The sequence below is a fragment of the Ascaphus truei genome, chromosome 8 (assembly GCF_040206685.1).
Source record: "Ascaphus truei isolate aAscTru1 chromosome 8, aAscTru1.hap1, whole genome shotgun sequence".
In the NCBI taxonomy this organism is placed as follows: Eukaryota; Metazoa; Chordata; class Amphibia; order Anura; family Ascaphidae; genus Ascaphus; species Ascaphus truei.
The window spans coordinates 37842117-37913527 of NC_134490.1; the positions used below are offsets into that span (position 1 = coordinate 37842117).

General features: G+C 45.6%; 5 protein-coding genes across 10 annotated transcripts in view; 1 reads left to right on the forward strand and 4 right to left on the reverse strand.

The window, feature by feature from the left end:
• Positions 1-18414: 18414 nt before the first annotated feature.
• On the reverse strand, positions 18415-26732 carry CDC34 (cell division cycle 34, ubiquitin conjugating enzyme). Its single transcript, XM_075611512.1, has 5 exons — positions 26251-26732; positions 22606-22692; positions 20375-20472; positions 19183-19317; positions 18415-18691 (listed from the first exon to the last, which is right to left on the reverse strand). The coding sequence occupies exons 1-5, from the start codon at positions 26428-26430 to the stop codon at positions 18481-18483; spliced, it is 711 nt and encodes a 236-aa protein (XP_075467627.1). The 5' UTR covers positions 26431-26732; the 3' UTR covers positions 18415-18480.
• Positions 26733-28187: 1455 nt separating this feature from the next.
• TPGS1 (tubulin polyglutamylase complex subunit 1) lies at positions 28188-33027 on the reverse strand. 2 transcript variants are annotated; one of them, XM_075611511.1, is made up of 2 exons: positions 32366-33027; positions 28188-29765 (listed from the first exon to the last, which is right to left on the reverse strand). In XM_075611511.1, exons 1-2 carry the CDS (start codon positions 32638-32640, stop codon positions 29240-29242), a joined length of 801 nt encoding a protein of 266 aa, XP_075467626.1. In that variant the 5' UTR covers positions 32641-33027; the 3' UTR covers positions 28188-29239. The 2 variants fall into 2 exon arrangements, with proteins under 2 accessions (XP_075467626.1, XP_075467625.1); XM_075611510.1 differs by having other exon boundaries at positions 32345-33026.
• On the forward strand, positions 32432-46233 carry LOC142501519 (uncharacterized). Of its 4 annotated transcripts, none has more exons than XM_075611508.1 (3): positions 32432-33302; positions 40538-41290; positions 42469-46233. In XM_075611508.1, exons 2-3 carry the CDS (start codon positions 40565-40567, stop codon positions 42952-42954), a joined length of 1212 nt encoding a protein of 403 aa, XP_075467623.1. In that variant the 5' UTR covers positions 32432-33302; positions 40538-40564; the 3' UTR covers positions 42955-46233. The 4 variants fall into 4 exon arrangements, with proteins under 4 accessions (XP_075467623.1, XP_075467624.1, XP_075467621.1 ...); XM_075611509.1 differs by having other exon boundaries at positions 40543-41290; XM_075611506.1 differs by lacking the exon at positions 32432-33302 and adding an exon at positions 33339-33535.
• Positions 45489-57906, reverse strand: MADCAM1 (mucosal vascular addressin cell adhesion molecule 1). Of its 2 annotated transcripts, none has more exons than XM_075611503.1 (5): positions 57715-57906; positions 56343-56609; positions 55452-55763; positions 53927-54667; positions 45489-47035 (listed from the first exon to the last, which is right to left on the reverse strand). In XM_075611503.1, exons 1-5 carry the CDS (start codon positions 57770-57772, stop codon positions 46902-46904), a joined length of 1512 nt encoding a protein of 503 aa, XP_075467618.1. In that variant the 5' UTR covers positions 57773-57906; the 3' UTR covers positions 45489-46901. The 2 variants fall into 2 exon arrangements, with proteins under 2 accessions (XP_075467618.1, XP_075467617.1); XM_075611502.1 differs by having other exon boundaries at positions 53927-54748; positions 57715-57902.
• An 11356-nt stretch (positions 57907-69262) lies between these two features.
• The window catches only part of SLC71A1 (solute carrier family 71 member 1), a 13167-nt gene continuing 11018 nt past the window's right edge, over positions 69263-71411 (reverse strand). Inside the window, exons 11-12 of the mRNA XM_075611504.1 lie at positions 71133-71299; positions 69263-70668 (exon numbers count right to left, since the gene is read on the reverse strand). Of these exons, the coding sequence (XP_075467619.1) occupies positions 70456-70668; positions 71133-71299 (380 nt within the window). The 3' untranslated portion in view covers positions 69263-70455. The remainder of the gene's footprint in view (positions 70669-71132; positions 71300-71411) is intronic.

The window sequence follows — 71411 nt, forward strand, 5'->3', positions numbered from 1 at the left end:
AAAACATCCCTAAACTTTTTAGACCTCACCATTTATATAGAGGAAGGCCTCTTAAAAACAAAATCGTTCTTCAAAACTGTAGACAGCAACAATTACATTCTCCGTTCAAGCTGCCACCATCACCGATGGATGGACAATGTTCCATACAACCAATATAGGAGAATGCGCAGGAATTGCACAGATGAAATTATTTTTGAGGAGCAATGTAAAGTTTTGGAATCACGTTTCATTGAGAAAAAGTATAATGGAGCAATGTTGGATACTGCCCTTATCAAAGCAAAAAGTCTTGATAGAAAGGAGCTGATTAGGCCTAAAAATAAATCTGTAATTGAAAACAATAACTTTGATACTGCTTTTCTAACTACCTTTAACAGAGAATCAAAAAACATTTGTAAAATAATACGCAAGCACTGGCATATTCTGCGAAACGACGAAATCCTAAAGGACAGCATCCCAGAGCACCCAAAAATAATCTTTAAGAAAGCACAAAACCTAAAAAATATTATTGCACCCAGTGCCATAAAGAGATCTGATGGCGATAAAAAAGGATGGCTTCAAAAACTTGAGGTTTTTTTTGGGTGCTCAATATGCAAAGCATGCGAATACAAACAGACAGACAAAAAGAACTTTAAGGGTAACAACAGGAAGGAAATCTTTGGTATTAAACAATATATGAATTGCCACACAGAGTATGTGATTTATTTATTAGAATGTCCCTGTGGGCTACAGTACGTGGGAAAAACTAAAAGAGCAATAAAAACACGTATTTTAGAACACCTGAGTAATATTCGTAGAGGGGTTTTAACCCATAGTGTTACTAAACATTTTGCATTGTTTCATAACTCTAGTACCAAGGGTCTAAAATTCACGGGCATAGAAAACGTGTTACAACATTGGAGAGGTCACAGCAGAGATATTGACCTAAGCAAACGTGAAATGTTTTGGATTTACAAATTAAACACCTTAATACCATATGGTCTGAATGCAGACTTTGAAATAACACCATTTCTAACATAGTTATATTAATTCCAACTCCTGTCATATCACCACTGCTGTGCCCTCTCTAGTGCTCTGTCCCCTTCTCTCAATCATCACTCCCCCCCTTCCCTTGCCCTCTCCCCCCCCTCCCACCCTTTGACATCTCATCATGATGTTTGATGCTAATAATTGTTATGTTACTGATTGATCTTTATTTCTCTCTCCCTTCTCTCCCCGTCCTCATTATGAGCTACACAGTGTTCTACTGTATATTTTATCTATTATATGTTTTTAGGACCTAAGGGTATCTTTTTATTAAGTTTTTTAACATTAAAGTTCAGTCTAGGTGGGGTTTTTTTGGACACAGAGTCATGTACCTTTAATAGGAGGACCTGTGTGTAATTAAGTTTTTAATTGAATGATTGTCTTCATTATTTAAACCATACACCCACTGGGGGTATTAACTTGCTCCTGAGGAAGCTGTGGTCTAACACAGCGAAACGCGTTGAGCTGACTCCTGCAGCGTGCACAGCTGCCTAGAAGGTGAAGGTGCCGAGCCTGCGGTTCCTTTGCTGTTTGCCAGCCCCTGTGTGTCCCGGATCGGAAGCCGTCACCCTTGCGCCGGAAGTGACGTCAGACGCCATTCACCGCGATCCGACGAGGATCACCAGGAGCTACAACAGCCAGAGGCTCTTCAACAGACGCTCGTTATACCTCTAAAGTAAACGCTACGTGTACATTTTACATGTACTTATTGTAAGTACATTTCTTACTCCGTTTTTACCATAAACTGTTTTGTTCGATCTGCACCATGGTCTTTCCCTGTTTTTCCTGTGGCATCCGTACCTGAGTGAGATCTACTTCACCTCAAGTCTTTTGGGATCCTGTCATTGCGGCCTGCTTTATACCATCTGGTCTTGTCATACGCTGTTTTTATACCTACTTGTTGTAAGTAGGCAATCTATAGAGCCAAGATACTTCATTGTCCATATTATCACAATATACTGCACAATCATCTTTTTTGTATTTTATTTTTTGGGGTGTTCCTGCAACCATTGCTCCCTTCCAACCACCTGCATCCATTCTATTTGAGGGGAATCTGTACATATTCCCCATAGGAAGGTTGAGAAATCGTTTTAGTTACACTTCTTTTTTATGTGAATTTATCACCTTATCACTGCACTTTTTTCTAGCGCCGGTCTAAATCATTTGGTTTCATCAGCCAGGAGCAGTAGCCAGGGCTAGGGGGGTACAGAGGGTTCTGTCCCCAGGGCAGCCAAGGTTAGCTATAGAGGGTAAGGGCAGCATAGTGGAGGGGGGAGGAGTGATGCTGGCCCTAGCAGCAGTGGTGGTAGCCGGTGCTTGTTTCCTGGCCTTCAGTTTTGAGAGGGCAGGGGCAAAGCACCTGGGTACCAGGGACCCCAGTACAGGATACTGGGAGATTGCCTTGTCCCAGGGGACACAGGAGAGGGTAGGAGTCAGCACCCCAGGTGGTTTCTGGATTCCAGAAGTGATGCCACTCGGGGTGGGAACTGCCCTAGAGCCAGGGAGGAGAGACAAGGGTATAGCAGAGCAGCTACAGGTGGGCACAGGGCCAGGGCAGGTAGGGTCCCTACAGGATAGTGACATAGCTCTTTCCCAGACTTGGTTGACAGGAAAGCGACGGCCTGTGCTTGATAGCTGGTCTCTCGCTGGTGCAGAGACATGCCAGCCTCTGGGCAGTATGCAGCCTGGTCTGCAGAGGTGCCCCTTCACCATGGACTTGGTTGACCAGGCACTGGGTGGGGGGCAGAGGGAGGCAAAGGAAAATGCCCGGCGGCCACGGTGGAGCCCTGCTCAGCAGGATCTGGACTTCACTGTCCACTGTGGCCAGGACAATGTACTGGACAATGCCGGAGGACAAGTTTGCCAGGCCAATCCCTCAGGACTTATTGAGTGCTTCAATGATGAAAGTGGTGTCCCAGTGCTAGGGGAGGCAGCTGGGGCACAAGGCACCCATTGAGCAGGGGAGGTGTCATGAGAGAGAGGATTTGGCCCGGGATAAAAGGGGTTACACCCCATTTGGCCACCCTCTACTCTCACCTGGGAAGCAAGGGGTTAACTGGACTGGGGTCCAGTAATGTGTTTTTGCCTTGCTTCAGCCATCCAACTGTTTATTCCCCTGTATAAATGTATTGTTTCTGTGCCAGTGTCTGCAGCACACACACACTGGGGCTTAAGGGGTTAATGAGCTACAGTTTAGGAAAATACAAATATGTGTGGTGTCTTTTCAGAAATATCTGGGCTTCAAAAGGCTTGATAGAAGTTGGGTGTGAAAAGTACAGAGGGGGTTTAGTGTACAGTATGTTAATACCTAATTGGCAGACCAAGGGTATATTGCTGGTAGAGACAGCTAGGCCCATGTCTGGTTCATTGGGTGTGAAATCTAGCACCTGTGACAAATGTTCTCTACACACGAGTCCCTGCTTCAAAGGATTTATTGACCAGGGGTTATGGGGGCCAGGGGTGCGGTTACCCAAGGAGATATCAGAATGAGTGACCTTATTAAATATAAGAATATTATGAGGTGTCCTCGGCTGAACGTGCTAAAAGCTACATGTGTGTATTCGTGGGACTGATTCGCACATAAGGATTATAGACGCATGATGTCTAGCAGGTACTAAGAGACAGATATTAATAGCTCTCTTAATTTTAATATTACACGTTAATATTTAGTCTTTTTGGGAGCGTCATGCGTGCCGGAATGTATTAATATGTCTCGCGTGCCAGTAAGTATCACTGAACTGTAGTTATGAAGTTATTTAGATAGGAAAAGCAGTTTTTAAACGTCCTTGGGTGGGGGGAGTTTTACTCTGGGGAAAACTGTCAACCTCACCACTGATTTATGAGAGGGGCTGGGTTTAGGTTGTGTTCAATGGAAAATAATTGTATAAGAACCAGGCTCAGCCTATGGCTATTGTCTTTCATGTCTTTGTGTCATTCTGAGATTGCTGTATGAACTGCTAGTCAAGATTCGTGATTATTTCATAATTCCAATTTTAAGTAAGTGCATATTTTGTCTGTTATTTGTATATCTCGTGTGTTCACCTTTTTCAAGGAATAAATTATATTTTATCATATCTCAGCCGTGTTCAGTTCAACCCAGGTATATTTTTGGTGTATTATTATAGCCTGTCACAAAGTTACCGTCATAACTGGGTTACATGATATAGAGATGTATTTGAGGCAAAGCAGGGGACCGTGATTTCAAATAAAACACTGCCTGGATGACTTTAACAGGAGTTTCTTTTTGCTAATATACTGGCCTGGGCAAACATTTGGTAGCTTTAGGTATTTCTGAAGCTTGCTGTCTTTTGCGAAGAGCTTACAATCTAAGTTCTCTAGCACAGCACAGGCACTGATGGTTACTTGTGCAGCACTAAAGTGTTTTATTCTTTGTTTTTTTGTCTAGCTACAAATAAAAATATCACTTCTGAGCACATTCTCATGTCTCAGACAGGTCTGCAACCCCGCCTTTCCCCATTGCAGTGCTTTCACTGCAGCCAGGGATTCTGGGTAATGACATGCAAATGGGCACGCACAGTGTGTCACTCGGATCAATGTGTCAATATGGATCCCTATAAGCTTACGCCTGCCGCATTTCACAGCTTTTCAGCACAGCTTGGGTTAAAGAAGTGCATAGCCAGCAACCCCACTCACAGACAGCTGTTTCAATCTTTTGGGTCTCATCAGTGTGAGGCTGGTAGTGGCTACAACTACAAAATAAGTTATGGCGAGTCAAAAAAGTGACAAGTCATTCCATGCTGGCATGCAGGGTCACCGACATGGGGCGAGAGCTAGGACAAGTGTCCCAGGCCCAGTGGCTGTAGGGGGCCTAGCCAGCAGAAGGCCTCTGGTTGCCACCTCTAAGGTTGCCAGGTGGCTTCTCCAGAAATACTGGTGTAGCCCTGGTACGTTTTGGGCTATTATTCTGTCCTCCTCCTGGCAGTAATCCCTAGTAAGGGTAGGTTGCCAGGAGTAATCATGGGTTTTCCCCACGCAGTGCAGTGAGTCAGAGAAGGTAGTATCATCAGGCCTTGTGTCCAATCAGAGGCACAGGGGTGGTGCCTACTGGATCTGTACTTTATGCATTGTACTTCCTGATTTAGTCAATCTGCCTCTACAGTGATAGAGGCTGGTTTACCCCAACCAAACTGTCAGGGCTCAGGCAATTTGAGGCCCTCCCTTAGGGGTGCGGAGGGAAACCGTTTCCTCATATCCCAGAAGGGGATACGGGAAGAGCAAGGACTGCTCCTGGTGCCCTTTGGCTGGGAGTGGATCCAGTGACATCCTGAGGGTGGACACCCTACAAGCTACTAATCAACTTGGCTGCTGAGTACAGAAAGACAATAAAGAATCCTGTGTTTTATTATACCTCCTGCCTGAGAGTGAATCAGGATGAAGGAAGCTGCCCTGCCTCCTATAAGCCCTCCCACCCAAGATAGTCAAGTCACTACTCTATGTCCAGAGAGGTAATACCGGGCCCATATATATCCCGTATTACCTCTAATTTTTTACTGGACAGAGTGTTCAAATACAGGACAGTCCGGTACAATACTGGACACCTGGCAACCCTAGGCCCACCACCAGGCCCCCGGCTCTCCCCAGTTGCTGCCTCCTCTTCCCACGCTGGGCCTGCCTCTTCCACCAGTTCGGGCCAGAAGCTGGGCCTCACTTCCAGGTGCGCCCAGCTTCCAGCACGGGAGAGAGACCCGACGTGGGAAGAGGAGGCAGCAGCTGGGGAGAGCAGGGAAGCAGGGCCCAGCGGCAGGGTTGCCACCACTCCGAGTTTCACCCGGAGACTACGGGTTTTGGCTTCATATCTCCGGACTTCGGGTTTACCTGGTAAACCTCCGGGTGGCGGAAACCCTGGGCAGGCAGGCGGCGCAGACAAGGCATGCTCCGGTATCTTCCCCCTGAAACTGTACTCAATATGGTCGCATGGCGTCTAATTGTACCGCGTTGCCATGTCAACGGAAACGCAATGTGACGTAACCGCGTCATATGACGGCCGATGACATGACAATGCAAACGCCACATGACGTCACAACGTCACGCAGTGCCGTCAGGTGACGCCTAGGCGCCCCATTGCTATGGCAACTTGACGCCGTATGACGTCACGTTGTGTTCCATTGGCATAGCAACACGGCGCCATGTGACACCACGTGGCCATATTGAGAAAAGTTGCAGAGGGAAGATGACACTGATAGGTAAGACCAGTCGGGGAAAAAAATTCTCCGGGTTAGCCTTCAGTAGAAAGTGGCAACCCTGCCCATCGGCAACCAGAGGCCGGGCCTCTGGTTGCCACAGCTCTCAGCTGCTCCCTGCTGCTCCCGCCAGAAGCTCGATGCACCCTGAAATCCAGCCCAGCTTCCAGCATGCACCAGTGGGAGAGGCAAGCCCTGCGTGGGAAGAGGCGGCAGCAGCTGTGGAGAGCCAGGGCGCGGCAGTAACCAGAGGTAAGCGGGAATTATATTTGTGGGGTGGGGGGGGCTCGGAATTATATTTGTGGGGGGAGTGGTGTTTGTATCTGGGGGGTTGTTTGCATCAAGGGCAGTGTCTGTATTTGGGTGGCTAGTTTTGAATTGGGAGGGGGTATTGTGTGTGTATTAGAGGGGGGTTGTATGGGCTTTGTATGTCTGGCCAGGGGAGAATTGAGTGATGGCAGAGGGGGGAGAGTGAGTGACAGAGGGGGGAGAGAAATACAGGTTAAAGGGGAGGGCTCGCAAAGTCGCCAACATGGGAGGGGGTGGGGGCGCAACACCAACACAGGGAGGTGCGCGCCACGCCAACATGCGGGGGGGGGGGGGCGGCAGGGCGAAGCTCTAGTCATGGACCCCGGGAAATCTGTCGGCGGCCATGTTGGTATCAGTGTATTGAACCGGAGACCCCTGCACGTAAAACACTGGACGTGACCCCTCACCAGCACCTAACACTGAGCTTTCCTTCTGCTAAATCTTCGTCAACAACATTGGAGCACCAGGTAAATCAGCTGCGGAGTTACTTATTTACGCAGCAAATACCTGTGTGTGTGCATTTTACAACCGCTCTGGGTATTTCATTAATTCCCTAACAGCCGGTAGGTAACCTCACTTTGCCCACGTCAGTGAGATCTGCTGAGTCTTGGCATACAGCAGTCTGTGTGTGGGAATAAGAGCACAGACACACAGAGCGTATAATATACCAAAGTCAGCTCTCAGGTTACCTATTACTGGAGATGAGCCCTTCACCCCAGTGTTCAGCTTCTAACATTGTTTTGAGTTCTGATTTTGCCTAAAGTTCCTTGGTTTTAGATTATAGGGAAAATGTACATTTTATGAACAAATACATAACACCATGTAATTTGGAGCTGTTTAAATATTTGTTAGGAAATTCATCAAGCGCCGATTCAAGTTAGCGCACCCAATACAGTATTACCTCCCATGCAGGTCAATGGGAGTCAACGTCGGACTGCGTGCGCTACACGTGCTGGCGCTATATGACCCCCCCCCCCAGATGTCATTTGCAAACTAGCTAGCAAAAATAATCATATTAAAGCAGCAGTCCAAGCTGCCATTTCCCCCCTCCCACCCCTTTAATATGTGCATCAATACAATCCACACAATGATAAGTAATAAGCTAAATTGCCGATCGATCCGTTCTCCTGTGATCGGCGAAGATTTGGCTCGGGGGTTCACTAAATGACGGCAGAGGCGTATTCTGCAGTCAGTGGGATGCATATTAAAGCTGCAGAGCAAGCAATTCCCAACATGTGTTTTTTTTTTCATAAATCAGTTCTGGTACTATGAGAAAATACTTGTAGCATTATAATGCAACAAGCATTTTTTGTTTCTATAGCAACCATTTACAAAGTCACATCCCCTTCCTCTTCTGAAACAGGCTCTGGCACACCCCTTTTTGAGGCTTGCCCTCTCCCTAGCATTGCACCAATTGTATCTAGTGACTGACTGGTCACATGATTTTCCCCACAGAACTTTGCATCTTTGGTCCTCTTCTGCTGCACAGCCAGCCATGTAGTGAGCTCCCGAGCCAAATCTTCGCCGATTGATCACAGGATAACGGTTCGATCGGCAACTTAGATAATAACTTATCATTGTGTGGATTGTATTGATGCACATGTTAAAGGGATTTTTTTTTTAATATGACAAAGTTCAGTGGGGAAGATCATGTGACCAGACAGTCACTAGATACAATTGGTGCACTGCTAGAGAGAGGGCAGGGCTCAAAAAGGGGTGTGCCAGAGCCTGTTTCAGAAGAGGAAGGGGATGCGACTTTGTAAATGGTTGCTATAGAAACAAAAAAAGGCTTGTAACATTATAATACATAAAAAAATGTAATTCAGAGTTGTTTAAAAAAATGCTACAAGTATTTTCTCATAGTATGGAACTGATTTATTTAAAAAAACACACACACGTAGGATATTGCTTGGTCTGCAGCTTTAAATGATAATATGCTCTATGTCCAAGTTGGTTTCCAAGTCCGTTAATGAAGAGGATAAGGTAAAACACAGACAACACAAGACTGGTTACAAGGAGAAGAACATTTAGAAAGATTATTCAAATAATCATGGATGTTATGTTGGAGATGGAGTTTGGGTGACCAGATGTCCCGGTTTAGCCAGGACAGTCCCGGTTTTTAGGCCTTTGTCCAGACTTTTCTGGCCACTGTCTCGTTTTTTTATCAGCGCCAGCTGTTCATGCGCGGCTGGCTTGCTCTGGAAGTTGTGTCCAGCTGCTAGGCCTCCTCCTCCCCCTGCAGGTGCACACCTCCTCCTCCTGCAGGTGCATGCCTCCTCCCCCTGCAGGTGCACGCCTCCTCCTGCAGGTGCACGCCTCCTCCCCCTGCAGGTTCGCGCCCACTCCCCTGCTGATGCGCGCCTCCTCCTCCCGCTGATGCGCGCCTCCTCCCCCCGCTGATGCGCGTCAGAAGAAGGCCCAGGAGGGCACGCAGCAGTGAAGGCTCCACCAAGGTAAGGAGTGGGTCTATTGTGACGGAGGGGGGTTATTGTGGGGGTGGGGAGCTAGTGTGGGTCTATTGTGGGGAAGGAGGGCTGGTGTAGGGCTATTGTGGGGACGGGGGGCTAATGTGGGGTAAGGGGGGCTGGTGTTGGTATATTGTGGGGGCGGGGGCGGGGGCTTATATTGGGCAGGAGGGTATTGTGGGGGTGTGGGGAAGGGAGGCTTATGTGAGATAGGGAAGTATTGTGGGGGAGAGGGGTATTATGGGGGTGTTGTGGAGGTATTTTGTATGTGTGTATTGTGGGGGAGGGGAGGGGCAAGCCAAGAAATGCATAACCAATAACCCTACTCATCAGTGTGAGATTAGTTAATAGCTTTTCAATGTGAATCTGGTAGTGGCTACAATTAGACACAAAATAAGTTTTTGTGGGTAGGGGATGTATTGTGTGTGTGTATATAGTGGGGGAGAGAGAGCAAGAGGTGGGGGACGGAGGAAGAGTGAGGGGGGAGAGAGAGACCGAGAGGGGGGGCAGTCTATTCCGCCCCCCCCCCCCATCCCTCCCTCTCTCTCTCAGGGCCACTTACCGGATTCTGTTTCCTCTTCTCTAGAGACTTCTCTGGATGGGGAGAGGGGGAGAAAGAGAGAGAGAGAGAAAGAGAGGGGATGGTGAGAAAGAGAGAGAATGGATGGAGGGGAGAGAGAGGTAATGGGTAATGGGTGGAGAGAGAGGGGGTGGAGGGGAAAGAGAGTGGATTGGGGGGAAGAAAGGGGATGGGGTAGAAACAGTGTTCTGGCCCAGGCTCACTGTAGCTAATGAGTAGGATCAGGCAGTTAAACTCGTTCCCTTTAAATACACACAGAGTTCTATTTTCTGTAACTTTATTGGAGGGGGTATACAGAAAGCATATAATAACTTGGAGGTAGAACTTGTGAGAGGAAGGTGAAAAAGCAATGCTTTGTTCTTGGGAAACAGTGAGAGGGGTAGCTACTCACAAGGCTGCTGGCTAGAAAAGGAAGTGTGCTTGCCTGTGCAAGCAGGAACAAGGCAGGGGCTGCACCAAATAGCAGGGGGAGGAGGGAAAGCCCAAGTCACAGAGGAGTAAAGGGGAGTAGCCAAGGCAACAGACTCAGAAACCAGGGAAGGGAGTTACATAAAAGGAAATATTGAGGAGTAACAGCAGTCACATAACAGGGAGAATAAAACAGGGGCCAGAACAGAAAGAGAGGGGATGGGGCAGAGAGGGGAGGAATGGAGAGAGAGAAAGTGTATGCGTAGGTTATAGAGACGGTTTCTAAAAAAAAAAACCCTGGTGCGGCCCGAGTCTTGCAGTCGGACTTAAGAATTGCCCCCCAAGCTATTCTGAGTTTGACGGGCCTATTCTACATACTTTAATGCCGTAATAAAGGTATTCGACTTATCAGTTCTTACGAAATTGGCTAGTAATCTTCCAGCTTTACCACCTTGCTCTTTTTATATTGCTTTTTGTAAAGGTCTGAGTGTGCAGGAAACTGCTTCAACTCCCTTTTCTGTTTGCAGATTGAACCCTACTCTCATCTGGGGGTTTGCTTTTGTGCTTGGCGTAAGCTTCACAAAGTGCTGTATTCATCTTTACAAAGTGTGCTTTAGAGGATTTTATTTTGTAAGCCACTGTAGAAATAATGAATCTTCTGGGATTTGTGTTAGCCGCATCCCAAAATAAAAATGGGTCGGATTTGTGTAAGCTCGTTATCCGTTTCAAAATGAATCCATGTTGTCTCCAACTGTGCTTTAAATTCGCTATCATAACCATAATGTTTGGGTATTTCCAGTGTTTAGTTCTGCGTGGATTAGGATTAAGAGTGGGTTGCCAGGTGTCCGGTATTGAACTGGACTGTCCTGTATTTGGACACTGTCCAGTAAAAAATAAGAGGTAATACTGGACATGTATTTGTCCGGTTTTACCTCCCTGGACATAGTAATCTGACCGGCCCGGGGGGAGGGGGGGCGTGGGTTTTCCCCGGGCAGGGAGAGAGCAGGGCTGTTTCTAGGTGGCTGGGCAGCCTCCTCCATCCTGATTGGCTGCTCTGGGTAATGCAGCCCATCAGGAGAAGCTGTCAGGAGGCTGGGGCCAAGGAGAGGAGGAAACAGCATGGAGTGGTGAGAGGTGTGTGTTTGTCTCTCGAGCGCGTCGCACCTTTCACTATTGTGTCCTGCATTTTTGGAGAAGCCATCTGGCAACCCTAATTGAGACTGATATCTGCCCATACCGGAGCGTGGCCACAAGGCATTATATTTTATTATATTTTTATATTTTCTATTTCGATCTGGACAGTTTACTCAATCAGTGCATTGGAGAATAAAAATAAATCTATTCTAGACATCGAGCAGTGGGACTTGGAACTGCATGTAAAGTCATGTATATCAGGAAGTGTGAATTTTCATGGCTCTGTTAAAATTAGTTGTATTTTGATTCAGCCAATAATGTTAGGAATTGTATTTTTTTGAGGAGCCTCTTTTCACCCCTTCAGACCCCGACCTTCTACCAAGCAGACAATTCTCTACAACAAGCGTGCTCAAGCACCCACCCCCCAACTGGTCAGGTTTTCAGGATATCCCTGCAAAGGTGGCTCAATCAGTTACAGCTTCAGCACAGGTGGCTCAACAATTAGTCACTGCTTCAGCACAGGTGACTCAATCAGCCCTGCTTCCGCACAGGTGGCTCAATCAGTCCCTGATTCAGCAGAAGTGGCTCAATCGGTCCCCACTTCAGCACAGGTGGCTCAATCAGTCCCTGCTTCAGAACAATTCGTTTATAATCACTACTTTAAAGGTTGTTCTGGCCGGGTTAAAGCACAGAAATTAATTTATGTCTCTTGGTTGCCCTCTGCTGGTTGAACGGCTTCACCACAGCTTGCACTCAAGTTTTGCAACTTTTTGCAAAATAACATCCGAATTCCTGGCACTACAATACTAACCTAGGACACTTATATTTTTAAAATCTTAAATCTTCTAGAAAAAAAAAAGGATTCTCACACAAACACACTCACTCAGTTAAGCTCATGTAAATATATACGTTATAAGTGTTATAAATGCTTGCAAAATGTGAAATACAGGTGGTCCTCCGTTTTCCATCGAACGGCTTATCCGGTGCCGCATAGTGCAGTCCGCTGGATGCATTATCTGATGTCGGAACCACTTACCCGACGCTCACTGCAGCAGATTAACATGGACTCGCAATCCGATGGTCCGTTATCCAACGGCGGTTTGCGGGACGCATTCCGGCAGATAAGCGAGGACCGGCTGTGTGGTCATTTTTAAGTATTTAAACGTATGTAAAATAACATTGCAACAAGTTTCTGGCTCTTCCACTCCTAAATGTTTTCTGATGTGGCCCCTTTAGAGAACTAGTTGAGAAGACTTGCAACTGGTCTCCGGAGCTGAACTGCCTTAAATTCAGCTCGAGGGACCCACTAGTTCTCAGCGGGGTGATGATGATGTGACTGCCCTCACTTATGAGGGAATAGCCAATAATCAGGGAGGACATGGCAAGCAGAGGATTCTGGGAGAGGAAATAGCAGCTAGTGTCACTGATACAGCGTCAATCCTTAAACTTACAATTGTTTATGTCTGTAGAGTGTGAGATTTAATCACATTTGGGCCTTCCAAGCCCAGCTGTGAGGAGTACCCCACAAAATATGGGATACACAGTATCTTCTCCTTTCATTATACATTAGTTTGCACTTCCAAGGAGTGAAATAGCTGTGAGCCACCTGCCAATCGCAGGCCAATTTTAGTCATTCGCAGCCCAAAGGAATGGCTCAGTGATTAAAGGCACTGACTGATAACAACGACACCGAGCTTGAATCAGGGTGTCAGCCCCTTGTGATTTGGGGCAAATCAGTTTATCTCCCTGTGCCTCAGGCACCAAAAACATAGTTTGTAAGCTCATCACGTGTGGGAAAGTGTCTGTAAAACACCTATGTGCGGTGCACTATACTGTAATTGTGAAGTGCTTTGTGTCCCATTGGGAGAATAGGAACCAACAGGAACTCCTCCCACCGGAGGAAGATACGATGCACCGCCGTAGTGAAGAATCAGATGAAGGCTGGTATGGTGACTAAAAAAACTTTATTGCAGAGAAGTGTGGTACTGACGGATCCTCTGACGCGTTTCAGCCCAGCAGGCCTTTGTCAAAGGCAAACACACACTTTATAGTACTACAATGTAGGGCTCCTACAAAAACTCTCACAGATAGGGCTGCCGACTGGGGGGGCACAGCTGGGACTCCTGTCCCGGGTCCGGACACCTTGCAGGCAAACCCTGCAAAGTCGGCCTCCTCGAAGGTGTTGCAAGAGGGGGCCTGCTGGAAGCTGTCCTCGGAGGCAGCGGCGCCCCTAGGCACTTAGCGGTGGCGGCCGCCTCCTTCTCCTTCTGAATCGCAGCATCAAATGACGCTGTGGACGTCACCATCGTGACGGTGTCACGTTTCCATGGTATCGCGACGTCATGACATAATTTGACGCTGCGAAAGGAGGGCGGCAGCAAGGAGGTGGCCACCACAGCTAAGTGCCTTTCCGTTAAACCCGGTTGACACGAGAGCACACCAAATATACATGGGGGCGGACATTTTTGCCGCCCTAGAACCAGGCCTAACGGGAAATCCGCCACTGCTTGGAGGTGCCTGTCAAGACAGCATGCTGTAAGCCGGTAAGAGGACGGTTCTCCTTACAGGCATCTCCAGCAGGCAGCTCTGCAGGCCTCTAACAGGCCCCCTCAATCCTCCAGAACAGTGGGTACGCTCGGCGCTTCTCTTCCTATCTCCCCCTTTCCTCCCTCTCTTGCTATCTCCCCCTTTCCTCCCTCTCTTGCTATCTCCCCCTTTCCTCCCTCTCTTCTTCGCCCCTCTCTCCTACCCCATCTATCTCTCTCCATCCCCCCTCTTTCTCCTTCCCCTCCTCTCTCCTTCCCCCTCTCTCTGTTTCATCCCGCACCCTCTCCTCTCCCCCCCCTCCAGCAGCTGGTGTCTCTCCTGTGTGCTTGTGTTTGACACACCTGGCTGCAGAGGCGTATTGGGCCGTTTGGACACAGTGCAAATGCCCGGTGGGTCCACGGGCCGGTGCTGCCTTCCCTATTAAACGTTTCCATGGGCACTTGCCCCGGTGAGCCAGTGGTGAACTTTGCACCGCGGTTACAGAGACCCTGCGCTCTTCCCCACAACAATGTACCGGATTGCCGAGGTAGAAATCAGGGCTTCTGTAAGACTTACCGGAGCAGCTCTCCTCCATCGATGTCGTCACATCATTTGACGCTGCATCATCATGGCGACGCGTTGCCATGACAATGCGCCGTCACGTGACGCAGCGATGTCATGGGAGGAGTAAGTGAAATGCCCGGTCAACATTTTCATCCTCATTTTCACCTCCAACCCACCCCTGCCTGGCTGTGAGAATGCAGGTAGGGGAGAGGGTAGCATTAATAATTACAATTCTATGTATTCATTTTATTTTGTGATGTACACCTTTTCTATGTTTTTATCTTGTTGTATTTGAAGTGTTATATTTGTATTTATGTTTAAACATATTTGATTTACCGGTATATGTAAATAATAAGACTCCGTGATTTCCCACAATAGTGAGTGTGGGGGTGGTGCTTACTGAAAGGTATAACAAGCGACCACAGTCCTCACTGCTCAGTGACGTTCTGGGCCTTGTTGAGTTCAGACCTATCTGTGGGACTCGGCTCTGCTGCCTGTAATTGGAAGATTTTGTTTTTCTCCTGTATCCTTTGTTTTGAGTGGAATTCATTACCCGTGGAGACTGATGGCAGATACAATAAATATCTTCAAAATAAAGTTGGACATCTTTTTAGAAAAGAAAGGTACACAGGGATATACCAAATAAGTAAACATGGGAAGGATGTTCATCCAGGGAGTAATCTGATTGCCAATTATTGGAGTCAGGAAGGAATTTATCCCCCCCCCCCCCCTCCTTATGAGATATTAGATATTTCACTGAGACTCTTTGTTTGCCTTCCTCTGGATCAATATACTGTTAGATTAGTTATCCTATATCCCTACTATCATCTAAATTTAGCACAGGTTGAACTTGATGGACATGTGTCTTTTTAACCTCATCTACTATGTAACTGAGTGAAGAATACATTCTTTATTTCATTTAATTATAAAGAAGAAAAAATCGAAACCTTTCTATTGAACCCTCTTGTAGTTCCTGTTCACGCAAAGCTGTTTTGGGATGGTCTGTGCCCTGCACCTCTCTGGGCTCCCCCTCACTCCCTCTTTGCACACCTTTTGTGTAGCCCTGTGTGGGTATGGTTTTATTCTAAAGGGAATTTCGGAGGAGTTGGCAACAATGCAGAATACAAGATCACACGTCCAAACTGGAGCAGGTGACATGGTGATCAGATAGCAGTTTGAAAGGTCTGTGTGGGTCAGTGACACCCAGCGACACATCTACAAATCAACAGCTGTCCTGCTCCCATAGCCAGAGATGCCTTGTTAGCCAATAAGATCTGACAGCTGCTGAGCCCGCGACACACTGGGACATCTCGCCGCCGCAATTCAGCCGCCAAGTACAGTAAGGGGGGGAAAGGGGTTAACTTGGGGGCTCATTGGGATAAGGGGTTAAGCTCATAGTGGGTTTTAGGGGTAAGGTTAGGGGGTTACGGTATACATTACCTTGGGGCAAGAACAGACGGCAGTAAAATATAGCGGCGCCAAAATGTCTGAGATACCCAACACATTACACTGACCCCAAGCAGCGGAAAATATAGGAATATCAAAGGACCACATGGCTTATAAAGAACATCAAAAATAGACACATTCCATGTGGGGGAAAGCTCTGCACCCAAAGCTACAAACCAAAATCATTCTAAAATGGGAATTGTAAAAAATAAATAAAAAAAAGGGAGTTATTGCCATTAATAAAATGAACAAGCGCTTCCTTCTACCTTCCGTGATCATGTATTGTAGGTTGATTTTAAATTAAAAAAAGGTTTTATAAAAGGGGTAGGGGCCTCGAGCAGTTCTCATGGGGCAAACAGAACCCAGGAAAGCGGCCAACACCCGAATGCAACCACAGGGGAAACCGCTCAGGTCTCTTTCTGCAAAGTGCAGATAGACTCAAAAAGTAAAAAAATATCCCAGAACGCTTTCATCGGGTCGTGGAAGGTCCAGGGACGGACCCGAAACGTGTATACTCTCCGCTTGTTCACAAACAGAACACAGGATTCGGGAGTAACGCGTCATGGAATATTAATGTCTTCTATGTAAACTCTTTATATTTATAAGGGACCTGAACATTTTTTCCCCCACAATATATTTTACTAGACCAATTGGCGTTTCATACATGTGAGGTCTGTACGCCGTAGGCTGCGATAGTAGTGAGTGCGACGGCGCGTGCAATTTCACGCGCTGCGCGAACAGAGTGCGGCAGCGGATCCGGGCCGACCATAGTGCGCGTGCGATGTAGAGCGGCAGATTTAGAATACAAAATGTTGTCTTTTGAGTGACGGCTGCGTCGTCACGCGAGCGGTTCAGCCTCCATCTAAATGTGTGACAGGCGCGCGCAACGCCATGCGCTCCATCGCATGCGCCTAATATAAACGCAGCCTTACAGGTCTCCTGCTGTGCGCACGCGACGTCTAGGAGTTTCCTTGTTAGCGCATTAAAGATATCGCAGCCGCGAGCACTTGTGCAATTCTCCGAGACCACGACATTTCTTGAGCTGCTCACTGCACTCCCTTTGTAAACTGTGTGCTACAAGAGCTGCTGTGTTTTAATATTGCACTGCTGAAACCAGGACTGCGCTTCTCACATCACCACCAGGAGGTGCCCAAGAGTAGGAGAGAGGGCACAAGCAGAGTTGTTCCCCTGCCAAGGCTGTGATGTGTAACCCCCCCTTTAGGGTCACCATATGGCACCAACATGCTATTATTATTATCATATTATTATTATTGGTTTCCAGAGAAGGGAAGTGTCAATTAAAGTCCGGTCTCTAGTAAAAGGAAGCTGGAGAAATACAGGCTTCAACAGGGGAGATCAGTGTCCTTGATGGGGTGCTTTATCTGTGGCTAATCTGAAGTCAGGATAATCAGAAGCATATGACACCGGACCTTTGAGGAGGGTCTTGAGAGAATAAAGTGCAGGGATTGAAAATCTCATCATTAGTATGTGTAACTATGAACCAAATTAAATAAACCAATCTCATGTTTAAGTAATGTGCACTCAGGAATGCAGTGATGCATCTAAGGAAGAGTTGTGTATACACACACACACACACATAACCCGCATTACCATACACAATGGGACCGGAGCATGTTTGTAAAGCGAAAATGTACTTAAAGTGAAGCACTGCCTTTTCCCCACTTATCGATGCATGTACTGTACTGCAATCATCATATACGTGCAGAACTGATGTAAATAACACATGTGTAACAGGCTCTATAGTCTCCCCGCTTGTGCACAGCTTCGGTACAGGTAGGGAGCCGGTATTGCTGTTCAGGACGTGCTGACAGGCGCATGCGCGAGCTGCCGTTTGCCTATTGGGCGATATGTCCTTATTCGCGAGTGTACTTAAAGTGAGTGTCCTTAAACCGGGGTATGCCTGTAGTCTATGAATAAAGGCTGTTTTGTTTAATAACTACAAAGTTCCTGGCGCCCATCATTACCATCGGGATAGAGATATATATATCTATATACCCAGCCTGCGTGGGTCAGCACCCCTGACAGAGGTAATGCCCTCCGAGTAGTCAGCAACAGACATCTATGTAAACTCCCGTAGAGCCGAGCAGCGAGGGTTACTGATGCACCAGTGCCCAATATCAGAACTGTAATCCATGCACATCTAAGAAATAAATCCAATGGTTACTTTTCAGGGTGTTTATTATTAAATACTTTCAAAATAAAAAACAGAACCTGAACACCCCCCCACCCCCCCAAAACCTAACATGATATTGCCCCTTTCACACCCCCACAAAAAAAAACCCTAGAGAAAATAAAAACCCAGAGAACAAACACAGGCAGTGTGAGCAACGAGCCCAAAACAGCATAAATCCCTCACCACGCAAAGCAACCTCTCCACCCACCGAAAAACAGAGCACCCCCCAACTTTTCCTGCAGACCTGAGCCACAATGTCAGAGGGGGAGGGGTGGCGGGAGGGCAGGGGACAGTCCAGTGCCATGACTTGCAAACCAGTTTGGTGCCACACTGTGGCAGAGAATTGAACTGCAAGGTAAGAGGCAAACCTCCCTGCACAATCTCATGGAAGGTCCTGGGTGCCTTATTGAAGGGTGTGGCAAAGCCTCAACGATCCTCTCTCCGGCACCCGCCCACATCACCTGCACAGATCACGCAGGCTGTATCACGTCACCGGGTTCATTACAGCAAATCTGTCATTTTCAGTTTCTTGTAATTGGACCCAGAGAAATAAAAAGTAAAAAATAAACGGTGCCGGTTTTATTGATGGGGATGAGGGGGGAGAAAGGGGAGGAGGCAGGGCGGGCGGCGTCAGGATTCCTCGTTGCCAGAGTCATCCTGGTCCTCATAGCAGCTGTCCCCCTCCTCCTCCATGTCATCGTCCTCGTAGTAGTCATCGTAGAACAGGTCAGAGCCCTCATCTGGCGGCGGAGCCTTGGTCTTCACGCAATATTCTGCCAGCGTCATGGGCACCTTCACTCCGTCCCGCTCCGATTCCGCCTTGGTGGAGTGAACCTGCTTCCTGAAATCAGAGAGATGGGAATGAGAGCTTCATGTTCCCCCCACTGCTGGGTGACATCAGGCATGTCCCTCCAACCAAAGAGTGACCGTGGCATATGGAACCTAGAGTGCATGCGTCAGGTGATATGGCATCAAGTCTATACCTCCCATCGCAATGTGACACGGGTTCTGTGAGCCATTATCTCATTGCATGGTGGGGACAGAAGGGGCCACTCTCCACCAAAGTGAGAGTGACACAGGGGGTCCAACAGCTCATATAGTCAGTGGGCCAGACAGAAGGGCACGCATGTAGACTGTACCTCCCACCCCAGTGTGACACAGAGGAATCTGTGACTCATGGTGTTTGTTTCTCCAACTACAGGGTGACAAAGTGGCATTGGGAAAGGACCAGTGTGTCCCTCCCCCTACTAGGTGACAAAGAAGGAGCCTATGACTCATCCAATCTATCCCTCCCACTGCAGGGTGACACAGTAAGGCAGATTGTCCCCTCACCGGATAATGTCCGTGTACTCCCGGTCGCGCCCCTTGCTGTCCTTCCACTTGCGGTACATGACAGAAGCGTCCACGTTTGCCGGAGAGAAGGTGTTGGGCTCATTGAGCAGAGAAATGACGCTGAGGAGGATTGTGCTGCATTAGGAGGAAAGAGGCAGTGAGAGGCAAGTCATTCGCAACATTGCTACAAATGCTCCCCCTCTTCCCCTAAACAGCCAGAGCCATCACTACACAGGGCAACAAAAGGCAAAACATTGCAGGCCACTCCTGCAGTACAAGATTTAAAGACAGGATGCACCCTAATAAATGGAAGTTCTCTTCAATAATGATAAAGAATGCTGAAGTTATAAACGTTTAAAAAAATAATAAAACCAGGAAGTCTCCATGTTCGCACTATGATAATGTCACCGATGGTGCACGAAGCTCCAGGGGTCTGATACCAACGTCATTTCACAGAAATGTCCACTTTCCCCAGATAGCAGGAAAATACAAGTAACTAAATCATTTAGCAGCAGAGATTCTTCTAACACTGAATACATCAGCACTAAAGAACCGCAGTCAGACACCGAACAGTGATTTTAACAAAGTTTCCAACTGTCACCATATGATCACCAATGGGGAGAAGGGAAGCCGGCACACTGTCTTATGCATTCAAATTTATTGTGCCAAAAGATCCAACGTTTCGGCAGCATTCAAGAAAAAAAGGCAGCCGTATGCTGCCGAAACGTTGGATCTTTTGGCACAATAAAATGTGAATGCATAAGACCGTGTGCCTGCTTCCTTTCTCTCCATTGGTATACCTTGGGATGTCTGGACCTCCCTGGACCCATCGCACCGGCAGATAAGTACCCCCCCTCCAGCACCATATTTCTAAGTGCGTGTACTTCCCTCCATTACCATATGATCACCGTCACACGCATCGCCATAAACGACATCACCCAAATAGTGATTTGTAGAATGTGTCAGTCATTAGACATTTCTATTTTCTTCCACTATATTCACGTTTTAATGTGCGCTGATCAGCGGTAATCCGACTATTCCCACTACACACTCACCTCTAGGATGTTTCTTTCCCAAAATATAGGTAACCCTCACATCTTTTTTTTTTATAGGGTCAGAATATTTGAAGGAGCAATTTGGGATCTGGCCTATGACGGGGTTAATGCAGCTTTCAAACACGCCGCAGCCTTACCGCACGTTCTGTGTGGGGTTCCACCTCTCCGAGGGCAGCTCCCCGCTCTGGGGGTCATCCACTGGGGGGTGCAGGATGGAGATACACACATCCCCGTTCTGGGAAGATAATAACCTGTTCAGCGACAGGGGAGCTGACCTGGTAAACACATTGCCTGCCTCCCGGCCCCCCCCCTATAATAAGCTGGGGCCATGGCGCCGCAGACCGCGCGGAGGCGTCCGCACGCTGAGCGATCAGTTTGCCTTAAGGCAGTGTTCGCGTCCATGTGGCGGGAGAGCGTGTGTGGAAGCGGGAGGGCGCGCGTTGCGCAAGAAATCAGTTGAAACTGATTTCTTGGCGCGACAGGCCGGTCACATGAGGGCGAACCAGCTCCGTCACGCCCCCCACTGGCAACAAAAAGCATCCGCTTCACGCTGGGTGACATCACGGCCGCGCACGCCTCCGCACGGTCGAAGGCAGCATGGCCTAGTGCTTCATCACCTTGAAAAAAAACGAAACATCTGCATGGCCACACAAAAAACCCAGAACACCACGACCCCCATTTACATAATTTAAATGTCGTCCCAAAAATGATATTCCCCAATGTTTCTGTAAACTGAAAAGATCCACTACTGAATGTAACATTTAAAGTATCTTTTCCCCCCACTTTTTCTATTGATCACAAACATTTTAGGGGAGGAGGCACAGAAAGGAAAACAAGAGTGACAAGGATTAGGGGTTAAAGTATTAATTACAGACATACCCCGCATTAACGTACACAATGGGACCGGAGCATGTATGTAAAGAGAAAATGTACTTAAAGTGAAGCACTACCTTTTCCCACTTATCGATGCATGTACTGTACTGCAATCGTCATATACGTGCATAACTGATGTAAATAACGCATGTGTAACAGGCTCTATAGTCTCCCCGCTTGCGCACAGCTTTGGTGCACGTAGGGAGCCGGTATTGCTGTTCAGGACGTGCTGACAGGCGCATGCGCGAGCTACCGTTTGCTTATTGGGCGAGGGGAATCAGCGTGTCACTACTACGGCGGTCTGTAGGGCAGAATAAGTGTGCGTACTCGCAAAGCGATCGTACAGACACAGGGGTTTGGGGCTATTGTAAATATGTCTTTACTCGCGAGGGTACTTAAAGTGAGTGTCCTTAAACCGGGGTATGCCTGTATTGTTTTAAGTACAAATTTTCTCAAACAAGTAGGTAACTTCAAACTTATAGTAGCCATACTGGTCCTGAAGAAGATAGGTTGTGAGAGAGCCTTTAAACACTTGTAAAGTGATCAGGACACGTGGTATGTGAATATGTGTTTGTAAATGTAATTCTACGTGGCTACTTGGGAGGTTGCGATATGCATTAGTGGACCAAGATTGCACGGTCATCTGAATAACGCCTACGTCAGTCCACTAAAACCATCACAGCAAATCTGCATTTCTCCAGAACCAATAACAGCTACCAGAATTTAAGATAAGAATGTTTTAATAAATGCGTTTATTTATAATGCAAACCAACAAGAGCTTCCAATCTACAAGGGGAGAGATGAAACAAGGTACAGCGCAGGTTAGAGGGCGGTGTGTTAATAATAGGTTTTTCAGGAACGAATCCCTGCCCCGTGGAGCATACAATCCATTTTGTTGTGCCCGAGCCACAGGCAGATAAAGCGACTTGCCTAAGGTCACAAGGAGCAGACACCGGGTTTTGAACTAGGCTCCCCTGCCTCAACCTGAAGTGTTGTTGTTATGAGTCAGCGCCTGTACTCACCGACCCGCTCCTTCAGTGTGTTGCTGGGATGTTGGGACACTCCTGTCTAGGTAAACGTAATGCTAAAGTGTTTCATAAACAAGGCCCTGTGTGTTCCAGGAAGAGGCGAGCGCAGGAGAAAAGCCGCCCTGCTTGTTTATGGCAAACACCCCTGTGCTCTAGCAATAGGGAACAGCACCCTACTGACAAAGTCATAACCAAACTACACAACTAGATTATTTTTTGCCGACAGACAGGAATATATACCACAGTGGGCCGTCTCTGGCAGCTAAAGCGTTAAATACACAAAACTAAAGCAGTAACACCGTTTGCAAGGGATCAGCTGTTTCCTCTATCAGAAACATTGAGTTTTTCCTGTCTTTTCAAGGTTTTTTTGAAATTTTTTATTGGCATTAGGGATTTTCCTGGGGGCAGAAGGGGTACACACTATATCCGCCCCCTTCTGCACGCAGCCCCGTCATCGGGGTACTCACCTCGTAGATGTTAGGGTGCCACATTTTCGTCAGAAACCGGAACGCAGGAGGCGAATACGGGTAATCGATTGGGAATTTAAGGCGAGCCTGTGACAGAGGGGAGAGACGCACTGCGACTTAACACAAGACACTTTTCATTACGGTTTTTCGATTGTAAGCTCTTTGGCCCACCCCCTCCATTGTGTCTAATGGCCTTAAAGTAATATATATTAGCAAATTGATTTTAATTGTGAAAGGGTTAAAACCACTGTCTGAATCTATGCAAAGCCGAAGGCTGCAGAGACAAAGGGGGTGGGGGGTGATGGCGGGGAGCGGGCGGCCCTGTCCTCAGATACTCTTTTACAGGGGAGAGCAGCTTCCAGCTCCCACCACAGAGAGAGCAGCCTTTGTTAGCAGAACACTCCCTGATAAAGCCGTGGGCACACAGAGCAGGGCTCACCCGCATAGCGCTCCTGTAACCAGATGAACTGCCCTGTAAATGCCCCGGGTAATTTGATGCAAGCCAATTAACCCTGTCACTGCTGGCGCATGTTTTCTGACTGGGTGGGAAAGAAAACTGAAATAAATAAATATATATATATATATATATATATATTTTTTTTTTTTAACACATTACCCCCCAAAAAATAAAGACATTAAACAAAAAAAGTATTAACCGTGTTGAATTCCACGTTATCTCAGCAAGATCCTCAGGTAATGAAGGGGTTAAATAAGTGCCGTAGACGTTAACCCACCAGTAGGACCGGAACTTCATGCCATCAATGAGTGGCAGTAATCACTCCACTGCTGGGTAAAGCTGCCCTGCCCCGTACAGACCCTACGGCTGCGTTCCAGTGGCAGAGACGGTCAGTTGCCATGTTACTGGCCATGCATCGCTGAGCCTGCATAGAGACACCGCGGTGATACCCCATAACCGCGTGCCAGAGAACACTTACAGCTGTGTTAAAAACACCTTACAACCCAAATGGGCCAGTATTTATACACTGATATATGCCCCTTCCCAACAGGCTCTGATGATATTCCCATACATTTTACTTGCAGGTGTTGGACACGTTTTCCTTAAAAGCTCAATCCTATTAATCCACACGTGGCAGAATAAGGGTCAATACTGCCGATATACGTTGCCACCACAGTGCGCCGTGCTTGAGCAACGTTTTTGGCTGTATGAGGCCTACTTTATATAAATATATTTGCAAACATTCATACAACCAGGGCCCTTGCCACCCAATTCACAAACTATATTACCCCCTCTGCCCATAATGCCCCATAACACCCCCTCACGTCTCCCTCCCCATAACCACAGCTTGTCCCCCCATCCAACACCTCACTTGCCCGTGGACTCCAATTACTGCCCTATATCCTGCCCTTCCATACCCCCTCCCCCATATCTTCCTGTCCCACCATGACCCCTCCTCAGTATCCTCCTTTCCAATACCCCACCCCCATATCCTCCATGTCCCTCCTCCCCCATATCCTACCATCCATCTAAATCCTCCTACCCCCCATATTCTCCCAGCCCCTCAATACCTCCCCAAATCCCCCTCCCCATATTCTCCTACCAACCCCCTCACCTCTATATACTCCTGCCCCTCCTCCCCCATGCCCCCCATATTCATGCCCTCCTACCAACCCCCTAACCTCTACATCCTCCTGTCCCTCCTCCCCATATCCATTCTCCCCCATATTCTTCTGCCCCCCCATTACCATGACCTACCAACCCCTCCCAATATCCTCCTGCCCCTCGATACCCCTCCCCCAATATCCTCCTGCCCCTCGATACCCCTCCCCCAATATCCTCCTGCCCCTCGATACCCCTCCCCCAATATCCTCCTGCCCCTCGATACCCCTCCCCCAATATCCTCCTGCCCCTCGATACCCCTCCCCCAATATCCTCCTGCCCCTCGATACCCCTCCCCCAATATCCTCCTGCCCCTCGATACCCCTCCCCCAATATCCTCCTGCCCCTCGATACCCCTCCCCCAATATCCTCCTGCCCCTCGATACCCCTCCCCCAATATCCTCCTGCCCCTCGATACCCCTCCCCAATATCCTCCTGCCCCTCGATACCCCTCCCCCAATATTCTCCTGCCCCTCGATACCCCTCCCCAATATCCTCCTGCCCCTCGATACCCCTCCCCCAATATCCTCCTGCCCCTCGATACCCCTCCCCCAATATCCTCCTGCCCCTCGATACCCCTCCCCCAATATCCTCCTGTCCCTCGATACCCCTCCCCCAATATCCTCCTGCCCCTCGATACCCCTCCCCCAATATCCTCCTGCCCCTCGATACCCCTCCCCCAATATCCTCCTGCCCCTCGATACCCTTCCCCCAATATCCTCCTGCCCCTCGATACCCCTCCCCCAATATCCTCCTGCCCCTCGATACCCCTCCCCCAATATCCTCCTGCCCCTCGATACCCCTCCCCCAATATCCTCCTGCCCCTCGATACCCCTCCCCCAATATCCTCCTGCCCCTCGATACCCCTCCCCCAATATCCTCCTGCCCCTCGATACCCCTCCCCCAATATCCTCCTGCCCCTCGATACCCCTCCCCCAATATCCTCCTGCCCCTCGATACCCCTCCCCCAATATCCTCCTGCCCCTCGATACCCCTCCCCCAATATCCTCCTGCCCCTCGATACCCCTCCCCCAATATCCTCCTGCCCCTCGATACCCCTCCCCAAAATCCTCCTGCCCCTCGATACCTCTCCCCCAATATCCTCCTGCCCCTCGATACCCCTCCCCCAAAATCCTCCTGCCCCTCGATACCCCTCCCCCAATATCCTCCTGCCCCTCGATACCCCTCCCCCAATATCCTCCTGCCCCTCGATACCCCTCCCCCAATATCCTCCTGCCCCTCGATACCCCTCCCCCAATATCCTCCTGCCCCTCGATACCCCTCCCCCAATATCCTCCTGCCCCTCGATACCCCTCCCCCAATATCCTCCTGCCCCTCGATACCCCTCCCCCAATATCCTCCTGCCCCTCGATACCCCTCCCCCAATATCCTCCTGCCCCTCGATACCCCTCCCCCAATATCCTCCTGCCCCTCGATACCCCTCCCCCAATATCCTCCTGCCCCTCGATACCCCTCCCCCAATATCCTCCTGCCCCTCGATACCCCTCCCCCAATATCCTCCTGCCCCTCGATACCCCTCCCCCAATATCCTCCTGCCCCTCGATACCCCTCCCCCAAAATCCTCCTGCCCCTCGATACCCCTCCCCCAATATCCTCCTGCCCCTCGATACCCCTCCCCCAATATCCTCCTGCCCCTCGATACCCCTCCCCCAATATCCTCCTGCCCCTCGATACCCCTCCCCCAATATCCTCCTGCCCCTCGATACCCCTCCCCCAATATCCTCCTGCCCCTCGATACCCCTCCCCCAAAATCCTCCTGCCCCTCGATACCACTCCCCCAAAATCCTCCTGCCCCTCGATACCTCTCCCCCAATATCCTCCTGCCCCTCGATACCCCTCCCCCAAAATCCTCCTGCCCCTCGATACCCCTCCCCCAATATCCTCCTGCCCCTCGATACCCCTCCCCCAATATCCTCCTGCCCCTCGATACCCCCCCCCCCCCCATCTCATAGCCTCCTGGCCATCATAAACCTCGAATTAGTCCATGATATGCCCCCCATCCTCACCTTGAAGTAGCCTCCCTCATAGAAGGTGTTGGGGGGGCCAAAGATGGCCACTTCCCAATTGTAGAGATCCCCATCATTAACGAGGGTGACCCGGAACCCCTCCACCGGCTCCTCCTGCAGACCTTTCAGCTCTAACATTAGCGCCTTCTGTGAACTGGGAACCAGCGGCTGCCGGGCCATGATGGCTCCGGTGCTGGCTTCAGATCTATCCGCTTCTAGCTACCGCTGAGAATCAACAGCGAGCTGCACTGACTAAACCCTGCCCGGCTGTGCAGGACTTCCGGCTTCCTCCTCCACCCGCGCGGGGCACACTGGGACTTGCAGTCTCCTCTCCTGCTTGTGTAATGTACGACGTTAACGGGGGTTAGAAACCCGCCCGGTGCGGGACATGGTCCGGGGACGGAGGGGGACTGGGCTACTCATAAGTAACGGGGAAAAACGGCGACTGGGGTGATCCCCTCTCCCCCTCAATGGTGGAGGGGGCGGACTACAACTCCCAGAAGCCCCCGCGGAAATAGCTCTTGTGACGTCAGTGCAGGAGATGCGACTGTAAACTGAGCTGACAAAAGAGGGACAGGCAAGGGAGGAGAGCAGGAACAATGGGGGGCTGGGACGGAGAGTGAGGGGGTTGACAACTGTTGTAAAGTGGATGAAGGATCCAGGAGTAGGGTGCAGCTGTTATAAAAGGGGGCAGGGACTGAGCGTGAGGGCAGTTGTTTTATAGGGTGTTCAGGATCCAGTTGTCGGTAGCAGATGGTATAAAGTGGTGCAGGAGTTATAAAGAAGTACAGGATCCAGGAGTTGGGGGCAGGTGTTTTAAAAGGGTTCAAGATCGAGAAGTGGGGGCAGTTGTTAGAAAGGTGTTCATGATCCAGGAGTGGGAAAGAGTTGTTAAAAAAGGGATTTCGTGATCTAGGAGTAGAATTGGGAACCACTGGACTACATGATCCATTCGTCCAGCAGTTTAATGGGGGTGGCTTACAGCAGCCTAATCCTTTCACTGTCAAAATCTTTGCAATGCTTTGGCAGCGGGAGGGTTAACATTTGGTGCCAAGCCTATTGAGGGAATAGCAGCAATAAAGGTCTAGTAGAGCATTTCACTGTAGACTGCTTTGGGATAACTGCCACTATTATAGAACCTTGTAATTAAAAATAATAGACAGCACTCACGGACATTCTCTGGAGTGAGGAGCAGGCACAAATTGCTAAGGACTGTCTGGTTTGATTTGCTTGTTGCATATACCTTGTCCTGCATCCTCTTTATTCTGTTTTTGACTTGCTAAGTGCTTGGTTGCTTTATCACAAATTAGTACTCCCATACTATCTCTATACAAAGGCTGTACTGTGGATTTGTTTTGCTATTTAGCATTGGGATATTGTATGTTGATTTGTTATCAGAGTATTCAGAATTTGTGGAGGGGTTTTCTACTACTGTTTTTATTTGGGGCTTGTATCTGTTTCCTGTGGGTTGTGGGGCTAGGGAAGTACCCTCTGGTCCCTTTGGGACTGAGGGGAACGGTCCTGACGAAGGGTTAATTCCTGAAACGTTGCCCCCCTATACTCCCCCTTCTTGACCCACTTATATGTTGTTTTGCCCCTTTCTCCTCCTTCCCTTTATCCTATTATCCTCCTATACATCCCATATTTGTTCCTACCTATGTGTATTTTGTGTTCTTGGTGTGGAGCTGTTAGTTTGTTGTTTCATTTGTGCACTGATTAAATTTTCTTATTTTGGTTAATTGCCAGTGATTTTGATTCTATTATTAGGGTGTGCTGGATTTTTTCATTATTATACTATTATAGAACCCCTGCACTGTTTCCCTCATATTGTTGTCACTACTTCTCTGTCATGCTTTGCTTGGCTCCTGGGAGGTTATGGGGCCCTGGTTGGGGGATGGGACACATTCCCTGGATAACCAGAATGTTGCATATCTGTGTTTTAATTCCTTCTCACTGAACTGCTACAAACTACCAAGCATTGTGTTAAAGAAATAGAGTCCTATCTCCTGCTTCGGTCTGAAACGCCTTTGCTGTCACAGGCCTGCAACACACTGCTCTGGCATGGAAAAGGTTAATCTGTCACTATCATAGGGTGCTCACCTCCTAGAGAAAAAAAAACGCCCATGAAATTAAGTTTACACATAATACGCAGACACTTATACAAACATGAGCAGTTTTAACATTGTAGGACAAAGCAACTTTAATTTCATTGTAATCAGGAAGTTGATGGTGGGGGGCGTTTCACCAAATAGAATATTAAAACACACAATTTGAGCCATGCACGCTACATGCTCACTTTGAATATCTGCTTCTGGGTACAATCGGAGCGGAATTGCAAGATGTTCTTGTAGGTTACGAATCGCGATACATTTCATGGGAACAGCATGAGCTTTCCAAACCAAAAATAGTGCCTGAAGAAGAGACTTGTAAAGCATGGCAATGGCCTTCATGTTCAACTCAATGATATTCAGACAAATCAGGAAACAGATTCACACACTGCTTATTGTCCACGTTTGATAAATATTGTGTGAGTGATGCTGGCCCACGCATGAATTCCTCTGTGTTATATCTTTATAGGTTCTGCCTATTTATGTCTGGTTTAGACCCTGCTTTCTACGACACAGCCAAATCAGTCCGAGTTTTGACGGACAAATCACTTAAAGGGTTATTGGCTGCGTACTTCTCTAAGCCAGACGCTCAGTACTTTGGCCAATGCTTTTGGGAAGTCCCTGTTAAGGGAGGAGGCTACAATCTCAGTCCAATATTGCTAAACATAAGTTCCCCTTAATGGAATGAGCATGAACCGCTTTGGTTGCAAGAGGGTCCTCCAACAAATACATGAATGGACCCCTAAAAACTACACAAGTAAAATAATTGTTGCTGCTTATGTACAGTACACATACATTCCCTGCTATTAATCGTAGCAATGAAAGATACTAAAAAGGTAAACGTTCCGGCAGGAGGTCACAGGCTCTACAAATAAGGAAATTCAGTGAACGGGCTTTACTTTATCGAGGAACAGGGCAGCCGCTTCCTTTAGAAATTCCCTGCGGCTCATGCGGGCTCCAGGTTTCCTGTCCAGCCAAGCTCTGTCCATGGCTACAGCCAAACAGTCCGGTCCCAGCTTTATACCGGCCTCCAGGTAGCTGGCTGGGATACAAAGGTCACTGGCCACCAGAGCCTCTTCTAGGGTTGTGAGCACAGCCTGACACAGCCTTTGGTCAGCCTCGTTGTGTCCGTTTAGGACGCTGAACAGTGTGTTGGCTTTGGACATGAATTCCAGCAGCACAAAGCAGGTCAACACTCCATATCGGAACACGTCGAAGGGGACGGCCTCATGATCACGACACTGGATCTTCTTCAGAAGCTGGAAGGAGACCTCGTCTGGGAGGTCTCCCTCCAGGCAGATCCTGCACAGCAGCTCGCTGTAACTCTTTCCGTTAAGCCCCGGCTTCTTCCTCCTTCCAGCACTCAGGCAATCGTATGCGATGCTGAGGTTGTTGTTGAAGGCCGTCCTGTTGGAAAACACCTATTACTATTGTATTGTTAAAAGAAAATTTCAACAATTAAAAAGGTGGGTGGAGCGGTTTAACAAGTCAAACTAAAGCCCTACTACCCCCTAATAAAATTCAGACTCATCATGCTAAACAATGTCTATCTGTACTTGACGAGCTAGTGATTAGGATAAATATCTTTATATTTCCTTGGGGATCAAAAGGTACAGTCTTGTTTAAGCGAGATCATTGCTGAGAGATCTGTGCTCTGAGGCTGCAGAGAACAATGCTAAGATTTCTCATTATTACCCCAGTATTCTGCTTCTTTGTGAATTGTGTCACTATCTGAAGTGTAAGGGAACAGTACTGCAGTGTACAAATGCAGATACCGCTGATCACAGAACAATTCTGGTACGTGTCATAACATATGTAATCTGGTTCTCCAGACTGCTCATTCCTTGAAGATACTATGAAATAGTCTTGGACTGCAGGCAGTTGGTTCACAGAAGCTGCATGAACTTAATCCATGTATCTTTATTATTAATAAGACATGAACGTGAAAAGCCCACAATATTACAAACATCTAAACCAAACAGTTATTTGGTTTGCTTTTTATATGCTTTGTTTGCAAATTATACCCTGTGCTGGATTACAAATTATTTTGTAATTCTACTGTAGGGAAATGCGTGCAGGCAGCTCTGGGGCGGAATCTGACAGCACAGTTGTGATACTCGGATTTCCTTATGGAAAGAGACTACATCAACGCCTTGGAGACCCCATAATTGCTCTGATATCCCTCTAGTTTTCCAGCACCCATATTTAACTCCCAGTGCTCTATCATAATGTATGTATAATTGTATTTATATAGCACCAACAATATTTGCAGCACTTTACAACATTACAATAGGAGGTAAACAAATTACAAACAATAGGAATAAGTCGATTGCTCCATTTTCTCAACACCTATTCTCTCCTAGACCCTCTAAAATCTGGCTTCCGCACTGCTCACTCCACGGAAACAGCCCTCACTAAAATAACTGACGACCTCCATGCTGCCAAAGACAGAGGTCATTACACTCTGCTCATATTACTCGACCTCTCTGCAGCATTTGACACCGTGGACCACCCTCTTCTCCTTCATATTCTCCATACTCTTGGTATTCGGAACAAAGCTCTATCCTGGATCTCATCCTACCTCTCCCATCGTACTGTCAGTGTCTCTTCTGCTAACACCTCCTCCTCCTCTATTGATCTCTCTGTGGGGGTACCCCAGGGCTCTGTCCTGGGACCTCTTCTCTTTTCTCTGTACACACTCTCTCTAGGTGACCTAATAACATCTTTTGGGTTTAATTATCACCTCTATGCCGACGACACACAAATATACTTTTCAACACCCGACCTTACACCTGCTGTACTAACCAAAGTTTCTGAATGTCTCTCTGCTATATCATCCTGGATGGCCCTCCGCCGCCTTAAACTCAACATGGCTAAAACAGAGCTCCTCATACTTCCTCCCAAACCTGGCCCTACTACCTCCTTCCACATTACTGTTGGAACTACGATCATTCACCCAGTAGCCCAAGCACGCTGCCTAAGGGTCACACTCGACTCCTCTCTCACATTCGCCCCTCACATTCAAAACATTTCTAAAACCTGTCGCTTTTTCCTCCGCAATATAACAAAGATACGCCCTTTCCTCTGTTGCTCGACTGCTAAAACGCTGACTCAGGCCCTCATTCTCTCCCGTCTTGACTACTGTAACCTCCTGCTGTCCGGCCTTCCTGCCTCTCACCTGTCTCCCCTACAATCTATCCTAAATGCTGCTGCCAGAATCACTCTACTCTTTCCTAGATCTGTCTCAGCATCTCCCCTCATGAAATCCCTCTCCTGGCTTCCGATCAAATCCCGCATCTCACACTCCATTCTTCTCCTCACTTTTAAAGCTTTACACTCTTCTGCCCCTCCTTACATCTCAGCCCTAATTTCTCGTTATGCACCATCCAGACTCTTGCGTTCTTCTCAAGGATGTCTTCTTTCTACCCCCTTTGTATCTAAAGCCCTCTCCCGCCTTAAACCTTTTTCACTGACTGCCCCACACCTATGGAATGCCCTTCCCCTCAGTACCTGACTAGCACCCTCTCTATCCACCTTTAAGACCCACCTTAAGACCCACTTGCTTAAAGAAGCATATGAATAGCACTGTGGATATTCTGAACACATGATACATAAAGCTTGGCCCCTTGCAGACGCACTTACCAGAACTTCCTCCTACTGTCTCTGTACGTTCTCCCTACCTACCAATTAGACTGTAAGCTCCTTGGGGCAGGGACTCCTCTTCCTTAATGTTACTTTTATGTCTAAAGCACTTATTCCCATGATCTGTTATTTATATTATCTGTTATTTATTTGATTACCACATGTATTACTACTGTGAAGCGCTATGTACATTAATGGCACTATATAAATAAAGACATACAATACAATACATACAATACAATGTCAGCATGAGGCAAAAGGAGACCCTGCCTTAACACCCCCCCCTCCCATTTTATCAGTGCAAATCAGCCTCCACCCCACCCCGACAAACCAGGTCCCCGGACCTCTGGGAGTGGTGAGCCAACCTCAGGTACCACAGAGCCCGGCCCAGGCGCTGCTGCCCCAGCAGATGTGGGCGCTGGTCCACTGCCGCCAATTCGGCCGTGCCCAGCCCAAGCTTCTCGAAGTAATCTGCCAGGAACGCCACCGGTTCCTCGGGCCTGGCCTCAAGCACCTTCAGTACAGCCTCCCGCAGCATGTCCCGCACCCCGGCCTGCGCCAGGAACTCCGCCTCACTGGCAGGGCCCATGGGAGGTCGCGGCACCGGAGAGCCTCCAACCGCCCTCCGCTTCTCCGTCATCGTTACACTGGGCTTCGGCTTTCTCACCTGGGTTGAAACCGGGGAGACGCCATTACTACTGAGGGCAGATGGAGAACGTCCATATGGAACTGAGACGTCATCGCCATTTTTACTAAGGGAACGCCATCTTAAGGAGGCCGAATACCTGTACCAACGCAACGCTTTGGCGCTTTCAACCCCCTTCTGGTCTCTTTGTCTATGCTTCCCATAGCACTCAGCCTATCTTCCGATAACGGGGACCCGCCGGAAGCGGTGGTCTCCGTGCTTTGTTAGGTTGCCATAACAACGGGAGCAGCTTCCGGCGCCATCTTGGTCGTCAAGAACCACGGTCGTTACTAGGAACGCTGAGTTGATGTACCGGATGTGCTCTGCGGACGGAAGTAGCCTAGGCATGACCACAGAAATTTCATAAGAGGCGGACTGTTGATTTTCCAGGGAGGAGGAGGCTGAAGGGCTTGGCGGCCATCTTGGATTCGGGCATACATTCTAGAAATCCATGTGAGAAAGTCAGGAAAAATCTGAAATGTGACTGAGATTAAGGAATAAAAAAATGAAACAAACACCATTAATATTAACCAGCTGCACACTAAATCCGGTAACAATATTCCCAATAGCAGGGTTTTATCTGCAAAGAAAAACTGAAATAAAACGACTCATTTGGGGTAAGGATGGCAGACAATAAGTATTTTATTAGTATCTGTTTTGTTGTGTTTATTTCTGAGACCTATTAGAAATCTCAATGTCAAGTGTATGCCCCATAGAGGACAATGAGTTGTTTGCCCTAATCAAATATGGTCGCCTGGAGCTTCCCAAAAGGTGACGTGTTTTACACTTCAACCTTTTTCTGCCCCCCATTGATTTGATTGCTGTGCCTGAGAAGAAGACAGAGTGAGGGGTGAGTTCGGGTCTTTATTCACACCTCAGAATCAAGTGCAGTTAAATTAATTGAGATTTAATGTTGATAGGCATCTACAACCAAAGGAATGTGTAGTGGGAGCAGCATTAACTACTCACTAAACTAGTACTGACAACCCCTTTACTACCACTATTTATGACTAGCACTGACTACATATTGCCACTAACTAACCCTATGCTATCACGAATTAACCATAAATAGTACTCACTAACCTTATACTATCATTACTTGACCCTAACTAGTACTGACTAAACCCGTATTATCATGTACAACCCTACCCTAGACAAACAAAAGTGACATAGTAGTGAAAGCTTTTGGCCAAACATATTTAGTGCTATTTACATACCTTTTAGCTAAGTAGTGGTTAAAAAGAGTGCAAGTTTTTAGGACCACAAAGGACCCTTCAGGCAGATTTTTACAAATGAATCTGAAAGAGCATGACATTCATACAAGGATCACATCCTACTGGCCTGGATACATAGATTGTAATTATTGTGATACGCAAAGTAACATGGAGCTGTCGGGAATTTGGGTGAAGGTGTGAGCGCAGGATGTCTGTATATTGCAATACCTAATTACAAAGGTATAATGTATTTATATATCGCAATGAAACATAAATCATTTTCTCCAATCCTGTCCTGTGTTCAATGTATCAAAAGTTTGCATGAGTTTATATTCCCAGGTTTTTATTTGTCAGAGTTTGGAAATTCCCGGGTGATTATTGTTACGATCCTGTCCTTATTGTATACATCTCCGGGTAGGAAACATCCTGAAGCCCTTAGTAAAAAACAAACAAACACATGTAGCTACCCACAGGACACCACAGTGCAGATATTCTTCCTCTACCAGAAGAAACCATCAAGATAACGATGGATGTGGAATCCCTTTACACCAACATTGCCCACAAAGATAGTCTGGCAGCATGCCAAGGACTCCTCGAGCCGCAAAATCCACCCACAGACTATTCTACCACTAACATTTTCATTTCCTTGACACCATATTCTGCACACAGGACTAGAAAATACAGACATCACAGACTGACCTACAGTACATGCCTGCGGTTTGACAGCTTCAACTCCAGATACACAAAACACACTTATCAGTTAAAGCGAAGTCATAAGGTACAATCCCATTTGCTCAGGTACTACAGACAGGGACAAGCATCTTGATATGCTGAGGAACTTCAGAAATCAAGTTTACAAGCTAAGAATTGTAGAACTTCAAATACACAGCCTTCAGCATAAACAAAACAAACCCTTCTGGATTACAAACTGAAACAGAAAGTGAAAACCGTGTACCATTCGTTCTCAGACATGTGTACCTGCACTCATTTTTGTCCAATGGGGTTTGTTTATATTTTCAGTGGTGCGTGGCGCTTCCGTGGCTGGTTTCCCTGAACCATTACAATTTCAATAATAACGCAAATAAGAGGTAATCGGACTCTTAGTGTTCAAAAGGTCCTGAGATCATTTTAATAGTATTCAAAAAGACCATTAGTAGCACAACGTTTGGAGGGGGGAAAGTTAACCCTTTGAACACTACAAGTGCAAATAGCACTTCTTTATTGATTTTACCATTAGTTGCCACCTACAGTCCCCAACTCACAATCCTGCTCAAAATAGCTAAAGATCTACAATAAACTCTCCATAAAGTTAACAGATTGAAATAAATATATCCAGAACCACCTAAAGTCTCCCACAGACAACCAAACTTGAAACAACTGATCATAAGGAGCTTCTGTTACAACCTACCCTGTCAATGCAAAAGGAGCGAGATCTGCACACACATTCTAACCACAGGCAGGATACCTATACCACACACACTCGAGGAGTATAATGTTGTAGAATCCTTCACCAATGTGTTGATAATGTGCACAAAATGCTTTATTGAAGGATTCTATATATGTAAAACCGAACAAACCAGAAGAAAAAGAATGAGCATGCACAGCCATACTATTAATCATAAAATATAAAATAAAACAGATATACCTTTTGGGGAATGTAGCCCAAATTATAGTATCGGGGACATGAATGTAACCATTATCTAGGGGAATTTCAGAACTCAGAGAAAAACTTGAGAATATAAACTCATGGCTATGTCCGATACATGGAATACAGGTTATAATTCGGGAGAAGGATTAATGTCTCATGATCTAGAAAGATATTATACATTTGTAATTCGGTACCCCAATATACAGACACCCTGCTCTCTACACCAGGCCAGTCAGAGGAGAGAGTGGGGATTAAGGTGAGAGAGATACCAGAGACATTTACATATTTTTTAATAAGGAAAACTCAAGAAAAAAGTGTACGTGTAGGTTATAATGACTGTTTATTTTATTTATTTCCTTCCGCCCCTCTGATAATGCGGCCGCATCTTGCAGTTGGATTTAAGCATTGATCCCCAAGCTACCCTGAGTTTGATGGACCAACTCTGCACGTTAAACCACTCCTGACACATCTACAGGTGTAGCAGGCGTTACTGCATCTCTTTGTGGGTGCAATAACATGTTAGCCCCGGCCCCTCTTTTGCATTCGGCTAATTGTTTCACAATGGTATTTGCCAGGGCCGGCTGGGAGTTTAGCGGGGCTCGGTGCCGGGGGAGAGCGTGGGGGTCTCTTACCTTCTCCTGCTCCTCATCTCCGGCATCACCTCCAGCTACGTTGTGGCGTCATGTGGTGTTGCGTTGTCGTGGCAACACGTCGCCATGTGGTATCACCAGGAGGAGATGCAGAGCAGGAGGAGACGCTTACAGCTCCAGAGAGAAGATGAGGCTGCTGCCGCTGAGCGCGCTCATGCTTGAGAGCGGTGACGTCACCAAATCTCCAAGCATGAGCGCGGGCTGTCCTGCATAATTTTGTGAGTGCAAAGGGGGGGGGTGTGGATCGGGGCTATTTGTGTGTGGAGCTGTGGGCTGTGTGCTGTGTGCTTTGACTGCTGCTGAGCGTGCTTCAAAATCAATTTTCTTTGTCTCCCCAGCACCGAGCTTGAGAGAGCGTACGTGCACGTGCATGAGCGCGCGCCCCGTGAGCGTGGCTGTGCAGATTCACATTCACGGCAGTAAACGCACCAAGCGCGCTCAGCGGTAGCGTGGACGCAGCCTAAGAGGCACTTGCAGAGACCCCGTGCTCTCCTCCTGCAATCAGTTTGAATGTTGTGGGGAAGAACTCAGTGCGAATGCACCGATGGCACTGCCATCTTGTCTGCTCCCGCTGGCACATTGTGTGTCCTGCTACAACATATCATCGGCAGCATCAATGCCTGTGACTTTGGTTTTGTATTCGGAAGTTTGATTATGTTCTTACAGACTTCATAGTGTCGGAACCAGTGCTCTTGCTACTATTATCTGAACCAATTTGAGTGTGCCTGGGCTTACGCCCATAGAGACTTTTAGGTTGCATTGGTTCCTTTATGTTTATTTTAGGAGTTATTCATGCAGTGCTGGGAACTATTTTTCTTGCTAAGTCTTATGTACTATTCCCCCCCCCCCCCCATTGAAATAACATAAGCCCACCCCTGTCGTAAATCAGCTGCCAAGTTAACAGTTATTACAACAGTAAAAAAAAACTAGCAAACAAGTTTAACCTTTTTGCCTCAATATATAAACACACTCATAGCTTTCTTTCTCTAATACTTAGACACACGAGTCATATCAATAGATTTAGTCGAACAAGACTAATCGAGACGTTTTACTTCTAAATTTGAGATGGATGGATATCTGGCCTTGGCACCTCTTAGGCCGAGTCCATAGAAGGACAGGCTGTGCTGAGGCGTGCGGACGCTCAGCGCTGAGCCCCTGCATCCTCAATGAGGATGCCTTGAGAGGGGGCTCGCGCGAGCGTCCGCAGGCGTGCTCAGGCTTTGGAGTTTTCAGCCGAGCGCCAAGCTGTTTTTCAGCGCGCTGTCGGCTGAAAACCTCCAATGAGAGCGGGGCTGCGTCAACGTCACGGCGCCGTGACGTTGACGTCAGTGTGTCGCGGGCGATTGGCCCAGCGACGTCACTGCCCCGCCTCCCTCAGTCTCCCCCCACCTCCGATCGCGGACGCTGGCTCGCCTGTATGTGCATGGAATCGCACAGCTTCTGCAGGCGAGCCTCAGCGTCAGCGCGGTGCAGCACGGCTCCCCCCTCTATGGCCCGGGCCTAAGACACAAAAAAGACTGGCTGGCGCTTCCTTGTAAAATACTACAGCACCACCTAATGGTGGATAAAATTCAGAGCATATGCTGAACAAATATATACATAAAACAAATACAATGCCAGGTATATATGGATAGGAGAGTAAAAAGTCTAATGACCACTCAACCTCATAAGGAAAAGCCACGATCCTCCAGAAAGCCAGGTACACGAGACATGAGGGAGTGTGTCAAGGACTAACACAGTGGTGATGGCAGCTTCTTAATGCAGTGATGCTTGATGCTTGGCTACCTGGCAGCTCACTGCATCAAGAAGCTGCCATCACCACTGTGTTAGTCCTTGGCACCTCTTACTCATGCAATGTGTGGTCTCGTTGCATGCGACTCTTTGCCACGATTACAGATATGTAACTCTTAGTATGTGCAGTTGATGACGTCACATGACATTCTCCTTTATTTATAAAGTCCCCAACTATGTCATGACTTGTGGGTCAGCTCTGTCTGGGGTGCATCAGTGATCATTCACAAACGTTTAGTTTTCTTTGAGGATGACAGAGTAATCTCTGGTTATCATGTATGGCCTTCTGAACAACACATATGTCACTTCTAGTGGGCCATCCGTGATAGCCCCCCCCCCCCCCCAATTAAGTCATCTTTGAAGACCAGCACAGACCCAGGAAAAGTCTTGTCCTGTCATAAACCCAATACAGCTCAACCCCCTTATAACGCTGGGCTTGGGGTCCAAACAATCACATCGCGATATAAGCGGATCGCGTTAGAAATAATGTACCATTGTATGCATTGTACAATAAAGTATTTAGGATACCAATAATCGTGTTGTAAAGTATTCATAAGTACGAAAATTGGGAGCCACGCTTGCATCGCGTTCTAAGCGGATTTGAGTTTTAACGGATCGCGTTATAACAGGGTTGAGCTGTATATTGTAATTTTAAACTGAAACTGGTGCTACATTAACCCCTGAAGCACCAGATTAATTAAAGTACCTAATATCTCATGATATTATCATGACACTGTGTTACATTAACTATCTGCAATTTCTTCTCTTTCATTTACATGTTACTTTGTGTATCATATTACTTATCAACTGTATATCCAGTCTTACTAGGATGTGATCTTTCTATGGATGCCATACACCTTGTCTTTAATTCGTATGTTAAATGAAACATTCTTGCTAGTATGTTATAAAAGAAATAAACTTCGGCCTTCCCCAAAAGTAAAAACAGTGCAACAGCCCCACCTCGTGGTAAAAAGTGCTAATAGCACAAACAGAGCAAGCAAATAAGCACTCGTAAAATGAACACTATATAAGTGTGCTTAAACAGAAAAAGATATAGAAAATCTAACCAACTACTCAACCTCTAAAAGAAACAGTCGGATTCTTCAGAATACATAGATGGATACAGAATGAGGGAGTGGTTGCCTGACAGATTCAGTGGATAGTCATCAGCCCATCCGTACTGTAACAATTGTGGGTGAATACAGCTGTAGGTGCAGGTGAACTTGGATCTTGAGTGAGGAGAAGAGAAACAGGGACTCACATTAGCCAAGGTGAGAGTGGCCTGCAGATCTGTGGGTGTTACTCTGGGGTTCCTTGTGACTTCTTGGATGATTTGCCGGTTTGCGCTTGGGGAGATTTGTGTAGGATGACTGCTCCTGGGTAGAGTGACTGTGGTCTTGACATTTCTCCATTTGTCTGACAGAAATGGTTTTGTAACCCTTTCTAGACTGATCAGCATGAATAACTGAGGTCCTCAGAGATTTCTTTTGATCGTGGCATGATGTGTGTCCACACACCTGTATGGTGAAGACCAAACGTACAAGGTTTCTGATCTTTATATAGGGTGGGGCCTTCGAAACTCACCCCTGAAGATCTACCTAATTATTTAAACACCTGATTTTAATGTAGCCGATAAAGCCAGAGTTTCACTTTTTCACATACCCGGACTCTTAATTGCTCATTGTTTTGTCTAAATCATACATCATTTTGTTTCAAAAGACATGGAATTGGTTAATATAAACCCTATTGGATATTTAAGAAAAGACTGGTTTTGATCCAAGAAGGTTATCATGGACAAACGATGGAATTTTTCCATAATTATTGTTGCGGTTCACAAACTTTTTTTCCCCACAGTGTGTATATACATCATTCTATCCATAAATACTTCTTGAAGATTCATTTGTAAAAATCTGTCTGAAGAATGGACCTTTTGTTGTCCTGAAAGCTTGCACTCTTTTTAACCACTATTTGGCTAATAACGGTATCGCTTCTAGTTGACTTCTGTGTGTCTATTCAACAGGTTAACACAGTACGTTATTCTATTTCAGGGGTGCTCAAATGGAAAAAAAATTTGGGGGGGGAGGGGGTCGTGGTGCTTAGAGGCCCCATACTCTTCCCCAAAGCATTTCAATTAAATGCTGGGGGAGCGCGCCCGAGGCCTCAGTAACTCGCTTACCTGATATCCAGCAGCTTCGGGCGCTGCGTCGCTAAGGCAACGCGCCGTCAAATGACGCCGTGGGGTCACATGACCTTGTGACACCAGAAAACGTTGGCAAACAGATGAGGGGAGGGCAAGCAGGGGGGGCGAGTAGAAAGGGGGGGAGGGCAAACTAAAAAGTTTGCACACCCCTGCTCTATTTGAACCCTACACTAGTAACCTATGTTATTATTAACTTACCCTATACAAATTCTAGCTAACATGTTGAAAGTTCTAATGAATCATGAAATAGTGACTAATAGATGGAAGTCATGTGCAGTATAACACAGAATGCTCATCCTGAAGGGGTTATCTAATACCTTACACTCAATGGGATTTCCTTCTCTGTCAGATCAGGAAGAGTCTAAGAGACCCCGTGATGGAGTCAGACGAGAGGCCCTCTCACAGACCGGAGCTGTGTCCTTCTCCTGAAGATGTCAACCCCTTGGTGGAAAATCCTAAACAGACCTCCGTGTTTCTGTCGGAGCATTTAGAGTCAACTACCGGTATCGAATACGGGGACGTACAGCCTAAAGAGGAGCCGCAGGAATGGATCATAACGGACGTCCGGTCCATTGCTGGCGTAGAGACACAACCTGAAATACATTCTCAGGAATGTGTAGCAGGGTCTGAATCCTGTGTCGTGAAGGAAGAGAAGCAACCCAAAGAAGAGCCAGACACGTGGCCCATCACAGGAGACATCAGCTCTGTGCCTGGAGTTCTTTCTGTAGAGAAGCAGATTAAAGAGGAACAAGAGGATGATACCACCTTTGTGTCAAGGGGTTTACGGTCCCGGGGAAGGAAGCCTCTTCAAAAGGAGAGTGGCCTGTGGTCGGAGTCAGAGGATGTGAAACCCCTCAAACAGGAGCCAGAGGAATGTTCCCCGCGCCAGCCAAGCACCATAGTGGGGTCCAAGATCCCAAAAGAGAAGCCTAGACGCAGAAAGAGCGGCCGCTTGTCTCGCAAGGTGGACAAGCCACGTGCCCGCCCATACCTAGAACCAGAGCTATTCAAGTGTGACACGTGTGACAAGGTCATCAAGCACCTGAACAGCTTCCGGGAGCATCAGCGGATTCACACTGGGGAGCGACCCTACAAGTGCAAGGTAAAGAAGTGTGGAGAGAGACACAGAAATACAATTCTGCACACCCAAAAATTATTTAATGGGAATGCAGCATTTCGGCTTAGGTTTAACAGATTAATTAGCATAATGATTACGTGGCAAACCATGGCACAGAAGGAATATGTGTGACGGGATTTAAAAAATAATGAAGCTAGAGGCATCACCATGTAAAATGTAGGAAATAGTCTCCATTAGAAACTTCATTTATTCCTGCCAACTGATATCAGGTCATATTGTGATAATGATCTGGGTCGGGCCTTTCTTTACCTCTTACGCCAACGTTGCTGACAGACCCTCAGTTAGGAATACAAATCCAGGACTGGATCGTTATCTTACTGTGACCTGGAGTCAGTGGGCAGTATTGCACTAATCACAAGTTTTACAAACAATCCATGTTAAATAATCAGACACACAACAATGTATGGTGGGTAAAATAGTGACAAACCCTCCACGTACAGTGTACAGCAAATAGAAATGCCACTTGTGAGCACATTTCCTTGTCTCAGACTGGTCTGCATCCCCTATGTTAAATAATGTAAATTCTTTAAAGCATCTACCTCCCTAATAATTCCCCCCCACGATTTAAACTGTAGGGATGGTGCTCTGAGACTGGACCACTCTAACCTCCACTGCAGGGACCCCCTGCATCCTGAGAAATTGTCCCATTATCTGTGTGATTTATTTTACAGTTCACAAGCACATTAAACGGTACATTTCTCATTGACCGATGGGTCCCCAGATCTGAGATCAGAGCAGTTTAACTTCAGAAAGCCCCCTGCTTCCAACTCCTAATCCCCCCCCTCCAAGCCCCCATAATAAGAATAAATCCTGAAACCTAAAGTGTGGGGGGATCCAAATTAATCCTATTAAAAAAAATAATTATATAATTTGGCATATCCCACTATACAAGGCAGGAACGTGATGTTCAAGCGAGTCACAAAGACATGACATGCAGTGAATTCCTGGTCTTCATGAAGGGACTTTAAATACAACAGTGATTAACCCCTTTGCTCCAAGAAGGGCCCCCCCATCCTTTTATAAACCTTGTGCTGTTATCCCCCAAACGCTCGAGGTTAAGCAACCCTTGCTTAAATCCCACTCCCCCTTATGCACACACCACTTTGCGGGTGTTTCTATGTCGTGTTTTCATGCACCCCCAGGTGTGCAAGAAGAACTTCACACGCTGCGCGGATCTCATCAAGCACCGGCTGGTGCACTCGAACCGGCGCCCGCACAAATGCAAGACGTGCGGCAAGCGGTTTAAGCTGGCGGGAGACCTGAGCAAGCACAGCACGGTGCACTCCGACCTGTCCCCCTTCAAGTGCGAGTCCTGCGAGAAGAGCTTCAAGCGCACCTCGTGCCTCATTAAGCACATGCGCATCCACACGGAGGAGAAGCCCTTCTCCTGCACCGAGTGCGACAAGCGCTTCAAGTGGGAGGCGTCGTTGCGGGAGCATCGCAGGATTCACACCGGGGAGAAGCCGTTCCGGTGCCCAGAGTGCGACAAGAGCTTCACCCACTTCTCCACCTTCCTGCAGCACCGGCGGACACACCAGGAGGACTCGCCTTTCTCCTGCAAGCGCTGCAAACGGTCCTTCAACCACAAGTCGAACATGCTGAAGCACCAGAGGACGGCTCACATCTAACCTCCCGGGGCGGCACTGCAGTGATTACAGGGATTAGTGTGGTGGGGTTAATCGTTGGAAGCCACACATTATGAGGGTTTGAGACAGTTTCCCACATTTTTTATTTTTTTACATAGGAAGCAGGGGGCCACCTCAGCTGAAATGTGTTAATTTCAGCTCCTGTGGGGGTTGTGCAGGCGGGGTTGTGTCACTACATACTTATCGGGGTACAGTAGATGAAGCAAGTAGTATCACCTTTTAGGAGAAACAAAATGGTGTTTAAATCTCCAGCGTTGGGTTAAACAATCAGGAAGTAACCGGCGGCACCTTCCCATGTGAGTATCTCAAGATTCAGGAAATCCCAGTTGAGTTTTGGGGACGGGGTGCCACGGTCGCACTGCTGCTTTAAGTAGGTATCTTGCTCATTAAGGGGCATTCTAACATATTAAGGGGGTATCTTGCTCATTTAGGGCCATTTTCACTCATTAAGGGTGTATCTTACTCATTAAGAGGACATCTCGCTCATGTGGGTATTTCATTCATTCCCAGTATTGAGTCTCACTCAAGTGAACACTATTCTGTCTTACGTCATTATTGTTACAGAACTCTGCACATGATGCACATGATCTTGCACTGTAGTTACCCTGAATCACTGACATGCACTCATGTATCCCCCTCCCTATTGAGGTTAATATATAGTAACCTCAATAGGGAGGGGGTTACACTCTCCCCTTACAAAAATAGATGTTGTCCTCAACATCCGGGGCCTATACCAGGAATACCCATATAACACATTACACTATTTACCATAAACATACCCATATTTTTCACTAACACATCTATTGTCAATGAGGGCAATATGTAAGTAATACATACTAGATAACACTGTACAACATATCTGATAACTATCAGGTTATCTATACCATACACAAACTGTGCTTATGGCTGAACATCACATTGATTTACCCTGAAACCTATGGTAACGCGACGTCATGACGCTGGGAACTACGGTAACGAGGAGGGAGGGGTGCGCAGGGGGAAAAGATTGCGTTCCCCTGCTCTACCCTGTCAGCCTTACATAAACCAGAACACTATCCAGACCTTAATAACCTGGCATATCCATGCAACTATCTTATTGCTCTATTCCTGACACTAGTTACCTGGCAGCTTACTATTCTAACATATTTACCTATTTATATTTACAACTATATACAAATGAGTCCTCAGCTCCTCCTCCAGAGGTCCGAGGCAACTGTCCCTAACTGTCCCTAGAATCGTCCTCCTCATTTAGCTTGTATCTGGGTGAGAAGGGGCGGGGCTAAACTCCTGCCTGGTGATTGGCAGAACGCCATCACCAGGGTGGTTGACTAAAATGCTCCTTTAACCCTATATAGTAACCTCAATAGGGAGGGTGTTACACGGGTCACAAAGGGATTGAAAGAGACAGAACTATTCTGGAGTCCATGGAGAACAGCAGCTTCAGGAGAAGGTGGAAACCCAGAAGAGGGCGATCATCCAAGGATGGATGGATGTATCAAGGGTCACATGTGGGCATTATGATGAAGAGTCTGTTTCAGTTCCGTCCCTTTGTTTTAATGTATCACTGAGAGAGTTGGGGAGCAGTTATTGGGGCTGTCGGTGAGAGCAGTTAGGGGTGGTGTCATAGGAAGCAGTTAAAGGAGGAGTTTAAGGGAGAAGTATTATGAGGCGTATCACAGATTACATCAACAATATCGACCAGGTTTGAAGTTGTATTATATCCTCTGTGTACAGGACATAAACTCAAATAACGTTTTGTACACCAGTGCAGATTGACTCCCAAAAAAATGTAATGAATGCAAATTGTGTTACCTTGATACATATCCCCAATACCCCAGAGAAGGGCACTGCCTGTCATGCAGACACACCGGTGCATGGTGTGTGAGGTTCTGCTCTGAGAGTTTAGTATCACGAACACATTACATAGTAGATGAATTTGAAACAAGATCTATATCCATTGAGTTCACATAATGTTTAATTTAAGACGCCGGAGATAATCATTTTATATTTGTATTTACCGGTATATTGATCCAGGGGAAGGCAAACAAAAAAAACTGTGAAACAATATCCAATGATATATCAGAAGGAGAAAAACACTTTACTTGGACTCCAATAACAGCAATTCGATTTCTCCCTGGATCAACATCCTTCCTATATTTGACTTGTGGTATATCACTGTGTTCCTTTTCTTTTAAAAGGATGTCTAACCTTTTATTAAAGCGATCTCCTGTATCTGCCATCAGTCTCCACCGGTGGTAAATGTCACATTTTGACTGCCCACTGCCCTCTGCCCTTACTGTAAAGAATCCTTTGCTGCTGGTGAAATCACCATTCCTCTAATCTCAACTAATGATCCTGTGTCATATTTACTGTCCTTGGGATGAATAGTTCTCTTTGAAAGTTCCTTGTATTGACCTTGAATGTATTTGTAAATAGGAATCATATGCCCTCATAGACGCCTCTTTTGTAATGTAAACAAACCTAATTTGGACAGTTTCCTCACTGCTTACTATTCATATGGTGGCTATTCTCTGTACATTTTCTAGTTCCATAATGTCTTTTTTTTGTTTTTTTTTTATGGGGTAGTGCCGAAAACTGCACTCAGTGTATAGGATATATACATAGGTAAAATTACTCTATCTACACCCCTATTATGCTGTTGGGCTTTGCAGCTACTGCATGTCATTGGGCACTATTACTAAGCCTGCTGTCTACAAGCACTCCTAAATCCTTTTCCATCAAGGATTGACCTAATTTTTTCCAATTTAGTGTGTGTGTAGCATGCGTAGCCTTGCTTTCCAAATGCATACCTATACCTGTATTAAGGATGTAATGGTTATAAAAGCTGCAAGTCTGCATCCCTCCCTAATTTAGCTTCCGTACCCAGAATGCTCTCTGCCTCACGACAGCGCAGCGTTTTTAGGGTTTGTAAAATACCCCCTGCTTTTTATCTAACCTATGAAACCTACATTTCCAGTTCTTTTCTACAAAACAGGAATTTATTACACAAGCCCTTTCCATTCTTTGCAAATGAATAAAAGTGAAACTTTTTTTCCCCCCTAATGCGGTCAGATGAGATTTTCCTCATAATTTACTAAATGTGCAAATCGGGCGAGGACCTCTTCTTTTACAATGCCCCAGTGATCCCTGCAAAGCCCCTAATATAAATCAGAGTAGCCCTGTGCACAGACCCTCTGCTCAGAATACCAGGAGATCTTGCAACATGTTATCCTCAATAAATAACCTTTTTTTTTGTCACAGGCTCAGTGTTTTGTTTAGTTCCTCCCTCCACAACAGGAAGAGACGGGACACTTTCACTGCGCCACAAAGTCTACGGGCACCCCGGCCGAGGGATGGGTGCGACCGGGTTAACAAACAAGGGATTTAATGTCCAAACCTGGGTGGCTCGCGACTGCAAATCAAGGCTGAAAATGCTACAGGCTGCCGCACCCTTTAAAAGGGGGCCATTCCTCCACGGCCCAAAGTTAACGAAGTCCAGTGACATGTTTAACGGGTTTCATCTGGATGATTAACAAACTTTTTCCCACCCAAATATGAGAGAGTGTGAGAGTGCGAGTGTCAAGTGCTTGTACAGCCAGAATAACCCCTTATCTTTATTGGCTCTCTGATAAGGATGAAGAAAACATTTGCTTGACAAACAATTCCCCATTGAGAGGCCCCAAAGAAATTCAACTTGTTACTCATTTCCCTCCCCCAAAAACCATTTTGGTATTAGCATGGTTAGATTTCTTTAGGTATGCCAGTTAGACTGTGAAAGTTCTGTTTCCTGGCCTACTGTGTGGGAGTTGCACCTTTTAACACCTTCACTGCCAGTGGAGACATTAGCAGCAGTGTTTGCAGTATGGGTTGTATGAAGCGACCCCAGAGCCTGATGTCTCCTGTGCCTCGCAGGCAGTCTCTCTGATTCACTACATGTGTTTGGGTTGGAAGGATCTTTTTCGTTTCATGCGTCTCCAGAGCTGCAGAGACAGCAGTAAACTCCCTGCCAGACCCAGCGTAGAGAGGAGCATCCACGTCGGTGCCAGGCTGTCCTGTAGCCCGTCTGAAACATTAAAACAGGCAGCGTTAAATACTGCAGGCATCCTGAGTAACACACAGCAGGAACCTGGGCTCTGACCCAGACTGTCATTTATATGACACACAAATATAGTCATACCTATATACAGCATACACACATTTAAACATACAAACATATACACACATATATACAGTGGTCGACAAATCACCAAAAAATCTACTCGCCGTACAAAAAAATCTACTCGCCACCTAGTATCACACGTGTGCTGCTTGGGCCAATAGAAGCTCGCCACGATGTTAAATCCACTCGCCCTGGGCGTGCAAATGTATAGGTTTGTCGAACACTGCATAAATATATATATACAGAAAAGAAATACACCTAGCGCAATCACACAGAGATTATAAAATAATATATTTACCACATATAGCGGAGGGTATAAACCCTAACAATCTAACTTTCCCTGACTCAGTCTGCTGCCAAAAGGTCTACCGCTCCACAGGCTGGTAACGAAAGATTTCCAAAAGATTGACCTAGGCGCAAGTGGAGACAAGAAAGAAAAACATAGGGTAGTATGTTCTGACAATTTGACCCATAAAAGGTACGATATGCACTCACAGCGTTAAGATAAATTCAAGCCTTGTATCCACTCTGGGATCTGGAACAATGTAGGGAATCTGGAACGTCCAGCAGCACGTATTCCACAGCCAAGTGATATCTCGTACGTTGCATTACATGTAGAAAGGAAGGTAAGAAACACACAAATAGTGTAACACAGTTTTAATAAAAATATATAATCCAATAAATGTAGGTAAAAAACTCACACTTTAGGAGTTCTTATAAAACGGTTGAGAATTCAGAGTATCTCACACTCATAAAGGGCTAATGATATTCTGCTGATCTTCTGAGTGTGAGATACTCTGAATTCTCAACCGTTTTATAAGAACTCCTAAAGTGTGAGTTTTTTACCTACTTTTATTGGATTATATATTTTTATTAAAACTGTGTTACACTATTTGTGTGTTTCTTACCTTCCTTTCTACATGTAATGCAACGTACGAGATATCACTTGGCTGTGGAATACGTGCTGCTGGACGTTCCAGATTCCCTACATTGTTCCAGATCCCAGAGTGGATACAAGGCTTGAATTTATCTTAACGCTGTGAGTGCATATCGTACCTTTTATGTGTCAAATTGTCCGAACATACTACCCTATGTTTTTCTTTCTTGTCTCCACTTGCGCCTAGGTCAATCTTTTGGATATAGATAGATAGATATATAGTTACCGAATGCAGGCCGGCAATAAGGAGACGAACACAGATGTAAGTATTCAATAAACGTGTATTAAGAATTCAGGGCACAGAAACCGACGTTTCAGTCCACGCAGAGGGACCTTCCTCGGTTGTGCAAAGATCAAATGACACATATTTATACCTGCACCCAGGTGTATCCCATCACCAAAAAGCAATTTAAAAATCACAAATTCCGCGAACGCTGACAGCTGATGTCCATCAGTGGTGAAATCGGCGCCATTTTGACTCAACATTCAAATTACGTGAAGTCACGTGTGGCAGGTAAGCAAGCCGCCATCTTGGTTGGTGCTTGTCTTTGAAAAATGTCAGGTACCCGGCTGTTAGGAAGCGTCTTCGGGTTACCATGGCAAACGTAATCGTGTATAGACATAGCCCAGCGCATGCGCGCTGGTGTCGGAATGGCCAATGATCATCACTTAGAACATGACAGCAGTACATTACGCGGGTGACACCCCGAAGGATGGGGGTGAGTGATAAAGGGATGAGGGGGGTGAGTGATAAAGGGATGAGGGGGTGAGTGATAAAGGGATGAGGGGGGTGAGTGATAAAGGGATGAGGGGGGGGGGTTAGGGGTAAGATAGCCATGTAATGGAAGAACAGTCAGTTGGTGTAGGTATTTCAATAAAGCAAAACATAGACAGCACGCAAAGTAGCGAATATGGGTAGTAAATGGTGCAATGTGGAACAAGGAGGAACCCTTTTTCCTCCACAACAATCACTGAACACAAAAAACAATATTCCCAGCACTCATAAAAGACAAATGGAAAACGGTATAAGCCAAATTGATTTCATAAAGAAAAGAACCCCCCCCCCCCCCCCCCCGAAGGGTATAAGTCAAAATGCAATATACGATATGAGACAAGGGAGAATGGGAAAAAACGCAGGGAAAGGGGAAGCAATGGGGTGGGAAAAGGGGAGGGGGTGCAAGCAAAAAGTGATGCAGGGGAAGAGGGGGCAACGTTTCGGGGGTTAAGACCCCTTCTTCAGGCCCGTTTCCAAAGGCACAAAAGGTGTCCAATGGTACTTCCCTTTAACCCTGTAACAAAACCTCCCTATGTGATAGAGGAAAATGTAAATAAAGTAAATCCAAAAGGATAAGATGAAAAAATGAGTCCCGCACCTCAAAGAGAAAATGTTAAGGATATAATGCACATGAACCACGCTCTATTTCAGCAAAACCTGGTAGGAGAATAAGCTCCAAAAAGTCCCAGAAAGAACTCCTCAAAAATCCTGAGCTGATGCATGAATACTTCCTTGGTGTGACATCACAGCGTTCCGAACTTCTGATTGGCCAAGATGCAGGAAGTATTTCTAATTGGTCCACATACCATAGCACTCTGGGAGATGTAATACGCAAGAGCATACAGAGTTCCCATGCCGTCTTGGCGTCTCGGTTACCATGGTTAAGATGGTTAATGAATTGTAGTAACTCCGTTTCCTGTCCACCACATACAGTAAGTACATACGTTATATCTTCCTCAATGTATAACTTCCTGGTAAAATATTTGATAAATAAATAAATAATATCGATGACATGTTTACTGTATGGGGTGGACAGGAAACGGAGTTACTACACTTCATTTACCATCTTAACAATATCCCCTCAACAATACGCTTCACTGCTAATTTTAGTCAGAACAGGGTCACATTCCTGGACACCGTTGTATATAAGACCAATGGAGCATTAGCCACCAGGCTCTTCCACAAGCCCACAGACAAAAATACCTTGTGATACGCCACCAGTCATCACCCCATGCCACTCACGAGAGGACTCCCTAACACGCAATCATTACGGGTCAAGAGAATAACAAGCGATCCACAGGAAGTAGAGAGTGCTCTTATCAGAATGGCACTGTGCTTCTATGACAGGCTACAGCTCAAAAGAGATTGAGGAAGCACTAACCAAAGTGAGACAGACTAACGGGGGCACTACTAGTACCACATGTGAAAACCTCTGGGACAAACCGTTTTAATATCATCAGCACATACAGCACGGCCACCAGCTTCATCCAAAGCAGTGTGCAGAAGAGCTGGCACATACTGGCTAATGACAACAAGATTGGCGGATTTTTTAAAGAGCCTCCACTGTTTTGCTATGGGCGGGGACACAGTCTGGGTGACTTACTAACACAGAGAAAAGAGGAAACTGGCGCACAGTCCAATGAAGTGGGTCCCAGGATAACAAAAATAAATATTTATTGATGTGAAAACATCCAAACCTGTGGAGGTTGCTCTCCTCCGTTTGGATGTTTTCAATTCAATAACTATTTATTTTTGTTATCCTGGGACCCACTTCATTGGACTGTGCGCCAGTTTCCTCTTTTCTCTACAGCTATCCATATCTACTTGGCTGCACGTCTACCAGGAATCCAAAGGACCAGTGCAATATGTAAGTACTTTTAACACTTTGAGGGGGACCATCCCCATTGGAGGTATTATGGGGGTTTATTGCTTGCCCCTACCTCAGGGATCTTTTGGCCCCACAGAGGATGTTATGTCTTATTAGCCTGAGTTCTTTTCTCCATCATTTGTGTGATCAAACACTGGAGCGCAGTTGTCACTACAAATTTTACATGACTTACTAACACAGTCAGACCCAGTTACCAAATACACACCTTCAAAAACATGGCTGGCAAGGAAGCCAGGGGCATACAGGTGCCACGGGGGCACCAACTGCCAATTCATGCAAACGGGTCCAACCTTCTCACATCCACACAGTGGCACGCCAATTTAAATCAAACATTATCTCAACTGCGAGTCCAGATATGTAGAATATCTCATAAAATGCCCATGCGGGCTATCCTACATTGGGAAAACCACTAGAATGCTAAAAGAAAGAATAGGCAATCACCGCTCTACAATCAGAAAGGCACTACAGAGCACGGATAAGGATGTGGACCTGAAATACCTACCTGTGGCCAGTCCCTTCAAACAAAACAGGCACAGTTTGGCTACAATGCGCTGTATGCCGATTCTGTAAGGACAAGTCCCAGCTCGAGGAGGAGACAGAAGCAAAGTCCTTCTACAACTTGAGGCAAGACTCATCTTCGAGCTCAAAACCATGGCACCTTTGGGCTTGAATGAAGACTTTAAGCTTGGATGATTTTTATAAAACATCTATTAAAAGCTTCCTGATGTCTGCACACCTCGCAAACATTCCCCCCGAAATAAGATAGCCAAAGGTGAAGACACAGTTAAAAACCTTAGAAGAGCAGATATGCCTTCGTTAGTAGCAAAAAGCAATTTAAGGACAGTCGCTGGGGGGGTCTGGGACCGGAGGCCGCGAGGGGGTTCAACACTCCCCCCCCCTTCCCACCCTCCACCTCCTGCCCCCTCTCCCACTCCCTCCCCTGATTCCCCGACCAACTCTGCCCACCCCTCCCTCTTACCCTTTCTCCTCTCTATCTCTGGCTGGTCACTCTGATCCCCATGGATAGGGGCCTATCAGATTACCAATCTAATAGAGAGGAACTGTTCCACCAAAGGAAGATGATCCCTCTCAACCGGTCAAAGTTTCTCTTTCCTTTTTCTTTATATTATATAAAATGTATCCGAGTAGGTATGGAAGACTACCTGTAATGACGATTTACCCGATCTGTAACTTCTACCTAATAAAAAAATGTTTGAAACAAAAAGCTTCCTCACAACTATATTGAAATACCTACACCAACTGACTGTTCTTCCATTACATGGCAATCCTACCCCCAACCCCCACATCCCTTTATCACTCACCCCCGTCCTTCGGGGTGTCCCCCGCGTCATGTACTGGCGTCATGTTCTAAGTGATGATCATTGGCCATTCCTACACCAGCGCGCATGCGCCGGGCTATGTCTATACACGATTGTGTTTGCCATGGTAACCCGAAGACGCTTCCTAACAGCCGGGTACCTGGCAAGATGGTGGCTTACTTACCTGCCACACGTGACTTTGTGAATTTGGCTGTTGATTCAAAATGGCGCCGATTTTACCACTAGCTGGCAGATTTCGCGGGATTTGTGATTTTTAAATTGCTTTTTGGTGATAGGATACACCTGGGTGCAGGTATAAATGTGTCACTATCACTTGATCTTTGCACAACCCTGAGGAAGGTCCCTCTGCGTGGACTGAAACGTCAGTTTCTGTGCCCCAAATTATTAATACACGTTATTGAATACTTACATCTGTGTGCTGTCTCCTTATTGTCGGACCTGCATTTGGTAACTATACCTATCTATGACGTATGGGATAAGCACCAGGACTTACTGGATACTACGAGAGTGCCAACTGTTTCATTTTGACATATATACATACATACATACATAAAGCAGAAAATAGCCGTGTTAGTCCAGTCATAGTCCTATGACATAAATTGTTAGTCCAATAAAAAAGGTATCACCTAATACTGAAGAACTCATTTATTCTACATACATACATAAATACATACAATATATATACATACACACACACACACACACACACACACACACACACGGTTAGATATATGCGCACACATAAATATACAAATAAGCATGTTTGTGTACATAAACGTACGTAAACAAAAAATAGGGATATGGTGCTTAAGGACTAAATTTAAAAAAAATGTAAATGTAAAAGGTATTCTAATGTGGGTGCTTGTATTGCAAGGAGCGGCCTATGTCCCTTTTAATCAGCCCTGAGGAAGACCACTAGTGTGTGGGTAATACATTCTGGTTTTGCTTGAGGAGAGGGAGGAAGAAGAAGAAAAAAAAAAAACCACAGGGCACTCACTAAGGAAGAAGTATTAAGAATAAATATACTGGGTGCATACTGTCCGAGGGGCAAAAGAGAGGCCAGGTGCTCCAAAATGCAAAGAAAGTCACGTTTAATACTCAACGTTTCGGCTCTCAGGAGTCTTCTTCAAGAGCTTCAAAAAGGCTCCTGCGAGAACCGAAAGGTTGAGCACTAACTATCACCCTTTTTTTTGCATTTTGGAGCGCCTGGCCTCTCTTTTGCAATATATATATAATCAAAAACGAATAGACAATACCGTTCTGTGGCTAGACAGTATCGTCTATTCGTTTTTGATTATTAAGCTCGACTAACATGGTACAGATACCTCTACATATATATATATATATTTGTATGTTTATATAATCACATACATGCACGTGTATACAGATACTCACGCATACATACAGATGCAGCCCCACCCCCCACACACGTCAAGGTGTTGGGCGCATTCCAAGTTTCCCCTGAGCTTCGGAAGTTCTGCTCTACACCCTGACACCCCCCTCCCTCTGTCACCCGCAGAGTGTTGTGTGCAGCAGCTCTCACACTGGGATTCCCTCGCAGGCAAATGGATCAGGCAGAGGACAGGCACAAACTTTGGAGGGGGATATACTGGGGATGTGAGGGTTAAAATGTCTGATAGGACACAGCGGGTAACTTAAAGATGGCTGCCCTGTCACAAAACAAGGATTTATAGGGCTATTGTTAGAGACATATTATATCACTCTGCGGTCTGCATGTTATTATAAGGGGCAGAGTGATACGTTGCAGACCCCTCTGGCAGCAAAGGAGATAAATCGGCAGTCTGCCACATTAAAAGTCTGCAGAGCCCTGCACCTCCTATACCCCCAATCTCACCTCCGGATGTTACTGAGGTTAGCACCTCCTCAACAGCGGGGACCACTCTGCTGGTGATGTATCTGCTTGTGAGGGACCCTCTGGGGGCAAAGGGCAGCGATGTGGGGTCCCGTCTTTTGGGGTGCACTTGTATCCTAGGCAGAGCAGTCGGGGTCTCGCTGGGGATAGCGGGCAGCGATGTGGGGTCCCATCTGTTGGGGTTCACTTGAGTTCTAGGCAGAGCAGTCGGTGTCACGCTGGGGATAGCGGGCAGCGATGTGGGGTCCCATCTGTTGGGGTTCACTTGAGTTCTAGGTAGAGCAGTCGGTGTCATGCTGGGGGTAGCAGGCAGCGATGTGGGGTCCCATCTGTTGGGGTTCACTTGAGTTCTAGGCAGAGCAGTCGGTGTCACGCTGGGGGTAGCAGGCAGCGATGTGGGGTCCCATCTTTTGGGGTGCACTTGTATCCTAGGCAGAGCAGTCGGGGTCTCGCTGGGGGTAGTGGACAGTGATGTGGGGTCGCGTCTGGTGACAGATCGACCTGTTGGAGTCCCCCCTGTGATCAGCACTGTTGTGAGGGTGCTCTTAGTGCTCTTAAGGTCATTATGGGTGACAGATTCTGTTAAAAGTCCCTGGCTGGTGGCAGTTGGAGTTTTGGGGTGTCTCTGTGTCACAGACTCCGTCACACGTTTCTCAGCATAGGTTTCAGGGTCATTTCCCTGTGTGGATCCTTTCTGCATCTCAAGCTCAGTGTTGGGATACCCTGCAGAGGTTAGAGTAGTAAATCCAGTGTCAGGGCTCCCTCTGCTGGTGACAGGAGCGGTGACATCTTCCAGGCTCCCAGCTGGGAATAGAGATATTTTATCAGCAACTTTGTCTTTGATATGGTCTTTGGGGACAATGGCACAATGACAACTATGCCCAGGATAAATAACACGGTGTGATACTTCAATTCTAAAAACAGGGGGCCCTCAAATAATTCAACTCAAATCCCTCCTAAAAATCGACATTTGGAACATATACTTGTTGCTAGAACAGCTAGCGTCAGCCATTTTAAAAGTGTCCAGAGAGCCTTCAAATCTACAAGCGGATATCTCTAGATGTCTACTGCGTAAGGCTGCGTCCCCGCTGGCGCAAACCGCGCTCATGCTTGAAAGCGGTGACGTCACCAACTTGGTGACGTCACCAAGCGTGAGCGCCAGGTGTCCTGCCTATTTTGCAAGCGCGGACGGGGGGGCGTTGCGGGCACGTTGAGCGCGCTTCAAAGTCAGTTTTTTTTTATCTGCTCAAGCGCCAAGCTTGGGTGAGCATGCGTGCCCGAGCGCTCGCCGTGTGAGCGGGGACTTACACATAAAGACTGCAATAAGTAAAAGCGGCAAGCGCCGAGCGCACAGCACACTCAGCGCCAGCAGGGACGCAGCCTAAGGGGCGAGAGGGAGGAATCCCTGCGGACAGCATGAAAAGGCAGCAGCAACTAAGGGAACATATTGATATAGAGGGGACAGTGCGCTGGCTTCGGGGCCTTAACGATTTGCAAACTTTTGTACCTCTGGCTGGCAGCTGTAGCGTTCCCTCTCTTCTGAGCACCTGGTCACCCACAGCCAGCTGTGCTTCACATCTGTAGGTGACCCCTGGCACCCAGCCCTCCTCTCTGGGTAACCCCAAACTCCACGAGAGACTGCTCAGCCCCTCCTCATCCTCCTCCATCTCCTGGCTCTGGCTGGGAGTCTCCAGCCTCACGGAGCCTCGATAACAGCTCAGGCTTACAGACGCGCCCGGGTACACCCCCCGCATGGAGCAGCTCAGGGAGGGGGTGTCCTCGTCAGGGTGGGGGGTCAGGAGCAGGGAGTCTGGGAGAGCTGCAGGAGACAACATGGAATTGAACATGTATTGGGGTACAATAATGTGAATATATTAGAGATGTTATATACAAATACTCAGGTGCAATAATGTGATAGATTACAGATGTTATGTACATATATTGGGGTGCAATAATGGGAATATTACAGATGTTATGTACATATATATCGGGGTGCAATAAAGTGAAATATTGCATATTTTTACATATATAGGCAGTTGCTTAGTGGCAATATTGCCACCTTTGAAGTGGTTGAACCCATGTCTAGACCCAGCTCCTTATGACTTTGGGCAAGTCACTTTATCTCCCTGTGCCTCAGGCACCAGAATTAGATTACATGATCTTCATGGCAGGGGCCACGGAGACACGTACGCACCATGAAGGCCAGGCACTGCCTCTGCAAATCTCCCAATGTCCCACTTAGATTGTAAGCTCTGCGGGTCAGGGGTTCCCTTCGATATAACGTGCTTGTATGTTTAATGCACCTATTGCATTATAATTCCCTGTATTGTAATGTGTTTTGTATAGTGCTGCTCACACTGTTGGCGCTATATAGGAATTCATAGTGTACTATCCATACCGTACACCTGCAGATTCAGGGATCTCTGGAAGTTTCCCTTCTTCCCGGGGCAGCTCCCCACGCAGATCCTGGTCCCCTCCATGGAGATGGTGGCGTTGCTGATGGTTAGGACGCTGTGGCCCTGGGCAGTGTAAAGACCCCCCAGATTGGTGTCCAGCCCCTTCCAGGTAGTTATACCTCTGGGGCAATTAATGGAGCAGTTAAGCTGAACTGAGCCCCCCAGGGGCACCAAGGGATTCTGAGGGTGCATAGTCAGAAAGTGCTGAGCTGCAGAAAGGTATAGGTGGGGGGGGTAAGATGTAGCAGAAGAGAGAGGGGGGGGAGAGATAGATATATTATAAGAGATAGGCGGGGGAGAGGGGGAAAGGAGGGAGAGGTGAGGGGGAAAGGAGGGAGAGGGGAAAAACGAGGTGGGAGAGAAGATTGAGTGAAAAAAGGGGGGAAGAGATGGAGAGGAGAGAATGGGAGGGGGAGAGAGAGAGTACAAAGGAGGGAGAGGGGAGGGCGAGCCGAGGTGGAAGAGAGAAAGAGGTTAAAAAAAAGTAGAAAGTGGTTGAAAGTGTGAGAGAGATCAGAGGAGAGAGAAAATATATAATTATTCACCAGTTACATGTACAAGAGAACACAATCCTTTTCAGGCTCTTTTTGTAAGGTTTCTGCTCACTGAGACATACTCAGGTACCCTCCATCACTTACAGGGTTAAACAGATAGGAATTTAACTGAGCAAAGTAATGGAGAGAGAATAGAAACAGGTCTGAACAGGGGAAATGTCCTACACTCTATACCAGGGGTGCTCAACTCAAGTCCTCAATCCACCCCCCCCCCCCCCCCAACAGGTCAGGTTTTCAGGATATCCCTGCTTCAGCACATGTGGCTCAATCACAGGCTCAGCCTCTGACTGAGCCACCTTTGCTGTAGCAGGGATATCCTGAAAACCTGACCTATTGAGGGGTTTGAGGACTGGGGTTCAGCACCCCTACTCGGCACTAATGCACTGAGATTAAATCACCCTGCTCATCTGAACCCCATTATCAGTAACACACCATCTGGGGCAACAAGAAAACGTGTCATATGTTTTAAAGAGAGAAATAAAACAAGTTGAAAGCAGTATTTATTTGTAGGGTGTATCTGGAGCAATACTTTACATCAGAATTACAAGCCGTGATTATTAATCCTCCCTGTCTGGGTGTAACAATCGCAATAAGGCTCGTACCCCAACCCCATGATATTATTGTTCAATGCGCATTTATATTTCATAAAGGATCCTTCGCCCACCATCCACCTTGTGTCATAATATAAACCCAGATCTATTAGGTGGGGGTGAGAGGGGAGAAAGTAGTGGTACTCTGCTGCCCACTGCACAGGACTCACCGTTGCACAGAAGGGTCAGATACAGCAGCATGCAGCAGGTCTGTGCTGGTGGAGCCATGGCCACGGGGCTCTGCTCTTCTTGCTCACAGCTTCCTCTCTCCGCTCTCCCAAGCTCTGCTGCTGGCTTATATTTCCCTTTGTGTGACCTTGGCAGATATTGGGGGCTTCTTGGACTGCGGGGAAACTGAGGAAGGTGGGGAAGGAAGAACTGATAGGGGAACTCAGAGGATGGGGCATTCCCAGCACATTTCTGGAAGGGGTTAACCCATAAACTTCCAGTTGAGCATTGGTTAAAGTAAAAAAATAAAGTTGTAATTTCCTCGCTGCAAAAAGAGCTTGAATCACATCAGTGGGTCTTATATCACATTGGATGTTATTAATATTATAATACTATTATACTGTTATATAGCTTAGCATGTAATTATATCACTCTACTGTACATGGTATTATATCTCTAACCATATTATATATCGCTGTGTTACAATATAGCAATGCATGTTATATCACACTGTACTGTGTTATTATATCTCTCTGCGTGTTATATCACACTGTACTGTTATTATATCTCTCTGCGTGTTATATCACACTGTACTGTGTTATTATATCTCTGCGTGTTATATCACACTGTACTGTTATTATATATCTCTGCGTGTTATATCACACTGTACTGTTATTATATCTCTCTGCGTGTTATATCACACTGTACTGTGTTATTATATCTCTGCGTGTTACATCACACTGTACTGTGTTATTATATCTCTGCGTGTTATATCACACTGTACTGTTGTTATTATATCTCTCTGCGTGTTATATCACACTGTACTGTTATTATATCTCTCTGCGTGTTATATCACACTGTACTGTTATTATATCTCTCTGCGTGTTATATCACACTGTACTGTGTTATTATATCTCTGCGTGTTATATCACACTGTACTGTTATTATATCTCTCTGCGTGTTATATCACACTGTACTGTTATTATATCTCTCTGCGTGTTATATCACACTGTACTGTTATTATATCTCTCTGCGTGGTATATCACACTGTACTGTTATTATATCTCTGCGTGTTATATCACACTACTGTTATTATATCTCTCTGCGTGTTATATCACACTGTACTGTGTTATTATATCTCTCTGCGTGTTATATTACACTGTACTGTGTTATTATATCTCTCTGCGTGTTATATCACACTGTAATGTTATTATATCTCTCTGCGTGTTATATCACACTGTACTGTGTTATTATATCTCTCTGCGCGTTATATCACACTGTACTGTGTTATTATATCTCTCTGCGTGTTATATCACACTGTACTGTTATTATATCTCTGCGTGTTATATCACAATGTACTGTTATTATATCTCTCTGCGTGTTATATCACACTGTACTGTTATTATATCTCTCTGCGTGTTATATCACACTTTACTGTGTTATTATATCTCTCTGCGTGTTATATCACACTGTACTGTTATTATATCTCTCTGCGTGTTATATCACACTGTACTGTTATTATATCTCTCTGCGTGTTATATCACACTGTACTGTTATTATATCTCTCTGCGTGTTATATCACACTGTACTGTTATTATATCTCTCTGCGTGTTATATCACACTGTACTGTTATTATATATCTCTGCGTGTTATATCACACTGTACTGTGTTATTATATCTCTGCGTGTTATATCACACGGTACTGTTATTATATCTCTCTGCGTGTTATATCACACTGTACTGTTATTATATCTCTGCGTGTTATATCACAATGTACTGTTATTATATCTCTGCGTGTTATATCACAATGTACTGTTATTATATCTCTGCGTGTTATATCACACTGTACTGTGTTATTATATCTCTCTGCGTGTTATATCACACTGTACTGTGTTATTATATCTCTGCGTGTTATATCACACTGTACTGTTATTATATATCTCTGCGTGTTATATCACACTGTACTGTTATTATATCTCTCTGCGTGTTATATCACACTGTACTGTGTTATTATATCTCTGCGTGTTACATCACACTGTACTGTGTTATTATATCTCTGTGTGTTATATCACACTGTACTGTTATTATATCTCTCTGCGTGTTATATCACACTGTACTGTTATTATATCTCTCTGCGTGTTATATCACACTGTACTTTTATTATATCTCTCTGCGTGTTATATCACACTGTACTGTGTTATTATATCTCTGCGTGTTATATCACACTGTACTGTTATTATAGCTCTCTGCGTGTTATATCACACTGTACTGTTATTATATCTCTCTGCGTGTTATATCACACTGTACTGTTATTATATCTCTCTGCGTGTTATATCACACTGTACTGTTATTATATCTCTCTGCGTGTTATATCACACTGTACTGTTATTATATCTCTGCGTGTTATATCACACTACTGTTATTATATCTCTCTGCGTGTTATATCACACTGTACTGTGTTATTATATCTCTCTGCGTGTTATATCACACTGTACTGTGTTATTATATCTCTCTGCGTGTTATATCACACTGTAATGTTATTATATCTCTCTGCGTGTTATATCACACTGTACTGTGTTATTATATCTCTCTGCGCGTTATATCACACTGTACTGTGTTATTATATCTCTCTGCGTGTTATATCACACTGTACTGTTATTATATCTCTGCGTGTTATATCACAATGTACTGTTATTATATCTCTCTGCGTGTTATATCACACTGTACTGTTATTATATCTCTCTGCGTGTTATATCACACTTTACTGTGTTATTATATCTCTCTGCGTGTTATATCACACTGTACTGTTATTATATCTCTCTGCGTGTTATATCACACTGTACTGTTATTATATCTCTCTGCGTGTTATATCACACTGTACTGTTATTATATCTCACTGCGTGTTATATCACACTGTACTGTTATTATATCTCTCTGCGTGTTATATCACACTGTACTGTTATTATATATCTCTGCGTGTTATATCACACTGTACTGTGTTATTATATCTCTGCGTGTTATATCACACGGTACTGTTATTATATCTCTCTGCGTGTTATATCACACTGTACTGTTATTATATCTCTGCGTGTTATATCACAATGTACTGTTATTATATCTCTGCGTGTTTTATCACAATGTACTGTTATTATATCTCTGCGTGTTATATCACACTGTACTGTGTTATTATATCTCTCTGCGTGTTATATCACACTGTACTGTTATTATATCTCTGCGTGTTATATCACACTGTACTGTTATTATATCTCTCTGCGTGTTATATCACACTGTACTGTGTTATTATATCTCTCTGCGTGTTATATCACACTGTACTGTTATTATATCTCTGCGTGTTATATCACACTGTACTGTTATTATATCTCTCTGCGTGTTATATCACACGGTACTGTTATTATATCTCTGCGTGTTATATCACACTGTACTGTTATTATATCTCTCTGCGTGTTATATCACACTGTACTGTGTTATTATATCTCTGCGTGTTATATCACACTGTACTGTTATTATATCTCTCTGCGTGTTATATCACACTGTACTGTGTTATTATATCACTCTGCGTGTTATATCACACTGTACTGTTATTATATCTCTCTGCGTGTTATATCACACTGTACTGTGTTATTATATATCTCTGCGTGTTATATCACACTGTACTGTTATTATATCTCTCTGCGTGTTATATCACACTGTACTGTGTTATTATATCTCTCTGCGTGTTATATCACACTGTACTGTTATTATATATCTCTGCGTGTTATATCACACTGTACTGTTATTATATCTCTCTGCGTGTTATATCACACTGTACTGTGTTATTATATCTCTCTGCGTGTTATATCACACTGTACTGTTATTATATATCTCTGCATGTTATATCACACTGTACTGTGTTATTATATCTCTCTGCGTGTTATATCACACTGTACTGTTATTATATCTCTCTGCGTGTTATATCACTGTACTGTTATTAGATCTCTCTGCGTGTTATATCACACTGTACTGTTATTATATCTCTGCGTGTTATATCACACTGTACTGTTATTATATATCTCTGCGTGTTATATCACACTGTACTGTTATTATATCTCTCTGCGTGTTATATCACACTGTACTGTGTTATTATATCTCTCTGCGTGTTATATCACACTGTACTGTTATTATATATCTCTGCGTGTTATATCACACTGTACTGTTATTATATCTCTCTGCGTGTTATATCACACTGTACTGTGTTATTATATCTCTCTGCGTGTTATATCACACTGTACTGTTATTATATATCTCTGCATGTTATATCACACTGTACTGTGTTATTATATCTCTCTGCGTGTTATATCACACTGTACTGTGTTATTATATCTCTCTGCGTGTTATATCACACTGTACTGTTATTATATCTCTGCGTGTTATATCACACTGTACTGTTATTATATCTCTCTGCGTGTTATATCACACTGTACTGTGTTATTATATCTCTCTGCGTGTTATATCACACTGTACTGTTATTATATATCTCTGCATGTTATATCACACTGTACTGTGTTATTATATCTCTCTGCGTGTTATATCACACTGTACTGTTATTATATCTCTCTGCGTGTTATATCACTGTACTGTTATTAGATCTCTCTGCGTGTTATATCACACTGTACTGTTATTATATCTCTCTGCGTGTTATATCACACTGTACTGTTATTATATCTCTCTGCGTGTTATATCACTGTACTGTTATTAGATCTCTCTGCGTGTTATATCACTGTACTGTTATTAGATCTCTCTGCGTGTTATATCACACTGTACTGTTATTATATCTCTCTGCGTGTTATATCACACTGTACTGTTATTATATCTCTGCGTGTTATATCACACTGTACTGTTATTATATCTCTGCGTGTTATATCACACTGTACTGTTATTATATCTCTCTGCGTGTTATATCACACTGTACTGTTATTATATCTCTCTGCGTGTTATATCACACTGTACTGTTATTATATCTCTCTGCGTGTTATATCACACTGTACTGTTATTATATCTCTGCGTGTTATATCACACTGTACTGTTATTATATCTCTCTGCGTGTTATATCACACTGTACTGTGTTATTATATCTCTCTGCGTGTTATATCACACTGTACTGTTATTATATATCTCTGCATGTTATATCACACTGTACTGTGTTATTATATCTCTCTGCGTGTTATATCACACTGTACTGTTATTATATCTCTCTGCGTGTTATATCACTGTACTGTTATTAGATCTCTCTGCGTGTTATATCACACTGTACTGTTATTATATCTCTCTGCGTGTTATATCACACTGTACTGTTATTATATCTCTCTGCGTGTTATATCACTGTACTGTTATTAGATCTCTCTGCGTGTTATATCACTGTACTGTTATTAGATCTCTCTGCGTGTTATATCACACTGTACTGTTATTATATCTCTCTGCGTGTTATATCACACTGTACTGTTATTATATCTCTGCGTGTTATATCACACTGTACTGTTATTATATCTCTGCGTGTTATATCACACTGTACTGTTATTATATCTCTCTGCGTGTTATATCACACTGTACTGTTATTATATCTCTCTGCGTGTTATATCACACTGTACTGTTATTATATCTCTCTGCGTGTTATATCACACTGTACTGTTATTATATCTCTGCGTGTTATATCACACTGTACTGTTATTATATCTCTCTGCGTGTTATATCACACTGTACTGTGTTATTATATCTCTCTGCGTGATATATCACACTGTACTGTTATTATATCTCTCTGCGTGTTATATCACACTGTACTGTTATTATATCTCTGCGTGATATATCACACTGTACTGTTATTATATCTCTCTGCGTGTTATATCACACTGTACTGTGTTATTATATCTCTCTGCGTGATATATCACACTCAGTGGTGGATTTACAAAAATACAGCTCTTAGACACTTACCTGGTGCCACGCTGCTCCTTCGTGCCGCCCTCTTCCTTCTGCAGCGACAAATTATGCCGCAACGTCACATGGCGTTGCGTTACCACGGTAACGTGCCCTCACACGGCAGGGCATTGCCATGGTAATGCAGCGTAATTTGATGCTGCGGTGTCAGTGTCACGCTACTGTGACATGTGACGTTGCAGCATTATTTGACGCTGCAGTACGAGGGGGCGGCACGACGGAGAAGGGAAGAACTTTACAGAGGCCCCACACTCTGCCCCGGCAATCAGTGGGGAAAGGAGCGGGGCCTCTGTATATTGGGGGAAAAAAGATATAATCATTTGCCGCCCCCACATGTTGCCGCCCTAGGACCGGGCATATAATAAGGCCTAATGGGAAATCTGCCAGTGATAACACTGTATATTATTATATCCCTGCATGTTGTTACATCTCATTGTTATATCACTCTACCTGTCATGATATCACTCTGTATATTACTATATCACTCTACCTGGCATTATATCGCTCTGTCATGATATCACTGTATATTACTATATCACTCTACCTGGCATTATATCGCTCTGTCATGATATCACTGTATATTACTATATCACTCTGTATATTACTATATCACTCTACCTGGCATTATATCGCTCTGTCATGATATCACTCTGTATATTACTATATCACTCTACCTCGCATTATGTTGCTCTGTCATGATATCACTCTGTATATTACTATATCACTCTACCTCGCATTATATTGCTCTGTCATGATATCACTGTATATTACTATATCACTCTGTATATTACTATATCACTCTACCTGGCATTATATCACTCTGTATATTACTATATCACTCTACCTGGCATTATATCGCTCTGTCAAAATATAACAAGATCCACCGCTCTCCTATTATAACAACTTAGTAAATGAAAGATATCACAGGTGCACAAGGGAATGATTGAATACTATATACACACATACTGTAGGAGGTAGGATTGTAGAAAATCCTATCCCCACAAGAATCCCTCACAATTGCACTCATGTCATGTAATTATTGCTAGGATAACAGTGATCCAGGATAGTATCCTATATAACCAGTCATAGTGAGTAGCAAAAACAAAAAATAATTTATTAATATCTGCAAAATAACACACTGGGTGTGGAATATATACAAGGGAATTAAAATATTGGCAGTGGAGTGAGTGTGACTAAAAATAGGGCAGTACTCATATATGTGAGGAGATAATCTTATTCCCTACATAGGGGTTAATAATCCCCGAGTAAAAAAACTCCACCACAATTAATCACAGTGCAGGGAGCTAGACTGTGCAAGTTTATCTACTGGATGATAAGTGAGGTTAATATCCACTAAATGTAGATAATTGAGAGAGACACTTGTACTCTATATGATATATTGGGGAGATGCAAATATCAAAAGGTTACATAGGGTTACACTTTTGATATTTGCATGGTATAATATCGCTCTGCGTGTCATATCTCTGTATATTCTCATACCAGTCTCCATGGTATTATACCGCTCTGTATATTACTACATCATACTGCATTTGATCATATCCCTCTGCATGTTACTATATTATTATAGTGGATTATTATAATGGGATACACAAGGAAAGAAAGGGTAAGGGAACAATACATAGTACATGCAGCCATAGTACAGTACATCGTTCGCAATTTTAACATGTATCTAGAACCTCACAAACCTCGAGTCTACCTGAGTAGTTATATACTGTATGTGGGTCAGGGAATGGAGAGGAGGTCGGAGGGAAAGACACAAAAACATAGGTAAAGAAAGGAGAAGGATTTTTCCTGTCCTCCGTGAGCCCGAGTTGGGACCTACAGTGGAATTTTAAATGGATTACCAAGGCCCTGGACCAAATTTACCCATACAGGTTTGATTCAACATGTCTACATTTATAAAAGTTTACGCCCGCTAGGGTTACAAAGGCCAAAAAAGACTAAAGGAGGAGCAGCTCCCTAGATTATATTATATACTGTATACATGTTTGGTACTGTATTTACAGTTAAATGTTTTGTTTGGGGACCGGTTAGGTCCAGCGGTCATCCGGAGGCCCCCAAAATTAGTCCACTATGGGAGGAGTGGGTGGCCCGGGGGGAAGGAAAAGGGGAAAAATGCTTAAAGTGGCCGTAGAGCCATACCAATGCCTCCCTCGGACCTTCCCCCTCTCCTCCCCTCCCCCCTCCCTCCAAGGGGTCCACAGAAAATATAAGGGAAGTAACTCCCTTAGCGCTCCCCTACCTGGATCATAACAGTTATCTAGGGGATTAATAAAATGTTGTGTATATCTTCTATAATATGCTAGGATGTCAGACTACTGTTCCAGCTCTGATTGAAATTGCTGTGCCCTACATAATTATATGCTGATGTATCAGAGGATTGTGTCTCCAATCAGGACTTGCTTCCGCGTCCATCAGCAGTATCGCTTTTGGAGCGCTTGTGGAGGCTACGGTGGCTTTCAGTGGACAACAAGCTACACGTATCGACAGGGAACTACGCGTTTCGCAAATACCTTTGCTTCGTCAGGTTCCACTGAAAGCCACCGTAGCCGCCACGCGCGCTCTGATAGCGGTCCTGCTGATGGACGCAGAAGCGGGAGGAAAGCGCACCGGAGGACTCAACGCGGCTACCTGTGCTGGAGAGTGTTTTATGTACATGTGAGTTACTGTATACTCTTATTTTTATCATTAAACTGCACACATTTTATCTGTGTCTACGACTGTCATCCTTATCGGGTCTGCCGACGCTGCTCATCCACCATTACAGATGTCGGCCTGTTGAGGGACTGATCCAGAGGGGGTACAACCTATGTACAAAGAATTATATTGATGTGAAGGGGTCTCACACATGGCCGTGTGAGTACAGCTATTGTCTATTCTCTCACCCCATTCTAACAGATCGTTCTACTATTATACTTGAAGAAAAGTATTGTCACTAACTGTGTGTTTCTATATATATTCTCTATACATGCATCATGCGCTCAGCACAAACTTCACCTTCACTGCCTTATGACAATCAGGGATGATCCTTTCCTGGTTGAGCAGCAGTCTTTTAATGGGCAAGTATAATATGTTCCATTGTTTTCTATGTATGGTTTTTGATTGTTACAATTGGTTTATTGATATTCTGCATTGATATATTTGTATGTCTTTTAGAGGGAGCGTCACAGTCACTTTCTATATGCACTATTACCAAAGAAAATATTTATAAGATATTATTTCACTGGTATCTTACGCCAAGCAGGCTGAAGCAAATTTATCCTGAAATGTCTGATCTGTGCTGGAGGGGTTGTGGTCAGAACGGGGATAATGTCCACATTTGGTGGACCTGCCCTGCAATTCAGACATATTGACTCACTAGTCAAAATATTATCAAAGACACGACAGAGTTATTAATTCCTATCGACCCGTTGGTCTTTCTGCTCACAAAGCCAGTGGAAGAAATTAGTCGCCCTCTAAGACTTCTGATCTAGTTTATACTAACCACGGCCAGGTGCGTAATGGTGGCCTCTTGGAAGAAGCTAGCCCCCTACTAGAGGAACATTGGAGAACAGAATAAACGAGGTAATGAGTATGGAGAAGATGACAGCCTTCTTAAAGCACTCCACTGATGAATTCTATCAAACTTGGGATCCATGGCTGGAAACGTTGAGTTGAGATGAAGATAATGTGGTCAGAATATCCAGATCTATGAACTCTAGCACAAGGGCCGCGAGACTGAGGGTAAGGGACATTAGAAAAATCAGGACAAGTTAGAAATGCCACAAAAGGGGACCACGGTCTGCAAGACTTTGATTGATGCACTTTTTCCAAGATGTGTTTCTGTTTATCAAACGTATCAAATATATCTTTATTGACAATGTAGTAATATGGTGGGGATATAATTCTTCTCCATTCAATCACTATGTTCATAGGAATACATTTTCCATTTAGGATATACATTTATAATATATATTGACTTGGGTTACATTAATGCTAAACCCATTAGTTACCTAAATGATAAAACCTAAATGATAATACAATATATTATCTATTGTCCAGTTTTGTTTGATCAACAAATGACTTATCAAACAGGAATCATTTCTTTGTTTTTAATTATTATTATTTTTTTTTAATGTTTTCACTTTGAATAAATAATTTTACATTTTTGTTCATATTTCTTTAAACTTCAGGCAATTAAGTCAGATGTTTTGATTTAATAGTTAATTATCCATCAATATGTACATTAACTCTGACTTTGCCTGATGGTTTATAAGAAATGTTTAAGTTCTTGATAAAGGGAGAATATTTTTTCCATATATTGATTGTATCTATATATCAATTGTATTTCAGTGGTGCTCAGATGTTTTTTGGCTGCCCGCCATGGGAGGAGCTGCCACTCATTATCATACCTCGCCCGTGGTGTCTGCAAACTGAGGGAGGATTTATGATATGTATGAGGGTGACGGGCCTTCCGAACGACGGCTCCTACAAATGTCGGCATCTTGAGAAGAACATTAGTCTTTGACACACTGCACGGATGCACGAAACGCGTCAGCGGTTCTTCTCAAGACCCTTGTTAGTTTATATGTTGCTATTTGTTCAATAAAATAACTTTTATGTAGCGATCCAGCATCCGTCTTCTCTTCCTCCATTTGGAACGCTGTGCACCACCATCAACGTCCCCCTCGGGAGTACTCGTTCTAGCTTCTTTAAGAGGCTTAAGCTGCGCTCATGGTGGCTGCACGCACGGTACTCCTGCAACCCCAGCAATATGTGCACTTGGCTGCAGGAGATTTGGGAGGCGATCAGGGGCGTGGCGAACGCGTCATGAAGCTGGTTCGCCCTCATTGGTTGAACCAGCTCACGTGACGCTGACATCACGCAACTGTAGCCCAAAATCACACATCTTATTGTCTGGCCAAAACGTAGCAGCGTTGACGCGCTACAGCGCCGCTAAGGGCAGCGAGCACTTGAGGAACTACAATAGGAACCTGTGTTCCTATTGTAAGAGTAAGGTAAGAGTCCCGGACGTGCACGCGCTTGCGACGCCACCACCATGAGCACGGCCATAAGCCCGATTGTGTCTCCCCTGGGTATGGAGCTGCACTAAGCCACATCAATGTGGTCTTGTGTCACATTTGCGTCTGGAAACCTCATTCCTGCTTTACAGACAGGCTACACTCTGCTTTCTTCTCCTTTAATTCTGAAATCATTTTTTTCTTGGATGTTTTTAAAGCACACTCAAGTGTCTGGGTGTTTTCAATGTGGCCACTCTTTCCAGCTTCTCATTTTCAGTTAGATTGTTGTTTAGGAAGCCTGTGGGTTTCATTGATATCAATTGCTGTATATACTGATAACACTTCTATGCTGGAACATCTATATCCCAGACTGCAGTTGGACATATTGTATTGCAGTGTATACAAATAATAAACGTTACTTTGCAGATGGTAGAAGTTGTGTAACCAGAATACTAACGCCTGCAGATTACAATACAGCAACATAAATCTATACATCTGTATCACAGCCAATATTTATAAAGCATAAACTAATAAATAGAAATTATTATAAAATATAAATGTTTATGTGTATATTATTCAGGCTGTAATGTAGCAATATTTATACAGGTAGGGGTATACATACACTGGATCAGTGCACTGTATTTCTTTTTAGAGACATAATAGGGGGTATGAAACCTGGTGTCACCATGTCCCAGCATCTCAGGACAATTGTTTATCTAAACTTCCTGAGATGTGTTGCCTGTGAGATTAGAGCATTTCCTTTAGGACATGTGTGTTTATATTTCAGGCTTTAAGATATGGAGTTACGGGAAGGGTCATTGGGGCAGGGACACAGCAGTGCCACGCTCTGACCTCTGAAGTGGTTAGAGGGAATGGGAGGGATGTCAATAACACTGCAAGGGGAAACGTTTGGGAAAGAAAGTGTTTTTTTTTTTTTTTTTAATGAATTCTGTACAGCGAGGCTGGTCCGTCAGGCGAGGCTCTTCATCCAACTCAGACCTCCCAAGGACCACACCACAGAGGGATGGGGTCTTTTTCGGGGGGGGGAGGGGGAAAGAAAGGGAGCACCAAGAGTGGAGGGAAAGAACAAGGGATCTGTTGGGATTCACATGATGAGGGGGGGGAGGAGGGGGGGGGAGGTGAGAAAAAAAAAATACACAATTTATTTCCCCCTCCCCCCAATGATGCAATGTGGTTCTGCACCCATACTAGTGGCATATTTCATGGCTGGCTGCTTCTCTCAGCTCCCCCTTTCCTGTCCCCTTCTCCCCCAGTGGTATAAACTGTGGTCTCGACCCCCCCACCCTCCCTCTCCTTTGGCAGCTAAATCACTTCAGTTCTCAACACGGCTATACTAAATGGCACAGACCACGCTCTTCTTCAAATGTGGCAGCAGATGGTTCACCTCTCCCTCATCTTCTTGACTGTCAGTGTTAATCCCACCCCACCTATTGGTAGCTGATGGTCCCCCTCCCACATGCCATCTCTTCACCGTGGCTGCTATTGGCATATTGCACCCCCCCTTCTGACAACCGATTGTCTCAGCTCTCTTTTCCCCCTTCACTCGTGGTTGGCATGGCACAGTTCGTGGTCTCCCCACTTCTGATAGACAACAGTCTCTGCTGCCTCTCTCCCACTCCCCTGTGGCTGCTAATAGCACAAATCTGTTGTCACCTCCTTCTGACAGTCCATCCTGACCCCTCCCGTGGGGCTTGGCATGGCACAGTCCACTGGTCATACATTGCTGTCATCCAGCAGGGGCTCCTTGCCCTCGGGGAGGTGGGTGGGAGCCAGTAGCGCGTGGCTCTGTGCTCCATTGCTGTGTTTCTTGTGGGCCCCGGAACGAAGGGCCTGGCTACTCTGCTCAGGAATGAATAGCGCTACCAGCAGGGAGAGCAGCACAGAGCAAGCCCCGAACAGGAAGGGAGGGCCCGGGATGATACTTCTCTGTGGGAGTAAGGAGAGCAGGAATTACAGAGCTACAATCACTGAGACTCTAAGCCCTGCAAACCAACACTAACCGGACGGACGGACGGACGCACTACTGTGATGCCCCCCACCTCTTCCCTTCCCCAGCTTCATGCACTTTTTATGCAGCTACTCCCCCCCTCACCCAATTCCTCTCCAACCACGTAATTCACTCCCGTGGTGCCCCCTGAGCTTCCAGTTCCATCCTGTGTTTTCTCCACCCGGCTCCCTTTCCTCCGAGTACTTAACTCATGAACCCCTTGCCTCCTTCTGTGGCATTCACAGGCCATGTTCCCTCCTGCCATGGCTCCCATTTTCCTTCTGCCTCTCAGATCCCGCTCCCCTCTTCTCCAGTGGCTCTCAGATCCCCAAGGCTCTTATATTTCATGCCCCTCCATGCTCCCATTTTTCCCCGTCTCCCCCAGTCCCTGTGGCTTAGGTACCTCGTCGGATGGATTGGCCATGTTGGGTTTCAGAGATCTGTCTGCAGGCTCCACCTCGGCCATCTCATTGAACTCCACGTGGAACAGGTAGAAGACAAAGCCGTACAGGGCTGGTCCTAGCCCATTGCACAGGCCACGGATCCCAGTCACCATGCCCTGCACCACGCCTGGGGGAGAGGGAACAAACACCTAACAATCACAGACGTCCTATAGCTCAACCCACTACGCGCTCCAATTGGCTCAGGCTCTTCTCATGGGTATGTTGACCATGTCCTGCCC

Bases quoted from the DNA above. Each gene is read 5' to 3' on its own strand.
- CDC34 (XM_075611512.1), bottom strand. From the start codon at position 26,430: ATGGCCCGGCAGCCGCTGGTTCCCAGTTCACAGAAGGCGCTAATGTTA. The intron at 22,693-26,250 runs GTGAGGATGGGG...CCTCTGTCACAG, and splicing joins ATGAGGGAGGCTACTTCAAG to GCTCGCCTTAAATTCCCAAT. The intron at 19,318-20,374 runs GTAAGGCTGCGG...CTCCTAATGCAG, and splicing joins AACCCCACACAGAACGTGCG to CACAATCCTCCTCAGCGTCA.
- TPGS1 (XM_075611510.1), bottom strand. From the start codon at position 32,640: ATGACGGAGAAGCGGAGGGCGGTTGGAGGCTCTCCGGTGCCGCGACCT. The intron at 29,766-32,344 runs GTCCGGGGACCT...GTTTTCCAACAG, and splicing joins TTGGCTCACCACTCCCAGAG to GACGGCCTTCAACAACAACC.
- LOC142501519 (XM_075611508.1), top strand. From the start codon at position 40,565: ATGGAGTCAGACGAGAGGCCCTCTCACAGACCGGAGCTGTGTCCTTCT. The intron at 41,291-42,468 runs GTAAAGAAGTGT...ATGCACCCCCAG, and splicing joins AGCGACCCTACAAGTGCAAG to GTGTGCAAGAAGAACTTCAC.
- MADCAM1 (XM_075611502.1), bottom strand. From the start codon at position 57,772: ATGGCTCCACCAGCACAGACCTGCTGCATGCTGCTGTATCTGACCCTT. The intron at 55,764-56,342 runs GTATGGATAGTA...TGTCTCCTGCAG, and splicing joins CCTGAATCTGCAGGTGTACG to CTCTCCCAGACTCCCTGCTC. The intron at 47,036-53,926 runs GTGAGATTGGGG...TTAATGTTTCAG, and splicing joins AACCTCAGTAACATCCGGAG to ACGGGCTACAGGACAGCCTG.